We start from the raw sequence: 68,018 nt of genomic DNA on the forward strand, positions 1-68,018 counted from the left end.
TGCCCTGGGGTAGATAGAATTAAATAAAGTTCGCTGAGCTCTGCGCTTATATTACCTACATACAGTATATTGACTTATATAAATATACTCCACATCTCCTGCTATTGACAGGTCCTGCAGCTGCTGGATTAGTCTGCAGCCCTATTACAAGGGTGAAAGTCATTGATCCCATTGACACTATTCAATTGTGCAGTTCGGCTGAGGAGTCATAAAGGGAGTCTGTCACCAGAATACAGTGAATGAACTCAAGCTAGTCTGAGTCACATGTACTGCGCATGCGCCAAGAACACGAGCAGTGGTGAGTGCCATAGGACTTAGGGCCAAGCAAGATTAGATATACAGTTTCTGGCCCTCTCAGAGGACGGAGGGGGGGCTGGCGGTGACACAGAGCAATAGAAGGCTTACCTCTTTGGAGCTATGGAAACACCCTCTTTGCTACAACAAGCTAATTTACTTATTGACAAAAATGGCGATATTGTGGCAACAGAGGAAATGAGTCACAAGGGGAAAACACCGTTTGATTCAGGTGACCCTAAACTATCTATCTGCAGGGCTGGGTTGATATGCTGGGTTCTGCTGACACACTCCCTTTAAGAAGCAGACACAGCTTTATAACACTTATATACTCTAAGTCCCAGAAGTAACTCTACCCAATCTGACATTGTCACTCAGTGCTTTCTATGGGCATGGTAACACACAGTTCTTATATTATTCATACTTTTCCTAGAGGAATAACAGAGGGACAGCACAACTCAAAATCATTTTAAAAAAACATGCTCCAGAACTTTTCTTTCATGGAAATACAAGTATTAACTACAGCAGATATATCAGGAGAGATGACAGATCCTTTTTTAAAGTGAATGGCTAGTTATGGTCTAAAAACTAATATATATATAGATATATATATATATATATTGGAGTGGAGGCAGTGTTTTTCTCCCTGTTAATTACTTGGCTTCTTTCTGCTTGGACAGCTGGGCAGTGACCACAACTAAGCCCCTTTGTTTAATGGATAGATAGATAGATAGATAGATAGATAGATAGATAGATAGATAGATAGATAGATAGAGTGGGGAAGGTAGCTCGGTAGGAAGCAGTGGTGCGAACCCAACCAGTCAAAGACAGGGACACAAAGCGGTGTATTTCAGAAAACCAGCAAAATAAATAAACCTTTACATCAGGTACAAAAATTAGCAAAATAAAATACAGCCTTAACGTCAGGCAAAATAACGTAAAAAAAATCCTGCTCATCTCAGCGCTAACTAAACAGAAAATACCAACTGTATGTGTGGCTTACTACCGGCCAAACAAATCAACTAAAAAGACACTGTACTGTATCACAAGACTCTCAGTGTAAGGCCAGACCCAGCCACTTCCTCTTCTCCCAGGATCTGCCCTGAAGTGCAGGCTCTGCAGCCTTTTATAGGCCAGTAATGAGCCTATGACTCACAGCTGGGCTGAGGCCTACTTCAGACAAGCACTGGACCACACGTATGTCAGGAATCTGGGGGAGATATACCGAGTCTCCAGCACTCTGCCTGTCACCTTCTCACAATAGATAGATAGATAGATAGATAGATAGATAGACAAACAGACAGACATATAGATGATAGATAGATAGATAGATAGATGATAGATAGATAGATAGATGATAGATAGATAGATAGATAGATAGATAGATAGATGATAGCTAGCTAGATGATAGATAGATAGATAGATAGATAGATAGATAGATAGATGATAGATAGATGATAATGATAGATAGATAGATGATAGATAGATAGATAGATGATAGATAGATAGATAGATAGAAGATAGATAGATGATAATGATAAATAGATAGATAGATAGATAGATAGATAGATAGACAGATAGATGAGATAGATAGATAGATAGATAGATAGATAGATAGATAGATAGATAGCAAATAGATAGGAAATAGATAGATAGATAGATAGATAGATAGATAGATAGACAGATAGGAGATAGATAGATAGATAGATAGATAGATGATAATGATAGATAGATAGATAGATAGATAGATAGATAGATAGATAGATAGATAAGGATAGATAGATGATAATGATAGATAGATAGATAGATAGATAAGGATAGATAGATAGATAGATAGATAGATAGATAGAGGATAGATAGATAGACAGCTATAATAATAAGGAGCTGCCACACACTATTTTCCAGTCTTTACTAGAAGATTTTAATAGAAAACGTCTTTCCAGGTCACGAGTACCGACATGACTTGAATGTGAGGATTAACTCGGGTTTATTATCAACACCTTCCACCTTCCGTCCGTCTTGAAGGTTTGGTATTTTCTTACCGCCAGCATCCTGTGCCGCCTCTATCTGTCTTACTTGCACAAATATGCTTTCCCAGCACAGACACTTATGGCAATACATGTCTGGGGATGTGCTGGAGTGAGGCAGACATCTCCGCTAAAGTGTTATGGATGATCTGAATGCTATACAGCGCTCCGGCTTACTCTCAGCTAAATGCTGTTTTGCAAAAATAAATATTCCCTGAGTGCACTTTTGGGATTTCGGTTGCTGTTTAGTAAATTCTTACTGTAGTTTAAGAATAGCAGAGGTAAAACTCCTGGCAATAAAACTATTTGCCCCCTATATTTAATGCTGGAACTATCCATATTCTGTTCTATTACCAGATTAGTGGGTTCCTCCATATCAGCCCAGCCCCATAGATAGATAAGTTAGGGCTAGTTCACACGTGAACTGCCCGCGCGGGTTTTGACAGAGAGAGAGACACGGCGAGCCACGTCTCTCTCTTGTCAAAACCTGCCCGCCGCGACCATCGCTGTCGCGGCTTAACCCTCTGCTGTCGGCTCAAATGAATGAGCCGACATAGGAGGGAGCTGCCGGGGGCGTAAGCCGCGCGGCTGAGCCTGCGCGGCTTCCGCCTGAAGAAAGGACATGTCCTTTCTTTTCGCCGCTAGCAGCAGCTCGCCGCTAGCGGAGAACAGAAGCCCGGCGGTCTCCATAGACCACCATTATAAGGGGAGGTTTTGGACGTGAAATCCGCTGTCAAAAACCTCCCCTTATACTCACGTGTGAACTAGCCCTTAGTGTCACCAGATGCCAGAATATCAGCCCAGCCCCGCAGATAGATAGGTTAGTGTTACCAGACCCCAGTATATCAGCCCAGCCCTGCAGATAGATAGGTTAGTGTCACCAGAACCAACATATCACCCCAGCCCTGCAGATAGATAGGTTAGTGTCACCATACCCCAGCATATCCATCTAGCCCTGCAGATAGATAGGTTAGTGTCACCAGACCCCAGTAGATCAGCCCAGCCCTGCAGATAGATAGGTTAGTGTCACCAGACCCCAGTATATCACCCCAGCCCTGCAGATAGATAGGTTAGTGTCACCAGACCCCAGTATATCAGCCCAGCCCTGCAGATAGATAGGTTAGTGTCAACAGACACCAGTATATCAGCCCAGCCCTGCAGATAGTAGGTTAGTGTCACCAGACCCCAGTATATCACCCCAGCCCTGCAGATAGATAGGTTAGTGTCACCAGACCCTAGTATATCACCCCAGCCCTGCAGATAGATAGGTTAGTGTCGCCAGACCCCAGTATATCACCCCAGCCCTGCAGATAGATAGGTTAGTGTCACCAGACCCCAGTATATCACCCCAGCCCTGCAATGAGGATGTCACCATTGTTCCAATAGATCTAGCAGTCACAATACTTCTCTCAGATCCTCCCCAATCACCCGGCACAGGCATATGACAAGTGGGAGGAGTTTCAATGTGGCAACTTTCTAATAAGCATCAAAGTCTTCAATTTGAAGACTGTGAAAGACATTTGGAGGACAGGTATACATTTATCTACTATCTTTCTATAAAAGGGGTGTATCTTAAGGACAACTCCTTTGGGGTTTCTGGTTGGGCTACCTTGTATTTACCAATGAGAAGACTTAGGCTTCATTCACATTTGATGGATACAATTGAGCTCCGTGTGTTACCGCTATTTTAGAAGTCCATCCGAGAGGCAACGCTACTATGAACTTAGCATTGTTGGCCCCTCCTACAGCTTTCCCTATCAAAATAGCCGAAGGTTGCTTTTACAGTAGGTGATGGGCTGTGTTGGACTGAGGTTCCTTGGGCTCACCAGATAAGGGCCCACCCTTCAGCCCCCCTTAGGAAATGTACAATAGTACCTTTCAGATTTGTGTGTCTTCTGCTGGAACATTATTGTGTTAGAGCCTAGGCCTACCAGAGGAGCCTCTGGATCTCTAGTGTGCCAATCCAACACTGGTGGTCAAAATCAAAACAAGAAGCTCATGATTTGGTGAAATATCTATTGCAGGGTCTTCACCTTCCCCAGTTTTAGCATGTGCCATTTATAGTACTAATGTCCGCATATGTAGCTGGTGGGTCAAGGGCTCCATTAGGGGGCCAAGGGCTGGGTGCAATAAGTATAGCTGTAGCGCTTTGTATGATAGGAGATGACCTTGCTGGTGTGGGGATCCAATATGGTCATGTCTACCGACTGGACCTGTTTCCAGTCAGCACCTTAAGCACATTGAGGAACCACCAGCAAGCCCAGTGATTGAAGACCAGACCAAGTCTAAAGGATTCCTTATGAGTAACCAAGGGAACTCCTGTTGTCTTCTGAGTTTTCATTCAATACTAGATGGCTGAGTGATTGATATTGAATATCCTAGATAGGACATTGATCTGTCATAAAAGTAGAATAGAGTAGGCCAAAGCTAAAAGCTCCTGTTCGATAATGGTCAATGGAGAAGTGAGTACTAGGAGATCCTACAAGAGGGCTAAGAAGGAATGTACGGACTTGGTCAATAACTGTCCTTCACGCTTCCATGTGGATTTCTGATTTGGGGATCTTAAAGTCATAAATGCTACATGCCAGAAGAGGCTGAAAGATACAGGGAAAGTAGACCAGACATCCCGGAGAGGTGAGGGAAGGTGAGTCTGAGCTAAAATTGTTGAAGAGCCCCAGAGTATAATAATAATTTATGGGTAACCAACCCCAAAAATCTTGGGTTTGACAGAACCTGAAATCTTTGGAAAATTTGAGCTGGTTTGCTCATCCCTACTTATTAGTAATTCTAAGTTACTAGAGGGGTTTCTAATACTTGGGATACCCAGCTTCAGTGGAAAGCCACGAAAAAGATCATGGTTGCTTCAGGAAGACCCATCACCTCCATACATTACCTATCAGCATCATGTAATACTTCAGCTCCTCTGGGGTGGCGCTGCAGGGAAATTGAGCCCTTGCAAGTAGGCTCCTCTTCTATAGATTACAGCTGATCAGGACAGGGTCCCTGTAGCCAGACACTCCGTGATCCTCTCATTTCCATTTAATTACTCCAATAATCAAAATCAGAGAATCTCTTTAACCCCTTTATGCCAGAGGTTTTTATTGCCTATGTTCCTAGTCCGAATATGAAGTGGACTACTATTCTCATCATCCTCTCAGTCCCAGTTCTTGTAAGTGCCAAGAACCCATATGATGGCAAATTTATCACTGTGCTTTCGCTTTCTATTTTGCGATTTTTCTCGCTTCCCCGCGACTCCTAACTGTGCGAACGATCATAAAAGTAACTGTGCTATATATAAAGCTTTCCTACAAATGGAGTCCACTAGAAAGAAGTTGAGGCTGGTTGTTATGGAAACTAAACTTTCTGAACCGATGGCAGAAAGGCGAGAAATATACTTTCATGTCATGTAACTGGTTTGTATGGGAAGCGGAGTTCGGGTAAGTTATAGTGCGGTATGTACTGTATATCAGCGGGGGAGGGGAGCTAGCCAAGACGTCTTAGCAGGAGGTGTATTTAAAAAAAAATGCTTTGGCAAATGTGTCTATCTATTAAAGGGCGAAAAACAACTACAAAGTACACCCAGCGTGCGGAAAATAGGCAGACAGTAAGCGCAGCGTACAGGACTGTCACCGTGACTGCGGTGAAGGCGGCATCAAGGCGCTATTATGTGTATTGTAAGATGATGGATGATAATGTAGGTGTTCGTTATTGTGAATCTATATGGAGAGGCGTAATGTAAAGCTCCTAGCCCCACTGTAATATGTGATCCTACACCCTGCATATACATGTTAAGCAGTATTCATATAAGCATACCTCCCGACCTTCAGCAGACTAAAAGACGGACAGAACGGGCGATACGCTATGTGAACTGCACTAAATGTGGCCCCACCCACTTTCACTTTGACTCCGCCCATTCACATCCACAGTGGCCCTGACATGATATGCCCCACATTATAATATCCCCACAGCTGTCCCCACAGTATAAACTGTCTCTAATGGTGCGCCTAAAATTTAATGTGCCCTCCATCTGCTCCAACATTATAATATCCCTCTCCAGCTGTCCCCATAGTATAAAGTCTCTCTCCTGGTGCACCTAAAATGTAGTGTCCCCTTCTAGCTGCCCCCACAGTTGAATGTCCCCCTTCATCTGTCCCCACAGTATAAATTCCTCCTTCAGCTGACCCCACAGTTTAATGTTCCTGCTCTACTGCCTCCAAAGAATAAAGTCCCCCTCCAGTTGCCCCTAAAGTATAAATTCTCCCTTGAGTTGCCCCCTCAGTTTAATGTCTCCCTCCAGCTGCCCCAACCATATAGTGGATCAAATAATACCTCCCGCTGACCAGCACCTGAAATCCAGCACTGTCCTGCTGAATCCAGGACGGTTTTGAGGAATGATAGGGCCTACATACTGCACAGTTAATGCCCATATGGGACCATTTTATTCCTCTAGACCTAGCTAATGGGGTGTAGAGGCAGCTGTTAGATCCTGTGGGGGTCTAAGGCCCCTCTACAACAATGGAAGACTCCTGTATTATGAGTGGCACATGATAGTTGACAGCCTTGTTTCAGATTTGCATTGAGGTCCATAAACTTACACCTCTAAAGGCTTGACTTGTGAAGACAACAGTCAGTATTGGACTGAGGTCCCTTGGACCCACAAAGTCATTTGGGTGACCATCCTCCTACAACCCCCGTAGACCACAATACCCTTCAAATTTGGGTGCCTTCTGCTGGACCATTATTGTGTTACAGCCTGGGCCCATTGGAGGCTCCTCTAGTACTCTGCTGGGTCAGTCTGACACTGACAACATGTCTATGTTTTATCAGAGAAAATATCAGTCTCCCTCACACAGTACCCTCTTTATTAGTCAGAAAGGAGACATCAACTCCAGACTAGGTTGGCCATTCACGTAAATGAGTATTGTATAATACTACTATACATATTTGTGACTATATTGTTAGACCTCTACTGATCTGACTTTTATGACCATTAAAACCAGTCGGAATGAGCTGCAATACCGCACACAGCCTGTGGGCAGGGGTGGCACTTTGCCTGTGAATGTTCAATTTCAATGATTTCAGTGCACCGAGTGATCGATTTGCACCCATTATAGCAACACACATTCATCTCTTCTGATCAAGTTACCCAGCTAAAAAAAAATGTGGAAGTAATTATGTGCTTGATACAGTGGAGGATCTAATTTTAGATACCTGCTGTGTTATATTTATCCTAGCAAATGAAGTTAGGGATTCATAGAGTTTTATCAGCAAAATCCTGTGTCATTGTAGCGAGAGATAATGCGAGTGTCTCGCCAACAGAGGAGATTTTCAATATGCTCTGAACACATCCAGCCCAAGCAGCAGATAAAGAAATACTGCACATGAAAAGAACATAAGTACATTGTATTTGTAGCACAAGTCCTGAATATTTCATTTGATGTTAAACTGCTTTATACATAATTTACCCGGAGATAATACTATAAGAAACTGATGGTTGTGGACTGACTGCAGTTCCAATAACTATTTGGTTCTCATAGCAGACACCATGTCTGGTTCATGGGCGGCATTAAAGTGGTCTTGGATCATTGACCAATGGACGGAGAAAAACTAATCTTCTGCAAGTTCAGGAAACCGTCAGTATGTTGCTGTCCACTGACCCTGCATATTTATTATGTGTCACTAATAGTTTAAAGGAGACTTTTCACCAATTACTCTGATTCTAAACCATTGCCTCCTTCATTTTTTCGGTAGTCCTCACCATTCCCGAGTAAGCCTTGCTGTCATTTTCTGTACATTTATACTTTCTAATGTCAGGTGGGCTGTCCTTTGCTGGAGTCCAAAGACCACCCACCTGATGGTAGAGGGCAGGATTGTGCTGTAAATAATAGCAATGATTGCTCAGGAAGGGTGGGGGCTAAAGTATAAATTTTAACTGTGCTGAAATCTGTGGTGCGCCGACTATTGAAGGACACAAAGGGTTAGTGGAAGTGGTGAAAGATCTTCTTTAAATATATGTCCTGAAGTGAACAAGTTGTGGCTCACAAACATTTTAAAGGGTACTTTTAAAACCCACCCATAGTTCAGAATCCTTCTGTTACACCAATGTGCCTATTATGACATATGGACATCCCCATCCATTAGCAAAATCGGTGAGCCACTACCCCTTATTTGGCTGTAGACCTGAGGTAGTGTTGGACTAAGCTTTCTTTGGTTCCACCAGATAAAATTATTTTGGGGGCTGACCCTCCAACAACCCTTAGGACCCCATATTACCTTTCCAATTTGGGTGTCTACAGCTGGAACATTATTGTTTTAAAGTGTGGAGCCACTGGAGCTTCCTCTGGTATACTAGTGGGCCAGTCCAACACTGGTTGGACCTACTGACCATCTAATGTGTATGGTGATGTCCTGTCCAGGGAAGGATGGGTCAGGTATGTTGAATTTCACCATGCTGCATCTTTTGTTCTGAACAGAGAAATGTCACCACCAGAGATGTCCAGCAGAAGCAGAGAGTCCTCTTCATATTGAGAACATTCACACACTTGCTTGACCAAATTGTGCATGTGCATGGGAACATCTGGAGACATAGCTGTCAAGCAAGCAAACATATATGGCTGACAGCTATCTAAAGTTCTTGGACAATTTAAAGGTTTGTCCAAGCTGGGGGGCGTTTTTGATATTGATGACCTATAGGTCATCAATAGGTCATTATAATGAGGATAGGTTATCAAATCATTGGGACCCAACACCAGGACCCCCACCTTCAGGAATATATCTATAGAATGTTCAAAGGTAGCCCTGAAGTCTGAGGGGGCCCCAGAGGTATCTCTGCCACAGAAAATCCATATCATTATTGTAAGTGGCACGTGGTATTTAGGGGCCCATTACAGATTTTGCATTGGGCCCATGAGCTTTAAGTTCCACCTCTCGCCACTCAATTGTTCAAGCAAACCTCTGACACCAGAACCCTATTCAAGGGTTGGAGCAGGAAGTAGAAGGCTCCATCCACTGTATAGGGACCATGTCGGAGTACTGCATTTCTGCACCCATTCGAGTGAATATGTAGATTTTCAGATCACATCGACACTTTTAGTTTTTACTTCTTTTTTCTCTTCTTCTTCATTTTCTTGGAGTTTTTAGTGGTTAAACAAAGCAATAAATGTAATTATTGGACGGTTTACTGGAATCCCGAACGTCTGTGCATGCAATATTGGCTTTTTACATCTCAGCTTGGAAACGATGGAGACAAGTCAGAAGGCCTCTGGTTTACTGGAAGTCCAATTAGACATGACTGCAGCTGGCATAGGAGATTCTAGTTCCTTTCTTCCAAATATCACTATATCTGCTTCCCACTAATGCAGAAATATTGTGTTATGTACATGTGGTTTTCATCATACATCTCCTCGTGGTAACTGCTGTTGATGGAAGACTCCAAAGCCAGTAACATATCATATTAATGTGGATGTCTACATGCTGATAGCTATAAATAATACCTGCAAAAGACGGGGTCAACTGGAAAGTGTAAAAGTGCTGGGGTCCATAGCAATCGTGGTCTGTCCTGCCTTCGGCATCCACCGGATCCATGTTAAAATTAAAATGGAAGCTTATTTGCTGGCTGATTTGGGGTTAAAGGTGGAAAATTCACGAAGAGTTCATGGAAGAGATAACCCAAACCTACAATAAATTCACACCCCACACAGGACCCTTAAATGAATTTAAATCTCAGACCAGACCCAAAATTAATGTAAACCCAAGATAACATTTCTAAAATAATTCAGCCCTCAGGCCCCTAACCAATTCAGATCCTAAAATAAATTCCGACTCCAGACAGGACCCCATTCAGAAACCAAGATCAAACACAAGATTGAATTAAAATCCCAGTCCAGACCCCTAAACCAGTTCATATGAGGGAAGTACATCATAGGGAGAGAAGTGCATCATTTCCCAGGAAGTTAGGTTATCAAAAGTAAAATTACACTTGTTTCCAAAATTGTGACGTGCAAAAATTCAGGATCAAATGTTAGTCACAAAGCTGAAGGCCACAGAACTCCTAAGGCAAGACCACATGTTCTCACTCCAACAATATCACATAGAGATTAGAGGTTATCACTGAAACCAATGTCAGATCTGTTGTCCATGAACACTATCACTAGCTCAGGAGAAGACTTTGTTACATTTATTGGTCATAGTGCAAAAACCCAGCAGTTTCTATTATTTCGGGAGCGCTCCATTTACTCCCCATTAACAGACCCAGAGGACAGAAGTGAATGTTGGCTGTAGTAGTGTAATATACCCTCTATATTTGGAGACTATACAAGGTTAGCCCCAGGCTGACTATTGAAGGCTTTGAACACTAAGTGACAGACAATACTGTTCTTTGTACTGTCAGATGCCTGAAGCCATTGTCTCTTTTCCAGTAGAAATGGGCAAATATTTCAGAAAAAATATCAAAACGCTTACTCAATGGATTTTGACATGACATCGGGGTTGATTCAATAAGTCCTAAAGCATCCTATTGAGTTTGGGGCTTATTGAGTCAAAGCCATAAACATGTCAGGAGGGTCTCTGAAATGTGCCAAAGGCCTTCGCTTTCACCCGTAGTTCAATCGGCATTTGTATCTACTGCCATTCACCCCCCTTTGTAGATGAGACCAGATCTCGGCGGTATGAGATGCTCACACTGGCTGCTGGGCAGTTTTCTCAGCAACTTGTAAATTATGTATGAATGAGGAAGTACGTCTTCCTTTATGGTCAGAGAACAATAGTCCTATAGGGTAATGCTGTCACTGAAAGGTTCACCATTGTACATATCATAGGGTACAAATTGTTATATTGCGGAAATTGGGTAGACTATTATTATCATCATTATATCACTTTCAACATCCGACTGCCCCAGCGAATCTATAACTGGAGACTCCAAGGCCATAGTTATGGCAGATGTCTGGTATGAATGATGCCTGTATATTTTAAGGTAGTTTTTTAGACTAAAAAAATTTTTTAATTAAAAAAAGAAAAATAGATGGCCATTAAAATCTGTGCAGGCTATCTCACAAAGCCTCATGATGTTGTGCATTTCCTCTGTGAAGACCTCATCATCTATTGTAGAACTTCTCATTTTTGCTGGTTCTTTAGAATGGCACTAAATTGGTTGTCCCATCAGGGCCACTCTCTTTCCTTCAACTCTTCCAATGATGAGCCAAATGCAGAAGTGAGCCAACAATGAGATAGTTATACCAAGTCATCGAAAGTGACATCAACTTTGTTCTATGCTTTAATGGAGGTGGCCCAACTAACCATAGGATGGAGACCTCTGTGGACATATCATCTACTAAACAACTTGTTTGCTGGATCTTTATGGCCTTTCACAGATAGAGACTGCTTCTACACTTACAGGATGGAGAGGAACCTACTTGAATTTCTCTGCATTAAGAATAATATTTAAAGGATTGTCCCATCAGGGCTGTCCTCTTTCCCAAAACTCTTCCAATGATGAGCAAAATGCAGCAGTGACCCAATAATGAGCTAGTAACACCAATTCCTCAAAAGTGACATCAACTTTGTTCTCTGCTCTAATGGAGATGGTCCAACTTATCATACAATGGAGACCTCTGTGGACACATCATCTAGTATAGAACTCTTTTTGCTGTTTCTTTATGACCTTGGACCCAGAGACTACTTCTACACCTACAGGATGGAGAAAAACCTACTTGTACTTCTCAGCATTAAGACTATCTTTAAATGGGTTGTCCCATCAGGGTCTCTTTCCTGCATCTGTTCCAACAATGAGCTAAAGCCTAGTGACCAAACAAGTAGCTCCTTACACCACGTCCTCGAAAGTGAGATCAACTCTGTTTTCTGCCCTATTGGGAAGTCCTACTTAGTATAAGAACTACAAACCCACTCTATGACACTCATTATAAGCTGGAGCCAACTGGACAAGCACTTCAAATCTGACCAAAAATGCAATGCAACATCAACTCTCCAAAGAATCTTCTCTTGGCTTATCTATTGACTGCACCCATTCATCCCTACAATGCTCCCCAGACCTTTCATGAAGAAACAGGCTCAATTTTTAAATTTGATGTTTCAAGTCTTTATTGTTGAGATCTGCGATTGTTCAACTTTCTTTTATTTTTTTTTTTTAATGTAGATTGTGAGCCCCACATAGAGCTCACAATGTACATTTTTCCCTATCAGTATGTCTTTTTTGGAATATGGGATGGAAATCCATGCAAACACGGGGAGAACATACAAACTCCTTGCAGATGGTTTTATGCCCTTGGCGGGATTTGAACACCAGGACTCCAGCGCTGCAAGGCTGCAGTGCTAACCACTGAGCCACCGTGTGGCCCCTTTTTTCAACTTTCATACTGGGTGTCATGGCCTGATTTCCGCTTTGAAGGAGCCACTGACTATAAAGAAAGACTGTTCTGGACTTCTAAGAGGTATATTTGGGGTCAAGTAGTACCTATAGAACTTTTTCCAGTTTTCAAAGGGGCATCAGTTTCATTTATCAGTATCCATTTGGCCAATGGCTTTCTGGTCCTCAATGTTGTGGTCTGTCCAGAGCTTCTGTCCACCAGAATATGGGCCTATAAATAATCAAGTTTTTAATAAATACTTCATTAAAGTGCTTCAATATTCAATATAGTATCTTATGAAATAAATCTATAAGTGTATGGATTCTGAAGAATCCAGTTTTTAAAATGGGAAATAAGGTAATGGGTAACCTCTATGTTTTCATATGAAAGAAAAAGTCACAGATGACTTTTGTGGTTGTCACGCAACATTTCTTTTCATAAAGAAACATGGTGGTCCTTTGTGAGTAGTGGTGACATTGCAGTTTTCACCTAATTTGCATTGTTAAAGTTGATGTTCTCAGCAATGATGATACGGTAAATGGCCAAAAAGATATCTCTTTACTTGTTACTAAGAAGATCGCCAGACCCTGGGAGTCATTTAATAAGGCAGAATTATAAATGAGATTCCCTTTAAAGTACAATTAATTAAAGTGCAATATACATAGTGATGTCACAGTACAGGGATAATACACCCAGTGATGTCACAGTACAGGGATAATACACACAGTGATGTCACAGTACAGGGATAATACACACAGTGATGTCACAGTACAGGGATAATACACACAGTGATGTCACAGTACAGGGATAATACACACAGTGATGTCACAGCACAGGGATAATACACACAGTGATGTCACAGTACAGGGATAATACACACAGTGATGTCACAGCACAGGGATAATACACACAGTGATGTCACAGTACAGGGATAATACACACAGTGATGTCACAGCACAGGGATAATACACCCAGTGATGTCACAGTACAGGGATAATACACACAGTGATGTCACAGTACAGGGATAATACACACAGTGATGTCACAGTACAGGAATAATGCACACAGTGATGTCACAGTACAGGGATAATGCACACAGTGATGTCACAGTACAGGAATAATACACACAGTGATGTCACAGTACAGGAATAATACACACAGTGATGTCACAGTACAGGGATAATACACACAGTGATGTCACAGTACAGGAATAATGCACACAGTGATGTCACAGTACAGGGATAATGCACACAGTGATGTCACAGTACAGGGATTATACACACAGTAAGGTCACAGTACAGGAATAATACACACAGTGATGTCACAGTACAGGGATAATGCACACAGTGATGTCACAGTACAGGGATAATGCACACAGTGATGTCACAGTACAGGAATAATACACACAGTGATGTCACAGTACAGGGATAATGCACACAGTGATGTCACAGTACAGGGATAATACACACAGTGATGTCACAGTACAGGGATAATACACACAGTGATGTCACAGTACAGGGATAATGCACACAGTGATGTCACAGTACAGGGATAAAGGATTACACATAGAGCATAGCCATAATAAAAAAAAAATTCTGTGCTCTCCTTCATGTCATCATCCATGATCATAGAAACCCGCGCCTTACTGAGCCCTATCACATCCGCTGTGTCCGCAAACCTGGTACTTACACCCCTGGTGACTACTCCTGTGATAGCATAGCTGTGCTGGCAGCCATATTGGTTGTCACCCAGCTTTTCTAGAAATAGATATAACAATAAAAATAGCTTTAAAAGTTTTTTTAAAATATGAAAAGGTTAAAATGTCTGTAGTATGAAAGTGATACTAGCTATAGCCAAGATGTCATGTATTTAACCCTTTCTCTCCTGCACCTTCCACGTTGAGCATCCTATACATTCAGATTGAGTTCTTCTCCTCGGGCACCAGATGACATAAATCATTTCCAAGTCATCTGTATAAACCTTCAGCGCTGTTCACATTATAGGGCTGGATTACGTAGTCTTATTGCCAGACGGGTTGAGTAAATAAAGGGCCCCCCCCCCCCCCGCTCAGTTTCCATGGACAGTTTTTCGGAATGTCACATCATGGCTGGCACGAGCCTTTCACTGGTTTCCCAGGTTACGTAAGCATTACTGTATCACCATGGCGACGTAACCCTGACACACTCACTCACTGCACACAAGTACGCAGCGCTCTCCCGCACCGCGCTCTCCCGCACCGCCCTCTCCCGCACCGCCCTCTCCCGCACCGCGCTCTCCCGCACCGCGCTCTCCCGCACCGCCCTCTCCCGCACCGCGCTCTCCCGCACCGCCCTCTCCCGCACCGCGCTCTCCCGCACCGCCCTCTCCCGCACCGCCCTCTCCCGCACCGCGCTCTCCCGCACCGCCCTCTCCCGCACCGCGCTCTCCCGCACCGCGCTCTCCCGCACCGCCCTCTCCCGCACCGCGCTCTCCCGCACCGCCCTCTCCCGCACCGCGCTCTCCCGCACCGCGCTCTCCCGCACCGCCCTCTCCCGCACCGCGCTCTCCCGCACCGCCCTCTCCCGCACCGCCCTCTCCCGCACCGCCCTCTCCCGCACCGCGCTCTCCCGCACCGCCCTCTCCCGCACCGCCCTCTCCCGCACCGCCCTCTCCCGCACCGCGCTCTCCCGCACCGCCCTCTCCCGCACCGCGCTCTCCCGCACCGCGCTCTCCCGCACCGCCCTCTCCCGCACCGCCCTCTCCCGCACCGCCCTCTCCCGCACCGCCCTCTCCCGCACCGCGCTCTCCCGCACCGCCCTCTCCCGCACCGCGCTCTCCCGCACCGCGCTCTCCCGCACCGCCCTCTCCCGCACCGCGCTCTCCCGCACCGCCCTCTCCCGCACCGCCCTCTCCCGCACCGCGCTCTCCCGCACCGCGCTCTCCCGCACCGCCCTCTCCCGCACCGCCCTCTCCCGCACCGCGCTCTCCCGCACCGCCCTCTCCCGCACCGCCCTCTCCCGCACCGCGCTCTCCCGCACCGCCCTCTCCCGCACCGCGCTCTCCCGCACCGCGCTCTCCCGCACCGCGCTCTCCCGCAACGCCCTCTCCCGCACCGCGCTCTCCCGCACCGCCCTCTCCCGCACCGCGCTCTCCCGCACCGCGCGCTCCCTCGTAACATTATTATGTCATCAGCCTGCCATTTGCTGTCAAGGAAACACAAAAGCTGTTGCTCACCTTGAGGGCTTCCAACGGGAATGGAGCTGGAGGGGATAGCAGAGCATCACGCGGCGACGTGGGAACAGCGATGTGAAATTCTCATCATCTGGACCCCGAGCTGTGTGAATTTCATGACACGGGCACATACCAGATCATTCAATATTTCATAGTAATACATCTGTGGCGGCCTCAAGGGCGTAGCTATATGGGGTGCAGAGGTCGCCATCACTATCAGACCTTAGACCTTCAGAAGACCCCAAGGACACTGTACAACCTAAGAAGACACCAGTGTTATACATAGCATATGGTAAGTAGGGGACCCATTGTATTTGGCACCGGGGCCCAGGAAACTCAGGTTGTGCATTTGCTTGATATATAGTTTGGCCACTTCTCCTGAAGATCCGTCAACGGGTTCAGTAATTTTAGGGAATTATTTATGGAATTCCCCACTAAACTATTGGTAGAGGTTGGCTTCATGTCTAGTAGACCTTCTGAAAGGGACATGTGCGTAACCATAAAGGTAGGATGTAGCAAGGCCTGGCCAGGCCAAACAAGGACTGAGGGTAGTAGCCAATAGAGCGGCCCTGTAGGAGGTGGCCTGTAGCGAAGGACACAGTGTAGGCAGTGACATCGAAGTGCATCATCATCATCAGCTCACGTGGTAGCTCAGAGAAGTCCTCTGCACTGTGGAGATACCATACTTGGAAGTCCCTCTGCTGGACAACACCAAAACTGAATGGAGCCGCCCACTTTGGGTCAATGTTTCTTGAAGCAAACCCCTTTATTGGGGTGGAGTGTAACCAAATTTTTCAGCATTATTTACAAAATTTTGGGAAAGGTGCAACTATGGAATAGTCAGTGTGGTGTGAGTAGTGCTGTGCTCAAACTTTGGGTTGGGGGATTGTAGTTAAAGGAGTTTTTTAGGGCTTAAATATTGGAGGCCTTTCCTAGATGATCATTATGTGATTGGTGGGAGACAGACACCAGTGCGGTGCTATTGCCTGTGCTGATGACGTCATGCTCATTGATCGAATGGTACAGTATTAGCTTGATCTCATTCCACTGCAATACTAAGCACAATCCCTATGCTATATATGTCGCTTGGTAATGAGTGAAGAGGCCAAAGTCGAACTCTAGGGCCTCTCCAACAAGCTGATCTCTCCAGGCCCATGGTGTCAGATCCCAAAGTAAGGATAAGTCATTAATATAAAGACATTGGGAACTAGTTGTCCTATAGGTCTGAAAGGTGGAGCCGTCCTGAAGTAGACTAGATTGGGTGCAGTAGGCAGTTAGAGGAGGGGGTAATGGGGACCTTTCAGTTGTTCTAGGACTTGGTATAGAAGCCACTCTTCTAACCTGGGTGTGATAGAGCTGAAGTGGCCTGTAGCAAGACTGCCTGCAGGACGTCACTATGAAGGAAGATGAGAGAGACAGAACCCCTGAGACATCAGTAACTGTGGACACCAGAACTTTTATGTGTATTACTACCTAGCGTACATTGCATAGAGACTACTGCACCAGCTCCCTCTAATGTACTAACCCCTAAGCCTTGGCCTCTTGTGTCTTATGGAAATTTGGAGTATGGCTACAAAACAGAGATCTCCAACCTAATGCAACACCACTTCTAAGAAGAGAAGAGAATGTACATCCACCATATCTATTTTTTAATGCCATGTAGGTAGGATTGTGGCTTGTTCTGTGGACAAGTAAGATCATTCCTTGTGTGCTCGTGCCTTCTATTGAAAAAGGGACCATGCGTAAGTTAAAGCCCCCCCAATAGGATGGACAATAGGGCCAACCCAAGAAGTTACCTTCATTGTAACCAACAGTTTCATAGCTCCCCGATAAACCAGGAAGCAGCTGGTAACAATGTATTCATATGAAGCTTACAATAAGTCAAAGTGGCCCAGCATGGCGGCCATTGTAACTATATGTGTCCTACATCTGCACCACAGAGGTCAATAGCCATTTACTGTCTACATTTTTTCGCTCCATTTGGAATTTTTTAAAATTGCATAATAATTGAGATTCCCCGCATAGCAATGACCGTGTAACTCCCATATATATTCTATATCTGTTACTACTACCTGCCAAGAAAATTGCCCATCAGTCGCAAATGATCAAGTTCTTACAACTAATGCACAGACTATTGGTACAAGTTTTCATTATACATACTGTCAGGGTCTGGGGTTGCTAGGTGGGGTGGCATAGACACAAAAGTCCAGATTGTTTAGTCCAAAACAAAGGTAGAGTTTATTTTCACTCAAAAAGGTAGTGCAGCAACAAAAGGAAAAAAATATATAAATAAATAACTGCCCGGCTAGGCTCTAACTAAACATAGAATAGGTTACCTCACCTATAAAGGACAAAGCTCCAAAAATATTACCTCTCTGTTTGGCACTCCAGCCAAGCTCTGCCAAAGTCTGCTACTGGAGCTGACTTCTTAAGCCTCCCTTGATGAGCAGACTCTCAACAGCTGAGTCGCTGCCGGAACATCCCCAAAGTGTGGACTGGAGGGGGGTGGAATGACAGGTCCCACTACCAACCTACCTGCCATTCCTAAAAATCCAGCCCAGTAACCGGAACTTGGTTGGTCGGCTCAACTTCAACAGCCCAACTACAACTCCTTTATATATGGCTGTAAGTCGTGGTCAGTCAGTAGCTGTAAAGATCTTCTAATTCCTAAAAAAGCCAGTGATTGACTTCCTATGAGAGTAAATATGTAACAAATTACACATATAATATACAATATTAATAATTCTAGAATATAATTCATCATTTTATTTAGAAAAGTTGCCGACTGCACTCAAAACAGTCCCCAACTCCGACTCCATGACTCTGACTCCATCCCCACAGCCCTGCTTGAGGGCCCTTTAATGTTCACATAGGCTGAAAGCCTTAAAGGTAATAGGATGGTGATATCGATGTCCTCCCCTTAGGATAGGTTATTAATCTTAGATCGTTGGGGTCCGGCACCCAGCACCCATGCCAAACAGCTGTTTAAAGAGGCTACTGCTCTTGGAAAGATACCAAGCAGAGCGCTATGCATTGTATAGTGGTTGTGCTTGGTATTGCAACTCGGCAACATTCACTTAAAGGGGTATTCCCACGTCACATACTCACCAGTCTTCGTTGCTGTAAATTCTTCTTTCTTCCGGCTTTGTTGTGTCATTGGTGGGCGGGGTTACATATGCAAAGCCAAGCGGCGAGATGCTGCTGGCCCTGCGTGCGCGCTCATAGACCAGTCTAGCCTTCACAATGCAAATACAGACCCGGCATCCGCCTCTCTCTATTCCAGCGGATGCCATGTCTGTATTGGCGGCCCCTTCCCCCCCCCCCCACCCCGGAATAGCAGCATCACTCCTGCCGCTGCTGGCTTCATGCGGGGCAGGAGCATAGCAATATTGCAGGCATCTGTGCTGGCGTCTAACCCTCCCCGGCATTCACCTCTCTATTACAGCGGATGCCGGGTCTGTATTGGCGGCCCCTTCCCCCAAAGGGTAAACTACCCCCCCCCTTCCAGGCTCGCTCCCGTGCACTTAGCCCCTCCTCCTTCCCCCCTCAGAGCAGCAGATACATCACTTGACTTATGACCAGATAAGTCAAGGGATGTGTAAAAAAAAATGAATAAAGTAAGATAGTGGACAAACAAAGCAGTTTTGCTGAAGCAGTGTATTTAGGAAAAGTCTTACATTCACATTAACAAGCAGTATAGATAGCATCCTTGTGATGGGACAACCCCTTTAAATGGGAATGAGCTGCAAACTGGTCGTGTAAAAAATGAACATGACATCACTGGTCTGTGTAGCAGAAGTAGTGATATCACAATGGACCATACGTGTGTTTGACAATACAAGATGTTGGAAGGTATTGCCCATCTTTACTCATAGGTGTGGTCAGAAATGTAGTCAGGATGAGGCTGGTGGGTTCTGGCTGTCAGGGGGGGCACTTATTTGTAAGTCACTTTGCCTTAACAATGGTATTTAGATACAAGGCTAGGGTGGCAGATAGTAGAATAAGACTAGAATAAGGGAGCAGCGAAATATATATGTACCCCTCCCGAATCCTGCTCCTGCTGCTCAAAGACCCCTGCTGCACCCTCCTGCCAAAGTTCTCCTCCTGGGCCCTCCTGCCAAAGTTCTCCTTCTAAACTCTCCTGCCAAAGTACCCCAAAACATCATCTGACTGTACATGGGTGCCTTTGTCTTTTGGAAGGGATTTCTGGTTTGTCTTGTATCTCAAGGTCATGTCTCAAGGTTTTTTTGAAAGGCAGGTATTGCTTTATATGGAGCTACGTTCCACAAGATTGTGCACTTTTTCCAAGGACTACATAGCTTTCTTCTCATGACCAATGACTAGGGACAAATAATATGCATACAAAGTGAGGAAATGATCTGGAACCAATATTAGATGCCCGCATATCAATTCTTTTCGTGCTGAAGATGATTAATACTTACACTCCGCTACAAAATCTCAGGCAATGCCGAACTTGCTGTAAGGCTGAAGAAAAACCCCTGACATGAGAGATTCATGGCAAGGTATAACAAGATGGAAGGAGGCAGTATGAGAAAGTCATTAATTGTAGACACCTTGACATCTGCTCTCCTAGTCAAAGAAGAGCGAAAGAACAGATGTCAAGAAGTCTAGTGGAATGTTTGGCTGCACCCACAGATTGTAATCTTCTCTGAATATAATGCTTCCTCTGAAAACCCTCGAGCACTATAAAGTTTCCTTAGAGGAAATGCTTTACCCAGATCCAAGTGATTGAAATGTACGGGTGTGTAACGGTGCAGAAACATGGAAGAGGAGCATCTGTTCTCATGTGGTTGGCTCCTCGGCTGTGTTCTAGATCAATGGTTCTCAATGTTCCTGTGCTCTTCTTACTCGAATAAATTGTATCAAAGTATCCCCAAGATTTATGACCGTACAGCACAAAGACAGGGAGGATACCCCCAGTGACATGGCCTGTGCCTTGGAGGTACAGGTACAACAGTTTATGATAATAGGTCTAGATGACTATCTGGTTGAAGGTCAATGCCAGTGTTAAAGACGTCCATGACGTTGTGGTAAAATAAGGACTACTTTTCACCTTACCTCCCCCATTTCCATTACCATCCCTGATCCCTTACCTCTGCCATTTCGGTGGCAATTCTTCCTTGGTCTCCTGCCATCATATGTTCTTCCTGCTCTAGTGATGACATGTTGACATGACTATAGAGGTGACATGTCTTCACCACTGAAGTCACTTTTGGATCCACATGGCATACCAACGTTTCATCTAGACAACGAAGACCATGTGAACCCCAAAGACTACTTCACGTGATATGTACACTGTTGGGCTCAACGTGCATAAAATGAGGACTCCAATAGCCCTGTATGTACCCAAATTTGTATTTGTTACTATTTGACCACCATTGGACCCCATAGCAGCTCCAGAGGCTCAGTCTATGGTATGTACCGCATACCCTGTATTGAAATGCTCCTGTGTAATCTTCCGAAAAAAATCTTCACTGTTTGACCACAGATGATTTATGACAAAGAGAAGAAAAGGGGAATTTTCCTTCTACTATTTCAGTTCTAGTGGAGGACGACAGTTCATTCTAAAAGGAATTACTGAACCCATTTGTGGTTTCCGAGAACAGCATTTTCTATTGAAATTCATTACCACAAAAGCTGAAGCTTCACCCCCTTAGATGGAACCATATGTTGGGCGCGGGCTCTCTGCCTATTGGTATTTATAATTTACGAATAGACAGTGGGGAACATATTAGCAGGTGCGCCTTTAAGAAGTTGATGAGTTTTAAAGGGGTTATACATGGAGTTATTACTTTCTTGTCATGGGGTTTTGTATGTGATGAACCCAGGAGGTTCCAAGCAAATCATGTGACTTGAACCGGCACCAGGCACCCGAGCCGCTCTGCCTCCTTCCTCCAGTACGTGTTCACTGCTAGTTACCTGAATCAATGTCTGTCACTGCCTTAAAATTCCTACATGTGAACATAGCCTTATAATTATTCAGCCAGCCCCCATGATACAAATAGCAGGTAACACAGGAGAAGAGGGAGGAGGAGCAGTGACTCAGGGTTGGGTGCTGGTTCCAATCATGTGACCCAAGGTTGGATCGTTGCATACACCCGTGGAGGGAGTAAGTGATGATAGACTACATGGAGAACCTCCTTTAAGTATCTGATGGGGGGGGGGAGATCGAACTGAGGGGATCCCCTATGATCATGAGAACATGCCATGTCCTTCATTGCTGTGGATTTGGTAGAGAGAAGCCGAGTACAGGTCTCAGCTATCCCATAGAGTCAAAAGCAGCGGAATGCAAATGTAAGACCCCCACTCTATTAAATGACCACACTGAGGTCCCCTGGTTTTGTAATTCTTGGGGATTATACACTTATCTTCCATCTTTTCAACGTAGGATAACCTTAATTCATAGTATGGCCTCTTTATAGTTGTTAATAGGTGCCATATTGCTATATTTGCACGAGCTAAGGGTCCCTTGACAATCAGTTGATCACATCTAGAACCACCAATGATCACATGTAATCTGTACAAGAACCTGGTAGTAAGTGTTTAATTTCCCTGCAGTGCCTCCACAGGGCAAATGATGCATTACACAATGTCCATTCAGATCAATGTATTGTCTATGTAGTACAGGACAGGACCGGTCCTCTAGAGCTTCTCCTCTATCGCCGAGAGATAGGCTACATTCACATCTTCACTGTGCTATCCATTCTGCAGACCCGTCACAAGTACAGAAGAATGGTAAAATAGACAACATTGATAACAGTTGCGAACAGATCGCAAAGGACCCCAGTGAGGATCATCAGGTGCCCATTTTTTTGTTTACTGAAATTGGCCTATGAAAAAGTTGGATTTTTTCGCCTGGCGATTTCAGACAAAAACTGCAACGGAAACCCAAATGCAGGTGTGAATGTTGCCTTATTTCATAGGGTACATGAATATGGGTGATCTAAACTTCGTCAGGTGTATAGCTATTTAAATGGGAAACAGAAATTCAAAAATCTGAATATTTTCCATTTTATAACCCAATTACAGAGAAATCTTGATTAAATCGCAGAATAAAATTTCAAAAATTATACAAATGTATCCACCACTGATTTTATTGCTTTTGGAATATCTACAAAAAAACACATTTGTATGTAAAAGAAATACAAGATAGCTTCACATCGCTTGCACCCTGTTTGCACGTAATGCCATTGATTCCCTCTAGATGGCAGTATAACCAAATGCACCCGCTGATTCCTCACCCAAGCAATTTACAAAGGCTCAATGTTAACATATAGGCCACTACTACTGCATGCGGTTTACAGACTTTGCATGATCCTGCATGAATTTGGGATAAATAAAGTGCCGCACTACCATCAAGGGCCTCATAAGCGTGGTCCCAGGTGGGATGGGGGGGGGGGAGTATGGCATTTGTACCATGGAGGGATTTCTAACTCTTTCAAGGCCCAGAGACCCTGCGACAATGCCTTGCGCTGCAAAGCATGGAGATCGTATTTCACAATGATGGGTCCCTGCAAAAGTTAATAAAATAGAAGACCGAAGCCGGGTTTTGTGGGGTGGTAAATTTTAATTTGAACCGTCAAGTATTTTACCAAAGCCCACGCTGGTCCCATGGGTTCTAATAAGGAAGGGTAATGTTACAGAAATTGGTTGTCACCATGGGAAGGGTACAAGATGCTCGGAGAGCGTATGGAAAGGCTACGTTCAGTGGAAGCTACTCATACATGGCCAATGCATTGCTGCTTGACTATATAGAGGGAGATTAACTCATTGAGTGCTGCAGACACCTGACATCAGTCTCGTAACGTTGGCCGGTCATCAAAGGAACTCTAGAGAGTGTGGATACCGCGTCCGCACATGTCTTACACTTTATATGAAAGATAGGCATCCGGCCAGGAAACATGCTGGGAGTTGTAGTTCGGACAGAGCCGGGGGGCTACAGGCTGGCTACAAAGCTTTCCGATACGGGGATACAGAATTGTGGCTATACAAGTTTAGTGCAGCTACTGCCTACCTGAACTTCCATTCTGGTTATTTATACAGCTGTGCCAGAAGTCGGGCAGGACAGGAAGGATACCTAAAGCGTGGGATTTAATGACTGCCTTACACACCCTCTTATTGAGGATCACTGGGTTTATTTGTTACATTATTTATTTTTGTTCTACTCTTCTGTTTTCACTGTGTTTTTCGCTCTCTTTCGCTTTCTTTGATCCTTTGATATTCCTCTCGCGTATTTTTCTGTTTTACTTTCTGTAATTTCCAAACTGGATGGCCAGGCGGTCGGTAACACAGCGGAAAGTGGCCGGCTGCACTTCCCAATAGGGCACTGGGTTGTTGAAGAGGCTGATGCCGTTGTAGTAGGCGCGCTTCACTCCGAATCCTACGGGGCAGAAGTCATTGACTCCTACTTGGGTAATGTTGTTGGAGTGCAAGTAGACCACCTGGGGAAGAAAGAAGCCAAAGTTACGAGGGTTGACCAAAGGTTGGCTGTACATAAGTTAGAACCAAGCAACCCCTTCCCAAATGGTGGAAATAGAGGGGGCCCCACTCAGTATAGTCTTCAGTTCTGGAGGACCCACTGCGCCCATTCAGAGGAAGTTTACTATGATGTATATGATGTAGTTAGGGTCACCAGACAAGGCCATTCATATAGGGGCAGCCCACTAAAGAGGGTGTCCTGGTCCATATCTACTATAGCTTAGAACCTACATCTACAAGTCCTCTAAGGTAAAGTTCACACGGAGTATTTTGGACTGGAATTTGACACGGAGTCCGCCTCAAGTTCCAGTCCAAAATACGGGGTGGAAGCAACTGGATGCACTGCACCGGCATCCAGTCGTGGCACTGCAATCCATATTTGGCCCAAATGAATGGACCTAGTTGGGAGTGTCTTCAGGCAGAATCGCGAGGCCTGAAGAATGAGCATGTCCATTCTTTTTTCCAGGAGCTACCTTTTTGGTCAGGATTTTGAGGCAAATTCGGCCTCAAAATCCTGACCAAGAAACTTCGTGTGAACTTAGTCCAAAGGTCTGTTCACACGGAGGGAAATGGTGAGGAGTTTGGTGTGGAATTTCAGCGCTGAAAAAAAAGCCTCCCATTGTGCATTTTTGTATATGTATATGCATAGTCTTACATGTATGAATGTAATAGATTGTAAGCTCTTGAGTCCAGAGCCCTCATTTCCACTTTGCGAGTTGACTTATTACTCTGTAATGTCTGATTTTGTCAGCACTTTAACCCTACGATTTGTAGAGTGCCGTGAAATATGTTGACGCTATATAATATAATGATGTATGTGTGTGTTTATGTGCATGTATATTTGTATACTCCTGTATGTATGTATCACTATGTGTGTATATGTTATGGACTAGTTCTCTGCTGTTTTTCCATATATTTTAACTCTTTCATTATTTAATTGTTCTTTCCATAGCACCGCCATACGCCGCAGCCCTTTACATGGCAGTATGCGTGTGACCAGCACTGAGTACACCATGTAACACTTACTGACTAAATCCATGTGTTTTCACTTGGTGTAGAGATTTCAATAATCACCTTTCCCTTGGCTGCAATCTCAAAGCTTTTACCTCCGCCGAGCCTCCTGCTTCCCGACACTACAGCCTCCCCTGTGGTCCCGACAACTCGCGGCTCACATCTCTGACCTTTTGTTAATTGCCAGGCCTGGTGTTAAGGCTGCAGCTGTAATAGATGTTGTCTGCAATCCACGGCTTCATGGGAAATCAATAAATGGCCGCTGACACCAACTTGGAGGAAAAGTTCAGCTACATTTGAACGTGTCAGGTTGATATTGTGAGCCCTGTTCCCTAGAATGAATGTGGCCTGAGTCTTCCAAATGTCATATACTTGCTTCTAGGTCTTATGTACGTCATACGGTCTATTGGGGACGTCATACTTCATTGATCTGTGGCATATGTAGTTATACGGGGGGCAGAGCAGTCACACGCAGGTCCTAGTGCCAAAGGCCCCATTGAGATGTCGGAAAATGAAGAGGAATATGAGGCAGACATCCTCCTATTTCTCTTCCGTCATGGCGGAGTATTGAGCCGCATAATCTGTGGTAAGATCAAGCAGGAAGCTTATTTTTTCAACATCCTGCTCCGATCTCTGCCCCACATTGAAAATAATAAGCGATGCAACCTCTTCATTGAATACCAAGTATAGTGAAGAACGTATTATGGGGCTGTGCTTGGTATTGCAACTCAACCGTATTCACTTGAAATGGACTGAGCTGCTGACGTGCCATGTGATCAATGAACATGACGTCATTGGAAAAGGGAAGAGGCGATGGCACTTCTGAGTACTGCTGCCTCATCAAACAGTTCATTGACTGGGGTCCTAAGTGTCAGATCCACAACAATCACATATTGAGGACCCATAGGTCATCAATATATCCCAGGAAACCCCTAGACTTAGTGAGGGTTCTTCTACTCAGATCCTACCACTCACGTCCACCTTCAATTAGCCACACCAGAGTTGCCAAGACCCTCTTCTCAAAATTCCCCCCCCCCCAATAATGTCCCTTTTTGGCCATCATTGTATCCTCACCTGGAGAAATTTCATGTCAGGAAGACCTGGAGGAACCTTGGAGAGCTTATTATTGTCCAGATGAAGTTCTCTTAGGGTGGGCAGGTTGGCAAGGCTGCCATTTTCCACTGCTCTGATGTTATTGTATCCCAGTCCTAGCCTAGAATATCATATAGATGGAGACAGTTGTTAAGGATGGAAAAACAAGTCAATGAACACTTTATTGTAGCCATGGTAGTCCTGAAGTCCTTGTGAAAAATGATGGTCTCCCCCATGACCCTTCAGCAACTCTCCACTCCACATAGGAATCAACTTAAACAACTGAGTTTTTCATCTGGCAGAAGACTAGTCTAGCTAGGAACAGGGCTGACCCATGGCCCAGTCTGGAACCATTAAAATAATATTGGAAGGTGGTTGACTTGGGTCGGAGAAGAAGTATTTTATTACTCCACACCCATTGGGAATTTTCCAGGACTAGAAGCTATTCTTGCAATCTACAGACAAGAGTTGACAGTAAGGGTAGGAAACAAGGGTTTATTTAGCTACTTCAGGTCTGTATATATCTTTAGTAATAATTTATTTGCTCATATACATGTCCAGAGGATTCATTTCCTGTTAGAATCAGTCTCTCCTGGAATACGATAGATGGGAAGACTTCTGTCCTGCCAAATGGAGAGTTTACAATAATAGAGTCAATGCCGTATTTATTAATGTTTGGGTAAAGTTTGCCAATATGTCCCGGAGTATAAATTTATCTGAATATTTCTCATAACTTTTTGCACTGAATTTTAGTTAATTCAATCCATACAACTATTAAGGGTTAAACTTTGACTATAATATGTTCCTTATTAGGTCCTTTCTAAATAAACCATGCCCCCTGCAATGTCAGGACCCAGACGGTATGGGACAGTTTGGAGGTGTACTTCTGCCATGTGGTAAGGAGAGTCAATGGTGAGGGTCAGGGACCGTAAACCGTCACCCATTCCCTAAAGACAGTTAGATTTCCATCGCTGGACGTCTCAAACACAGGAGATAGTCCATTCTACATTGGTGAACTTTGGTAATCTGAATTCCTGGATCCAATGGATGATGTCTTCTAACACGACTATGTGACACATCAGAAGATACATCTGAGCAGTAAACTATGTTCCTTGGAGACCATGACGATAGTTATGTAAGATACTTGAGGTAGCCATCTGTGTGATGTCTACTAAATAATGGTTCTTTGGGCATAGTTTCTTTTCTCTTACCTGTATAAGTTGGGATACTGGCTCAGATCTCCCATTTCAATTGCCTGGATCTTGTTGTGGTCAAGGTGGAGCTCATTTAGACTGTTTGGTAAACCTAAGGATGATAAGACATTGGTTTGTGTAGGTGAAGACGTCAAGTTGTGAGGATATCAGAAAAAGACTGCTTAGTACACCACAAGATATTGTTGTCTCAGAGAGATGAGCTTCATAGTACAAGTCCTATCTGACCTATGACAATCTCAGCAAGTTTAGGACTGTTGGCAGCCATGATATTGCAGCCAGGACTATATGAGTAAAAGTCTAAATGTACATCAGAGGTGCGTGGGCTCTAGGGATATGACTAAGTAAAACTGCACACCCAAACTATTTTTGGATCTTCAGACACAGATGGAGGACTGATGTCTGATTTTTTTGCAAGCAATAGTTACAACATCCAATAAGAAAGTGATTCTTAGCACATGCTTGTCTTCAATATGGATGATCTATGATGACACATCAGATAAAACGATGGTTTATTGGTACAAGCTGTTGACTCTACTTTCTTTATGTGAAATTTTTCCTTCTGACATGGAAGCATCTGACTCTTTCTTTGTTCTATGTGAGTCCAGACATCTCCAATTACCTTTAGGGATGCCATTTAATTTGGCTTCTGAGATACGAAGGTAGTTCAGCTTCAGTCCGTCAAAGGCTCCGGCTTCAATGCCGCCATTTTCAAGTGGGTTTCCTCCCATTTCTGGAGAGAAAAATAACAATTCATTATGACTATGAAAGGTTAGAGGTTCTGATTATCCACCTCTGCTTGCTGTCTGAATTCTCCCTTCGATCATCTGCTGTAATATTCAATGGTATATAATCCTGTATTTCACCTCTGTATTTCACCTCTGCCTGATTACTAAACTATATCTTAGCATTTCATCCAGGCTGTATATTTTTTGCACTTCCATGTCTTCTTATCTGCACTAGTGTCAGTCTTTTGATCTTCACTGATTGTATTGGTGTTTCTGGCCAAGTGTTTACTTGGATCCACACTGCCAGTCTCCTTATGTGTCACAGTTTGTAGATTAATTAGTTAACGACTTAAATTAGTGCTAGTCTGAAGCTGTGCTTTCCTATATAAGTAGATATAGCTTATGGGGTGCATCTCATATGCGGGGGCATCTCATCTGCAGCATGCATCTTAACCAAATTGCATCTTAACCGAAGTGCACTTATACATGGCACTTAAACAGGGCACGAAACAGGCTAACCATGGCAGAACACCAGGTAAATTTCAACCTAAAACAACAAGTTTTACCTCATGGTATCCTGTAGCTGCACTGTCTCTTACTATCTTAGCCATTGTCTTCCTGCAGATCTCTCCTCCATCTCCACCACCAGTATACACCATCAATATCAGTCCCTCTCTTCTTCCTTCTCCCATGTACAGCTCTCACACACTTTTCACACTCTGTAATCACCCCATTACTTCTTTTAGCAGTGACACCAAACAGAAGCGCCCACATAAATCCCTGAACCACCTTCTGTCTCTGTCTATTCTGCTCCTCCTAGCTGCTGGGGACATCTCTCCTAACCCTGGCCCTCCTTCCTTCACTAACTCTTCTTCCTGCACACATAGAAGGCCTACAAACCTCATCAATATTTACCGTGTTCCTTCCCCTCATCTCTCCCCTGTCTCTTTTAACTGCTCTCTCTGGAACGCCCACTCAGTGTGTAACAAACTAGAATACATTAATGACTTATTCCTTAGTAAATCCCTCGGCCTGCTCGCCTTTACTGAAACTTGGATCCAGCAGGCAGACACTGCCTCCCCTGCTGCTCTGTCTCATGGTGGCCTACAATTCGCACACACCTCTAGGCCTGATAATAGGCAGGGTGGTGGGGTAGGATTACTGCTGTCACCGCAGTGCATTTTTCAGTCCATTCCCCCGGTCCCCTCACTCACATTCTCCTCATTTGAAGTCCATGCTATCAGACTTTTCCGCCCACTCTCCTTACGTGTAGCTGTGATCTACCGCCCACCTGGCTCACCCTACCAATTTTTGGACCACTTTGCTTCTTGGCTTCCCCACTTTTTATCCAGTGACATTCCTACCCTCATCATGGGTGACTTTGACATCCCTATTGCCCCCCCTCACTCCCCGGCTGCCTCACAGTTTCTCTCATTAACCACTTCTCTTGGTCTCTCACAATGTTCTTCTTCCGCCACACATACAGACGGTAACACGATTGATCTAGTCTTCCATCGACTCCTCACAGTCTCTAAATTTTCTAACTCTTCTCTGCCGCTTTCTGACCACAATCTTCTATCTCTCACCATCAGTGCTCTCTCCCCTTCACAAGACGCCCCTACCCATCACACATATAGGAACTTGCGTGCTATTGACACCCAGCACCTCTCAGATACTCTACAGTCCTCCCTGTCCCCCATCTCTTCAATCTCCTGTCCCAATCTGGCCACCAGTCACTATAATGAAACCCTCAAAAATGCATTGGATGAGGTTGCTCCCCCCTCCACTCGTAAAGTCCCACATAGGAGGCAGCAGCCCTGGCACACGCCACAGACACGATTTCTTCAGCGCTGCTCTAGGTGTGCAGAACGTCTCTGGAGAAAATCACGCTCACCTGCAGATTTCCTCCACTTCAAGTTTATGCTTAAAACATATAGCTCTGCCCTTTACCTCGCCAAACAAGACTATTTCACTTCTCTCTCCAGCAACCCTAAAAGGCTTTTTGAAACCTTTCACTCCTTACTCACACCCAAGGTGCAGACGCCATTCACAGACCTTAGTGCTGATGACCTGGCCATGTATTTCCATGATAAAATTGGTAAGATCCGTCAGGAAATTACTGCCCAAGCCCCAGGTGGCATTGACTCCCACACCTACGATAGTACTGATCCCCTCACCAGCCGCACTTTAGACTGTCCATTCTCATCTTTTGAACCTGTCACAGAAGAGGAAGTCTCCCAGCTACTTTCTTCATCTCGCCCCACAACCTGCAGTAGTGACCCCTTCCCCTCACACCTTCTCCAATCTCTGTCCCCTGCTGTCACTACTTACCTTACTAAAATATTTAACCTCTCTCTCTCTTCTGGAATCTTCCCATCCTCCTTCAAGCATGCTGTTATAATCCCGCTACTGAAAAAACCCTCCCTGGACCCATCCTGTGCTGCTAACTATCGACCCGTCTCTAACCTCCCCTTCATCTCTAAACTTTTGGAACGCCTGGTTTATTCTCGGTTAATCCGTTATCTCTCTGCTAACTCTCTGCTTGACCCCTTACAATCTGGTTTCCGCGCTCTGCACTCTACTGAAACAGCTCTCACAAAAGTCTCTAATGATCTACTAAAGGCTAAATCCAATGGTGACTTCTCTCTTCTTATTCTTCTGGACCTCTCTGCAGCTTTTGACACTGTTGACCATCAACTTCTCCTCACTATGCTCCGCTCAGTCGGCCTCAATGACACTGCGCTCTCCTGGTTCTCCTCTTATCTCTCAGACCGCACTTTCAGTGTATCATTTGCGGGCTCTGTTTCCTCCCCTCTTTCCCTTGCTGTTGGGGTTCCTCAGGGCTCGGTCCTCGGCCCCCTGCTCTTTTCTCTCTACACAGCCCCCATTGGACAAACCATCGCCAGATTTGGCTTCAGGTACCATCTTTATGCTGATGACACCCAATTATACACATCTTCCCGTGACATCACCCCTGCACTCATACAGAACACCAGTGACTGTCTCTCTGCTGTCTCTAATATCATGTCCTTGCTCTATCTGAAACTAAATCTCTCTAAGACTGAATTACTACTGTTTCCACCATCTAACAGATCTGTCCCTGATATATCCATTGCAGTCTCAGGCCTTACTATAACTCCTAGGCAGCATGCCCGCTGCCTTGGGGTCATATTTGACGCAGACCTTTCCTTCACCCCTCATATTGAATCACTCGCACGTTCATGTCACCTCCACCTCAAAAACATCTCCAGAATACGCCCTTTCCTTACCAGAGATACACTAAAGACACTTATTGTCTCTCTGATTCATTCTCCCCTTGACTACTGTAATTCCTTACTAATCGGTCTTCCCCTCACTAAACTCTCTCCTCTACAATCTATTCTGAATGCAGCGGCCAGGCTCATCTATCAGGCTAGACGCTACAGCGATGCCTCCGGTCTGTGCCAGTCGCTACATTGGCTGCCTATTCAATATAGAATAAAATATAAAGTTATCACTCTCATCCACAAGGCTCTCCATAATGCCGCACCTCCCTACATTTCTTCCCTCATCTCTGTCTACCGCCCAACCCGTGCTCTCCGCTCACTCAATGACCTAACACTTACATCCTCTATTATCAGAACCTCCCACGCTCGTATACAAGACTTCTCCCGAGCTGCACCACTTCTCTGGAATGCTCTACCCCGGACAATAAGATTAACTCCCAACTTCTACAGTTTCAAACGCAAACTAAAGACGCATCTTTTCAGACAAGCCTATCACAATTCCTAATGCACAAAATTGTCTGAACACTGTATAAGCAATGCCGCCCCTGCTACCTCTTGTGTCACCCCCTCTACCTCATAGATTGTAAGCTCTTTTGAGCAGGGCCCTCAGTCCCATTGTGTGAAATGACGTTCTTTGTTATGTATGTCTGTATCTGAACCCTATAAATTGTACAGCGCTGCGGAATATGTTGGCGCTATATAAATAAAATGTATTATTATTATTATTATTATTACACCAACTAATGGTGGGGCTCTCGTAAAATATGTGTACCATACATATATCATTAATAAATGGATGTTATTCAACCATACAAGAACCCAATTGTTTTCTCGGCTACTCTTTCTGCATGCCATAGGCAGCCATGTGCCACTATATGCCACCTTCATAGGGGCATGTACCTGTTGGTATGAAATTGAAGGCATAGGCAGGTACAGTTTGGCCTGTACCTCTTGCTTTTTTTTCCCCGGAAAAGCGCCACTGTTGTCTGTATCTGGTACTGCAGCTTGACCTCATTCACCAGACTTAAATAAAGGGGTTGTCCTAAGACAAAAACTTATCACCTATCTACAGGATACAAGATATGTGTCTGAGCAGTGGAGGTCTGACCAATAGAGCCCTCACCTATTACAAAAAAAGGAGCCCAAAAAGCTCTATTTAAAAGGAGAGGTGGTCAAGCATGCCCACTACTACTCCATTCAAACCATATGGGACTGCTAGAGATAGTCGAGCATTGTATTTCGCTAGCTTTGGTTCTACCATCGAATGAAATTGTGCATCACACCATTGCTATTCCACCAGTCCGCTCATGATTGTGACACTTATCACCTATCCTATGTTTACTTAATACGTTTGTATATTGGGACAACCCCTTTGAGAACAACCACCAAACCATAATATAGAGTATATCCTATGAGTATGTAAGTATCTATACACCTGCATGTCTAGGTTCAGCCTGGCTATGCTATTGTGGGGTAGATGGTGGCATTTTAGAGGCTGCCATTCCACACATTCATACAATCCCATCCTGACTTACCAATGCAGTTCATGCTGTTCAGGCCATTGAACACATCCTTAGGGATCTTCTTGATCTTGTTTTCATGTATACGGAGTTCCACCAGAGACTTGGGAAGACTCTTAGGGATCTCTTCAAGGTTGTTTTTCGAGATGTACAATTTCTGCAGTTTGTGCAGAGGCTCGAATGCCTTCTCATTGACTTTGGATATCTTGTTGTTAACTAAAACCAGGGCCTGAATGAAACAGAAACAGAAATAGATTTACTCTGGGGTCTGAAGGGCACTTCCAATTCATTCAGCTTAAGATGAACCGCAGGGCCGAACCTCACAAATCTTATGAGGTTTGCCCATCTCTATATGTGACCAATGGACGTCAAGTCACTTCCAGAGAAGAAAGCAGCCATGTTTTCCAGTCTTGGATAACCCTGTAAATCTGGCCCATCTTCTGGCAGACAGGTACATAGTATCAATGCCAGCAGATTTATGCCATAGCTTATGCCAGTCTCTGGGGCACATGAGTACATTTTTAGCGTTGTCACCTACCCTGCCCCTCACTTAAGCCCTTCTGACTTTGTGCAAAATATCAAAGCGCCCCAGATTTCTCCAGAAACTATGGCTTGCTCAGATATTCGTGACTTTTTGACATCACAGAGCTTGATAAATTTTCCCCATTGACTTTCAATCTGCAACCACTAAGAATGTGGTCCTGGCAATCTCTAGAAACATCTGTGTGCATATACGTTTAACCCTTTACACTTAGGATATTAGTTTTATAGGAAATGAACGTGCACGGTAACCTAGACTAGATGTTATTTCAGCGTTCCTTTGTGCTCTTCACGTCACCGCTCCTACACGCAGATCACATGTCAATCAAAGGCAACAAATGGAGGAGAACAATGGAGTACATTTACCAAGAAGAGCGATTTACAAAGGGTGTCTACCGCCACCAGAATCTCTCCTAAACCACTTATATCCTGTGGTACAGGCAGTTATATCTTTTCTTATGTCAAGAGCAGTCTTTACTAAAAAAAATCAACTGTAAATCCATATGCAAATTAGCTGTTCAGGTGCACTTGGACATGGCTGACCCTCAGCAAATACCAGTTTTGATCTGTGGACAGTAGACATTGGGCCTATGTAACTTCATGTTAGGGGGTAGTGCTGGCAAGTGACTGCAGGCAAAAGTGAGTGCTCTGACATGGTCTTACATGGCCCTTACAACAGCATGTGTTTTAGGTGAGGGTACGCTCCCTTTAAAGGGGTTATCCTATTCATTTGAATGGGAAAATGTTGCAATACACAGAGCAACCATTATGAAAAGTATGGCGCTGTGAACACTATAAGTGCAGACACTCAATGTAGACATGTTACATGTTATATAGCAAGGTTAAGGCAGGAGTGTACTGAGCATAGGGTATAATTATAAGAACGTCCTATATATTTCCCATTCCTTTTGTAGCCATTTTTGACTTTGGATCTAAAACCTGCAGTAAAATCTGCAACAGAAAAAGCTGTGTTACCACAACGTGGGGCTTCAGCCTTAGGGTGCACTCACACACAGGAAAATGGCGCTGAATTTGGTGTGGAATCCGCGTTAGATTCAGTGCTGAAAAAAAGCCTCCCATTGACTTCAGAAAAAGGAACCCATTGAAGTCAATGGGAGGCTTTTTTTTTCAGCGCTGAATCTGACGCGGATTCCACACCAAATTCAGCGCCATTTTCCTCCATGTGAATACACCCTTAGAGGGGTTAGTTGAACCAGACAATCCTTTTGTGAGGCAGACATCATCAGGCATGTGTCCACCACTAGACACCAGGTGTCTACATAGTACAAATGGGGAAAATTTCCTATGACTTCATTCAGTTGTGTTGTAGAAATCCTTAACTTGACCTCTTACGATTACTCGTAATACACGGTAATAAAATCTAATAATATAAAGGAGTATAGCTCACATAGAGGCTGGTAAGTCCCTTGAAGTCGTCTTTTTTAATTTCGGTGATTTTGTTATTCTGCAGATCCAGGAGGGTGGTGTCCTTGGGAATATTCTTGGGTATGCTGGTCAGACCTAAAACGGAGACAAACATTGTTAAAATGACTGTCATTAGATCCCAGGCGTCCCTGAGTAACTTGTAAAATTTCACAATGTTTAGTTTTTATTATAGCCCAGAGCTGTATTCACAATTCTGCCCACACAAAGCTGCAATCACATTCCTATTGTGGTGACTCAAGTTCAGTACAAGATACCTAATGATGGCCAATGTATTTACAAAGTTATTCAACTTTTTATGTAGATTCTACCTCATTTAAAGGGAATGTCTTAAAGGGAATAGGTCTTGGGACCTTTTGGCTTTAACACGCATGCACTTGGAGGAATGATGTAGGTCCAAATATGATGATATGTCCCCTAGATGATAGGTGTCATGTACACGACTGGGTGTAGAGGCCAAGGCGGGTCTGATTTTTTTAATAGAATACACTCAGACCCCAGACCAACCACAAATTCTTCAAATATTTAGGACCAGAAATATATTGCACAACTGTGTGGAGCAGAGTGAACGGTGGACTATATCACTATGGGGGAGATCCAATGTTACAGACCTGGCTGCCAGAAAAAAATCCAATTCCACATGGATTGCAAACCCTTCTGACGACAGCCTGGACCAATTTACAGAATAACAGTCCATAGTCTGGATACCATTTGCAGATGGTAGATTACCCAATGGGAATTCAGAGGAATTTCTCCATAAGCCAAGTTACAAGTTTTGGCTCTAACCCAAAGCCGAGGGAAATAAATCATATCTTACTTTCTCATAAGGTGTACTTATTGGCGATTGCTTGCCTTATGTATGAAAGACAGAAATCGATATCCATATATACAACTAGATGGTAATGTATATACACAATGCCATGCCGCCTGGTGGCACATAGCCATCTTGTTACCTGCTGTGACTGTATATATTGTAGTATATATGTGGTGTGTTATAGTGACACACACAGATACGCTGTAGGCACTACGCCATTGAAGTTTAGAAATATATGGCTCCCTTTATTTCCCAAACAGTGCCACACTTGTCCATGGTTGTGTCTGTTATACCCCAAACCACCATACCCACCACTCCCCCCCCCAACCCCAACACCCCAACTCTCTCCCCCCCCCCACTCTTTACTAGCTTTGGCAATCGAACATGGGAGCCATGTATACGCCTTGAGTATCAAAGAATAGCAAAGAGTGGCACAAATGGTATCCCAACAAGTACCAGAACCAGTGGAAGTCAAACTGATAATACCCACACCTCTTCTGGGCTTCTTCGTGGTGTCCAGCACTCCTTTCTCCTGGATGACATCACAGGCATCTGGTGTACCTATGTCATGGCACTTTAATACATGCATCAGCCCATGTGGCCACCACTGAGGACCTCATGACAGCTCCTTTGCAATATTGGGAAAAACAACGAAATCTCAGGAACGGAGGCTTTCATTCAGGTGACCCAGGGTTGGGTTGATGTGCTAGGGTCTACTGACACACTTCTTTGGAGAGAAACTGACAGCAGGCCCTTCTGTTCTACATGGAAATACCCAGCATCATCATAGGGGTTCATTGATCTTTACCATAGGGGCCCCGCTCCTCCATGTATGTCACTGTTAGTTACATATTAGCTTTAGTGTTGGGTTATATTTCTCTTGCATTATACGTAAGGAATTTAGTATTTATCTAGCCCATTTCCCTTTGATAGTCTATACATGTAACTGATCCTCATCTTCGTCCAGAATCTCAAAAATCCCATATAGTTGTCCTTTTACATTGTGCATACCTCTGTTGTTATGTAATGAATATCTTAAAGTCCCAGGACTCAAATCTGATCGCGGGCGCCTGGTAAATGTCTTATTTATGAGTGCATACCTATGACGTCAGCGTCCTGCACTCCTTCACTCTTCACATCCACCACATGGTGGTTACCCTTGTGGGCTCTGCTACTTTAATGGACCTATTCCTGCTCTTCATCAGCGGGTACACAACACATGACCTCCAGTCATGGGTACATTTGGAAGTGGTTACATAGAGTGCTGGGAATTCAGGTAATGGCCATCATGAAGAAACAGCAGATTGAAGGTGGCCGGATGTCTTGGAAGAAGCCCTTGTTATTCTTCGTAACTTTACTTAAGGGGCAGTCAGTTGTACCTGCCAACCTCACACTTCACTAGAGGCTCCGAACAGGTTTCTACAAACGTTAAATGGTGACAGGAGAAAAAAAACGCACTGTACAAAGAGAGATCAGGCGGCCGAGAGATCCAGATTCAGGAATATTTTTGTTGACAGATGTGGAGTAGACATTTCCCTCCTTTCCTTAGGGGAACAAGCTCAAGGCTGTAAAATAGTTCCAGACCATTTATTTATGTCTGTGTTACTGATCGGAAAATCTGCCTGTCCGCTCCATGCACGTAAACTACACGAAAAATATTTTACCCTTAAGTACCCTGGTTAACTAATTTAGGGGTGGCCATGTCTTGTGCAACTTGTGGATTTGTCGATATTTGTCGATAAGTTGGTCTACCACTACCTTAAGATGGCATGCTGCTATTTACTAGCCTAAAAGCAAGGGGCTATGTTAATGGTGTACACTGCAGTCCGCCAGATTGGCGCATTGGTGAAGAAGACCTTTGTCTTAGAAAGCTCTCCCTATACTGTTATGACCTCTGTCATGGTCCAGTCCAACTCTCCCGTCCCTCAGTTGTTTCTCACTGTTTTCTACTCCTACCCTTGTTAATGACATCTGGTCTGACTTGATGACATCACCACAGTTGGCCATGGTTGCTCATGCACCTCCAGACCTGAACTTCAGGTTAGGGTTTTGCAGTATGTGCTGTTAGAGTATTTCCCTGATCCTGGGTAGGAACTTTTGTGACATCTTTAAGTATTCTCCTGCCATGGTCATATATTTGCTCAGCACTTTCCATGTTGGACTGTATGACTTTGATTCCATCTTTTGGTAGTATCTTGGTCTTTCCCGAGTACTCTGGCCACAGGTCTCTCATTTGCCATGTTCCGTCTATAGCACTGGTGTTTACTTATATTGTGGAGAGAACTTTGGGTCCCCTGAGGCTCCAGAACCTGGCAGCGGTTGCAACTTCTGCTACACTTGTCATTGCTGTTATATAATGTCCTCCATGCTGCTGCTGTTATTGTGTGTGTCAGATGGCAAAGTAGGATCTAGTATCATAAGGGAGACATCATAGCAGTCAATATCCACCCACTTGCATAGGGAAAACTTACAATTACAGATAGAGACTGCAGAGGGGAAAGCGGATGTCCAGCTGTAAGTATACTTTAAAAGGGTTATGCAGGGACTGTATAGAAACTACCTTCCACTGGGTTCTATTTGGACGCAACATCAGTTTTCTGGGTTGGTCCATGGTGACATGGTCTAGACCAGAACCAGCACCCAAGTCGATCTGCCTACCCTCCTCTGACATGTTCACTGATATTTATCTGTATTAGGAGGGCTTGCAGGCTAGATTATTGTAATAGGAAAGCCAGTCCCCATAGTATAGGTAAATATCTGTGAACGTGGGATAGGAGGTGGATTCGACATAACCCAGGGTCGAAACCAACCTGGAAACTTGGCCCAAATAGAATTCTGGAGAAAGTAAGAGATTAAATGGTTCCTGAACATCTCCAGCGCTAGTGTGTATCTAGCATGATAGGTCCCCACTGGTATCTAATCTTTGGAGACCAGCCAGGACCATTGAATCCATTCTAAGCCAATTTTTTTAAAAAAATCTCTAAGAAGGATGACCCCTTTAATGTAGCCCAAGTTTTAAGGGTAAACAATGAGAGGGACTCTACAGCCTGGTTAGTCAATGATAAACCAGTAGTGGCGTTAGAGGTCCTGCTATTTTACATGAGGTCTTTTTACGCTCCTCTAGTGTCATGATAGGTTGGGAGTCATTTTGGTAATTTTGCCGAGCACATTTAGTGAGGATCCATTGTGGCGTTGTCCTTCTTCTTAGTCTGTGCTGTAATAGCAGATAAATTCTCTCCATTCTCCACTTATCTTCTCCTTCGGACAGGATGAACATTCCACAACCAACACATTCTTGTTTTATCTAAAACACATTATTTCCATTCTGCGCTTTCTCTCATTTCCGTGTGGGAGAAAAGTCTCACAAATCAGATCTTTTTGCTGTATTAATAAAGGTTATTTTTCAATCACGGTAATCCTTTCAGGTTACCAAGCAACAGCCGTGGAGCTGGTATAGGTTAAAGCAAATATCTGCCGTGATTTTTAGGGAGGGGGTCATAAAGAAGTCTCCAAGGGCAACTGAAGGTTATAGATGAGAGGCAGGTATTAGGGGTATGACAACAAAATACTCTGTCTTGGGCATGGTATTTGGATACTGAGTTACACTTTTGGGGGTATATACCTTCAAAGAAGCAACTCCTGCAGGTCCTAGTGGTCCCGCTTAACTGAGCACATTCCCTTTCGAAAAGTTCTTGCGAGCCCATGCAGGGTCTTCTTGGTACATAAGCAAACAGTGCTACCAAATATTGGAGGTGTTATGAGACTATCCCATACTTTCCAACTCTGTTGGCCTTGGGGTGACCCACCATTCAAAAAACATTGTGAAAAATGTCCTTTTTTTGGAAAACTCCTACCCCTTTCGTCACATGATATCCCCTTCCTTTTTACCTATCATGCCCCTTTTTCATGCCATGGACACAAAATGTGCCAGTCATGCCCTATCCTCAAGATGTGACCACCAGCACATAAAGAGCCTGAATAATGACCAGGGGCCTGGCGGATGTGGAAACATTTAGCTGGGCCCAAGAGATTCACCCACTCTTTCAAGAGGTTATTGCCTTCCATTTTTTCAGGAGAGTTGGCCTACCCATATTGATATGAGCCTACCTGAACATCATATGAGACCATGACACCCTAGAATGAGTGGAAAGAGGGGGCAAAGAGGGCCACAACTCTCAAGACACAAGGGTATAGGTCAAAGTCATAACTTCAGGTTTTGGGGCTCGAATGCAAAAGCTATATCAAGGCCAGTCACATTATATTTCATTTATAACACTAGGATCTTTTTATGTAGCAGAAGGGTCTTTTGGCCCTTTCAGATACCCCCAGGGCCTTGATATATTTAGTATTGGACTGATAAAATGATTCTAGGGGCCCACTCCTTGGAAATTGGTTGGAGCCTGGACCTACTGGAGGATGCTATGGTAGGATGTAATTACCACCTCTGCACCCGCCATAGCTACATCCCTGGCATGAGGATGCCCCTTATGTTTGCTGTCGGACCCCTACTCTTTTATTCTTACACATGGATGCTGAGATGATAGAGATATAGGTTGTTGCTCCTGGTGCCTCCTCTGGAACCTGTGCAGAATATATACAAGGTCCCCATTCTACAGCTGGAGATGAATTATTCTGACATTTTCACAGCAAAAAAAAAATTGAATCAGCCAATTTGCAAAAAAGAAAATCCACAACTTGTATGTATTTTGGCAGTCGCTGCAAACTCATGGAAAACTCTGCACATGTTTGATGATCTGTCTATTGGCAATCCCCCCTGTGATACATCATGTCACGAGGAAGCCCCCTGATCTCTGAAAGATTGTACAAACACTATGAGGAGGAGAGCGGCATTCCGCAGTCAGTGCCAGCATGGCATTCCCGGGGGATCCCTCCACAGACTTCCTTTTCTCAATGAAATGAGATAAGCGTAAGTTGTCTCCTTTACATCATTGGTTTTGACTATCGGTTCATCCTCAAGCAGATTTGGCAGCACTTTCTCAAGGCGATGTCCACAGATGTAGCTAAATGGAATCCTGAAGTAATGTTGCTAATATCCTAACGTTTTGGGCATAAAGCTCCTATGCAGACCTATGTATCGACATGGTTACAGACTACTAACAAACCCTATGTTGTCTCATTCTATACTCACCCCCTTCTATCTGTCCTGTAGTGAAAAGATGAAAAGGTGTGTGGCTGCAGTTACAGACTGAGGAGCATATAATACTGAGGGGGGGCGTACTGGGTAGCTGGGTACTGGGTAGCATATAATACTGTGTGTGGGGGTACTGAGGAGCATATAATACTGTGTGTGGGGGTACTGAGGAGTATATAATACTGGGGGGGGGCGTATTAATAAAGATATAATACTGTGTGTGTGTGCCACTGTGGAGCATATAATCCTGTAGCTGAGATACAATGGAGCGTATAATACTGTGTGTGTGGGCCTACTGTGGAGCATATAATAGTACGGGGGGCTACTGTGGTACTGTGGAGAATATAATGCTGTATGGTGAGCCTACTGTGGAGCATATAATACTGTCTGGGGTCCCCTCACTATTTATATCACAGTATCTGTTTTATAGCAGATGTGATAGTAGTACCGGCTGTAATAACATTGCTCGGTCACTATTAAATAGATCCTGTGCGATGTAAATAGTGAACATTAATTGTTCAAAAGTACTAAATGCAAACTACTACCTTTCAGTACAAAATTGTTTGTATTACTGAAAGCTCTGTAAAGCCCCATTCGCGCGACTGTAATTTGATGGTCCATAACTGTCCGCAATTTTGGATCTGCAGTGCATTAAGTTTAAATTGCCGTGTTGGTACTTCGCAATAATTTAGCGGATTTTGGGTTGCAGTTTGGGCACTCGGTCTCTAAAAGGTTCGCCATCAGTGCTCTGTGGGGTCTGAGACTGTTTAGCAGTCTGACTCTACATCGTTTAGGTCCCCCAGCAGACCCAAATGACAGAAACCCATGTGAACCTAGCCTGAGACACAGTTAACCCTGCACAATCCCAGCCCCTGATTGACAGCTTTCTCCCTATGCACAGTAAAGGGGAGAAAGTTGTCAATTAGGGATTGGAGGGTGGAGTAATACTACAACTCATGATTACCAAGGATTTGGTGCTCATGTATACGGTCTGTGTGTGCGGGCCAACTTGGTGTCAGTTTTGTAAAGGAAGGCACTTGGATCACCCTCATGTCACATCCTATTATTACCCGACTGCTTTCTGTGCTACTTTCATTTCTATTGGGGTCTCTTTTCCAATTTCACTCCTTGATAATTATCAGAATGGAACGGAGCCCCCATCGGCTGTCACACTCAATTGTATGCATGGGGTCTAGCACTGACAGGACTGGAGCGCTACAATGGATACGTTTATCTGAAACCACCACAGACAGACATAACAAACAGAACTCCGGAGTTAGCATCTCTGTCACCGCCTGAGAGAGGACGCCATAAAGGTGGTGAGAGATTCCCTTTAGTTCTAGCCATACTGCACCAACAGCTTATTGCTAAAGGAAAGTCAGAGCATTTTAGAATTGCAGTCTCTCAGCGGACACGTGGGACTATGATAAATATTCCGGTCCTATAAATCACTGACTGTTTCCTCCAGACCCCCAGCACTATCTGAAAAGTCTTAAGTGAAGGAATCTACGGAAAGATTTTTCAGTTGTCCCATAAGGCCTGCTAGGAAGTCATTGAGAATACAGTAATATAATAGAAAGGAAACATAAGGGAGGACGTCTACTGCTGATCTGGCTTCTCGTTGGAGACACTTTTGGCTTAAAAACTGCATCATGAACTGTATCAAAAACTTCCGTTTCTGCTGTATTTGATACAGGATTCATTGTGTACTTGCTGGGGGCTTGTTTTGGCCCCAGGAGATTTTCCCACCAGGACTTTCAGATTTCCCATTTTTTATGGAAAATTTGCAATACCCCTGTAATTCCAACCCATTCCAGATATGTGACCCTGCAGCTATAACGCTGCTATCTGAGTACCCACAATGCACTGCTTTCTGATAACAGAAGACCATTGGATCAAGATCTGAATGGAAACAAAAACATCCTATGAATCAGGCTAGGTTCACGCCTGTGTTCAGTTTTCCATTCGGGGGTCCGCTTGGAGATCCCCCTATACAATAATCTAATCCACATAAAAAGTGGTTACCTTGGGAAACCCATGTACCCCATAGACTATAATGGGGTCCATGTGGTTTCCGCGTGGTTTCTGCTCGAAAAGGGCGAAAAATATAGAGAGAAAAGCACTGCTTGCATCGCTTTTCTCTCCGCATTTTTCATCCTGAGAGGGGAACAGAATCCCCAAATGTAGTGCAAGCGCTGGTGTGAACCGAGCTTTAGTTCAATCGAAGTAAAGTATAGTGTTGGCATTATCACTCTACATGTACATTTTGAGGTTTAGAGGCTTGGACTCACCAAGGTCAGAGCACTGTACTACTCGTAGGTGGCACTGGCATCCAAATGGACATAGGTCAAAGGGAGGCATGCCAGGAGGCAAAGCGGTAGGACCATCAACTGGTGGAGATCCAGGAACCCCTGACCCTTCTTCATTTGCCTCATCTCTCATCATTGTTAGTCCATCATCCATTGAAAAGTCCCAAAATCCTCTTTGTTCAAAGGGCAGTGCATTGCAGAGGATTGCCCAGGAACACAGGAGAAGTAAGGTCTTCATTATTCCAGTGATAACCTTAAGAGACAGAAGATAATCATTGGTCAGTTGGTCATATTGGAATGGTTGTAGCTTTTATATACTATATATTTTGTTCCCTATATCTATAGGTAGTCCTTCGAGACAGACCATTTACATATGAGGGCCTATAATAGGACTACCTAGTCCCATCCCGTATCTAATGATGGTGCAGGATTCTGTTCTCCGAGAAGATCTACTCTCATAGTTTGGGAAATTGGCCCAAGGGTCATGAAAAGATGGGATAGTGTTTTTAATTCAACCACCATAAAATCTGAGGTCTCAGTTTCATCTTTTCTACGCCCTCTGTTCTGTACCATTGCATGGAAACATCTTGTTGATGTAGATGTCCTTCAGCTTGACTTTGCCCCTCTATTGGAAGTATAACTTTATGCAATGCAAAACAATTTGTAATTCGTTATGTTTCCAGAAAAGTAATTTTATTGCAACAACAATTACACAACTTCCATCAACATTAATTCTTCCAAGATTTTTAATAGCTTTTATAATTGTTCAAGTCAACCGAGAAACCGAGAAAAACAAGAAATTGCAATTTATTGTTGAGAAATTGCTCCTTGACATCTCCCAAAATTTTAGCTTTCCCTGGAGAGTTTTCTTCTGGTACTTAAAGGGGCTTTCCAGCCCCAAAATTATTTTTCATATTGATGACTTCTCCACAATTAGATGAATCACTTGGTTGCCAAAATAACAGTTGTCATAATCCTGTAATTGTCCCGTCCATGCCCAAAATGGATTAAAGAGGTTATCTGCTTTGGACAACGCCGTAGACACTCATTTGATCCCAAAGCTTCCTGCTTCTGATAAGACATAATATGTGAGAAAACCTGCCAAAAATTTTCCTTAAGCGCCACCTCTGGAGAAATAGAGAATTGCACAGTGTCCATTCAAATCAATAATCTGCTTGTGTAATTCAGGACTGGACAGGTTCTCCAGAGTGGGAGATGCTCTTTGTAACTGTTCTCCACTGAGATCATAAGGATCATGAATAGAGAACCCTCCTCTATTAACTCAGATTTCCCTAATAGGGTGTATGAAATGGGTTTTCTAACCTAGATAAAATGTTTTACCAATCCTGTATCCCATACTCTACAAGCCTAAAGTCCCTAAAGTTCACTGCAGACCCCAAGATTAACTACACTGAGAACTTCCAACCGCAGCAAGTATCTCTTGCTCAAGTAACGTCATAGTTAGTACAGTAAAACCCTAAGAAATTTTCAGATAATCCGGCCTTGAAGACTATTGGGCATTACTGTTAAAAAACAGTAAAGATGGAGACAAATGTATCACCCATGGTCACCCAGAACTACTCCACCAGAAGCCAATTCTTCACCAGATCATCGTGAGTACAATACAATGAAATAAAAATGAAGCTCAGGTTCATAAAATAAGAATATATAAGTCCCACCATGGGAATGCCCTCAGAATGAGTTGATCTGCCCACCTTTTGGGTCAGAACATAACTCAATTTTCCATGATTGTTTTAGAAAATTTGTGAGAATCCCAACAAATGATGGACAGTAGGAAACTATGAGTTCCTCCTACCCAATATCAAACCATATGGGATTAACCAGGGCTGGGAATATCCTTCAAAGGGCCACATTGTAGCTTGATAATCTTCCACTATGATACGTATGCCCTTGTGGTAACCAGAGACCTCAAGAATGACTACAGTATATCTTATTTTCTGAGACAAGTAAGGGAATAGAATGTCTATAGTCTGCGGTGTGACCCTTGCTTTAAATGACCATTCTGTAATGGAATGTCCAGCAAAAATAGCAGCAAAATTATAGCGTATGACCAGCAGATGAATTCACAATTACAGGCACACCATATCCAGAGAGTGGTACCAAATCGAGCATGTACTTCACTGTCCATAGGCTGTAATTTAGGAACATTTGTGTAGTTTTAGAATAATTAGTCACAAGTGACCATAGACACAGGTAAACACACAAATCCACTCTCTGCCAACTTCTAAATTTGGCCACTTGGGACAACTATTACATTCAAGATGGCATAAATTCACTTTATTCTGAATACAACGTGCTACACCTGGTCCATAGCAAAATACTTGAATCCTTGAGTCAACCTTGGGCATGATTCCTTCCCATTCCACAGGCCAAGTATCACAATGGGAGGCAGAAGGGGCAAATGCCCAAGGATTTCCCCAGTTTAGGAATCTGTGTCACCCTCAGCAGAGCCCAGTACCAGATTTTGATGTGTGGCTTGAAAACTGGGACCTAGTCGCTGTTATCTGGGCAAGACTATAGCTGAATTTTTTGGCATCATATGGCTCCTTGGTAATTTATGGTACTGTATTTTTTTTTGAAAGACTATTGATATAATTTACTTTTTATTTGCAGCCTTTCAACTTTTACCTGTAGCCTGGTTTTCTCTTCTGTTCTTCTCTACCTTCCATAAAATCCACATGTGATGAATGGCGCAGAGTTATGGTTTGTTTCACTGCCTTCTCAGATATATTTCCCTTTTGCCCTGTTAATTTACTCTACTTTACTCTATTGATTAGCAAGCTGCCAGAGATAGTGTCCAATTGTCCAAGCCTAATTACCCCCTGGAGGTAGCTTGCTCATCCCATTGTCTTACCCTGGGCACGGCATTGTCAGGCTTTTCCTTCACAAAACAGGGCAGGAGACGGAAAGCTGCAGGACTCTTCCAAACCCATTCATTTGAATGGGTTTCAAAGATGTCCGGCCGTGAGTGTCGGTGAGCGTTTTATGCTCTCCGCCACGAAACCGTTTTTTTAAAACCAGACACAGAGTTGGACATGCAGTACTTTGTGTCCAGTTTTAAAAAAACGGTTTCACGGCAGAGAGCATAAACGCTCACCGGCGCTCACGGCCAGACCCGGTCTGACAGGTTTCTGTCTTCTGCATGCAGAAGACGGAAACCTGAAAACAGAGTCCGGGCGCTAGTGTGAACCCAGCGTAACTTCGTTATTCCTAGCAGGGGGTGTCTGGGATCAGTGGACTGAGAGCCTTGCTATCACCTTCTAGCAGACAACCTGACTCCAAGGAAACCTACAAATAGTTATGACCGTATATAGTCATACTGGTACTGGCAGAGCTGCCCACCTTGCTGACCTCATGGTGAGATGGGGCTGAGTGGAGATATATTGTCACACATAACCAGACCCCAAGGCTCTTGTTGTTCTTCCTGGACTACTGGATGTGTCACAAAATGCTGTGATGCTGTGGAAGCTAATCCCGTGGACTATGGACTCTATTGCCTATGGAAATACCATGCACCCTGGACTATTCTGCTAATGGGGTAGTCAAACCTTTACCACCTAAGGATTACCTATGGACTCTCATGGCTTATGGACTTATGTGCCCTGGGTTTCATGAGGTGAACTCCGGAGACCCAATTATAATTCTGTTTCTATTCTTTTATACTTCTTATCTTACTGCACTGTAACATATCTTTCTGTAACCATACAAGCTTGTGTCCGCTAGCATATATCTCTATGTATGTTGGTTGTCTAGTATCGACCCTCTTGGGTTAATAAATATAAAACTTTAGAAAGCTCGTCTCATTTTATCCTATAAGACCCGGTCCCTCTCTCATGGTGAGAGCAGGCGGTAAAGGTAAGAAGGTGATCGCAGTTTTGCCCGTGGCAAGGCCAGGTAGGCCAGCGGTTGGGTAAAAGTGGCTTGGGCAGAGGCGAGATCCTTCACACTACACAATAGGGAATTTTAATATTTATGCCAGATAACTAGCATAAAATTGTTGGATGTTTGGAACATTATGCCAAAGATGAGCCTCTACAACATTTTTAGTTCAAATCACCACATCATTCTTTACAACAGTGGGTAGAGCAGGGAAGGAATCAAGATGGACTGGGGCATGGATGCCTCAGACCATCAGATTTACTAGAAAATTGGCGTAGGTTATGCCAAAAATATACACCAGTTGGGAACTAACTTAGATTGTAGTTCTGGTGCACAGGGCCTTACAAGATAGGCCACAGTTATTAAAAGGCCAGAACCTCTCAGTACTTCTGGTGCATCTAGCATTGGCAGTGGAATTAAGGTTGACGTAGGAGATGCTAATCTTAATAAATTCCACCTATTTTATAGAAGGACCTTCATAGACTTAGACCTAGGACACTCATCTTTTGAAAATTTGCATGCTATTACTTAACACCTGAAGAAGCTCAACTATCTGACTTATCTGGCTGCAGAAGCTTAACTAGCTGACTAATCTAGCAGAAGAAGCTTAACTAGCTGACTTATCAGTTGGAGGGTACCAAAACAAAAGGAAGTTCCTAGATCAATGCTAGGGCAACAATCTGATAAACCAGTAGACCATCCATGAGAATGATGACCTATTTCTGGGCCTGATAAGGTGAATGTTTGAACCTTCAATGAAAGTGTTCCAACACCAACTCTTGAAAGTCTAAACAGAGAGATGACAACTCATGGATCGACATTGAAGTCAATTAAATAATACAGAAGGGCCTGCACATGTTCATATGGTTGTTTCTATATCTCACATAGGTTTAAAAGAAACTCCTACGACTGTAGATGCGTGGTTAACTCTCTACCAGTAATATAGGACCAAACATTGGTGGGCATCACATCGATATCCCATATATCGTAATGGTGGGAGAACCCATCACATACAGTAGTCTTCAGCCTTATGATATTTATCTTAATCTAGATCAACTGGATCATTATGGATCTTGACATTGTTGACTGGTTCAGTTTTGGGCTACTCCAAGAAATTATCCATGAGATCCCCTGAACATATGGTTTCTGTTTTATTTCTGTTTGCTTATTACAAACTTCCCACATCGTGGTTTTTCTCAATTCAAGAGCCAAGCCCCAAAATACAGAAGACTGATTTTATTTAATCTGTAACATTCTTGGCATGGTGTAGAACGTTGACTCTTTTCGATTAAGGAGGCCGTATGCTATCTAACTTCACAACAACTAAGACTGGTTCCATGTTCCCTTAAAGCTTTGTATACACAGGGACAGCTCATATCGGACATAATGTTATGGTGTTTGTACAATTCTGCAGCTGCTCTTATTTAATGACTAAGAATTAGTAAGTAGATTGTTACCACCATGAAGGGAGGCCTAAGGCCTTCTCCAGGACAGATGCAGAAGCTGTACTCAGAAGAGTAACCTAAAACTCCAGGGTCCAAATGCATTGTCTGTACCAGGACCACCTTCTATTTCTAATGAGTGTCAACACTCCCAAAATGGCAATGAAGCTCCCACAAAAAGGAGTGACCTCTCAGAGTCAGCAAATGTCCTGGACCTGATGGAATGCAGGCTCTCAGTCTTGTTATATGTGATGTGGGCACTTTATGGGATGGTCACGTGCCCACATCACAAAATTGGGGAAATCCGAACCAAAATTTTGTCTTGATAAATTATAACACTGGTGTCCACCTATGTGACAGAGAGGAGGGGCCTTCGGGAAGCCTTAGTTCCTACTTCACCCCATTCAACATGATGGCCGTTGTTCTCTAGATGCTGATAGTGTCCCTCTCACACCCATACATGTTCACTAAGGGCTGCAATGACCTGAGTAAGGCCCTATCTTCTGACCTACATCCTTCGATCCAGGCCTGGTTCTCACCCCATTGCTGGTTATCACTTTGTAATGACATGGCTCGCAGTCTGGATGGGTGTGTGTCAAGTTAACATAAGCATTTTACAAAGCCTTGGAGGAGAATTCTGCATTCAGTCACCGTTATGGTTCCTGGCTCTCCCACTGTGAGCTCGATTCCTCTTTACAGCCTCCATTTTTTGGTTTCATTTAGCATAGTTTTGCTTACATTCCAGCCAATGCCAAAGATAATAAATCTTAGAATCTTGTTCATTGCATTTTGTGTGTAATGTATGCAGAATGTGCACAGGAAGAATAGCAATGTTAGAAAGTTAACCCATATCTGTAGGATTTGGCAGTGCGTACCATTTTGGACTCTTAACAGCAGGCAATCCAATGTCACACAGAGTTTTTTTGGTCAGGAATTTGCTCAGGAAACTGACTCAAGTTCCTCCTCCTAAATACGCCTCACCATAGGACTGTATGGTGAGACGTTTTTAGGAGGAGGAATTTGAGTCAGTTTCCTGACCAAATTCCTGACCAAAAAAACTCTGTGTGAACGCAGGGAACTGTTGAAGGACGTCCACCATGTAGGGTCCTCCTGTAGGGAACTCCGAGGAGTAAGACATAGGAGTCACACTCGTTCCTCTTTTTTACCAATTCCCCATCTATCTGCAGTGCTTTACGATCCCCTGACATCCAAAGAGAAAATGTATCAACAGTTGGACAACCCTCATAGAGAGACAGTTGGCCAGCCTTAGGCTAGAGACAATAGCCAAAAATTATCTAACATGTATGGTCAGCTTCAATTAGCCATGTATTATATAATACTGTTACCAAGGATTGTGTACCCACCCTTGGGCCCACCACATAACAAGATTCGGCAGTCATCCTCCATCATCTAATAAATTGTAGGGAATAGAACATAGCACTGAAATTTGGCTGGACCACTAGAGCCTGAGATTTCTGGAGGATCCTCTGGTGCTTTGGTGGCCAGCCCAATGTTGCATCCACCAATTTTTTTGCCTAATGGCCTTCAATTACCTTTATTTAGCCATATGTGTTATAAAACTGTCCAGCAAGTAAAAAGCAACAGAAATCCAATGGGTAACAAACTGGACAATTGATGGTTGGCCTGGTCTAATGACTCTTACATCCTACAGGTCATCACCCAGATTGATCTAGAGTCATTAGACCAGGCCATACATCCAATTTGGTGGCTATGGTGCCCAAGGTCCCAATGGTGAGAAGACATCATAGACCATTTCTGTAAGATGTCAATGTTAAGAAGATGTGAAGAACCAATTTATGACACTGATACCGAGAAGAAGTCTGGCTACCTAGTTTCCACCGGCATCCATGATACACATGGGAAATGGTTAGTAAAATCCATCCTAGACAACACATTGGCCATACATACTGGGAAATGTGGAGAAGCTGCACATTCCAGGATCACACTATCAGATATCACGGTCCTGAAGATCTCAAGGCATTCTTACTCTGTCATGCAGATGTGGAGTGAGTGGGAGTCTTACTTTACATCAATTATATCTAACTTTCTAGATTTTTCATTGACATGTTTGTAAGTAGTCTTTGTATAAACATCGTATTGACGTCAGAACCTGCTGTACATACAGAGATGAGCGGCGCTACACTGACACTGCTTATCTCTCCCTCCAGAAGTAGTCTGCAACAGACCACTATAGCCTGTGCCAAGTACTGCAGTAACCACAGTATGTATTATAATGGTATGTGCTCTAGCTACTGCAGAACGCCATACTACATGCCTCAGCTGCTGCAGAACACCATAATACATACCTCAGCTGCTGCAGAACACCATACTACACATCTCAGCTGCTGCAGAACACCATACTACACACCTCAGCTGCTGCAGAACACCATACTACACATCTCAGCTGCTGCAGAACACCATACTACACATCTCAGCTGCTGCAGAACACCATACTACACACCTCAGCTGTTGCACAACATCATAGTACTATTAATAGCCTTTATTTACATGTGAATTGCTATGCTTATCTTGTACTAATTCTGATTTATATCCTGTATTATATTCCAGAGCTGCACTCACTATTCTGCTGGTTCATACATTACATTTCTTATCCTGTACTGATCCTGAGTTACATCCTGTATTATACTCCAGAGCTGCACTCCCTAATCTGTTGGTGCAGTCACTGTGTACATACATTACATTACTTATCCTGTACTGATCCTGAGTTACATTATGTATTATACTCCAGAGCTAAACTCACTATTCTGCTGTTACAGTCACTATGTACATACATTACATTACTTATCCTGTACTGATCCTATTACAGTATACTCCAGAGCTGCACTCACTATTCTGCTGGTACAGTCACTGTGTACATACATTACATTACTTACCCTGCACTGATCCTGAGTTATATCCTGTATTATACTCCAGAGCTGCACTCACTATTCTGCTGGTACAGTCACTGTGTACATACATTATATGACTTATCCTGTACTGATCCTGAGTTACATCTGTATGATATTACAGAGCTACACTCACTATTCTGCTGGTGCAGTCACTGTGTATATACATTACATTACTTACCCTGTACTGATCCTGAGTTACATCTTGTATTATACTCCAGAGCTGCACTCACTATTCTGCTGGAACAGTCACTGTGTACATATATTACATTACTTATCCTGTACTGATCCTGAGTTACATCCTGTATTATACTCTAGAGCTGCACTCACTATTCTGCTGGTGCAGTCACTGTGTACATACATTACATGACTTATCCTGTACTGATCCTTAGTTACATCCTGTATTTTACTCAAGAGCTGCGCTCACTAATCTGTTGGTGCAGTCACTGTGTATATACATTGCATTTTTTTATATGGCACTGATCCTGAGCTACAGCCTATGCCTATGTTATAGTCAAGAGCTGCATGCAAAATTCTGCTGCTGAAGGTCCCAATATATTTAAAGGGGTTATCCAGGAGTTAAATATTGTAAACCTGTCCTTACCATAAGCCATCAATATTAGATCTGTGGGGGTCTATGTTGGATTCTCACAGATCAGTTGCTCAAAGTAGCGCTGAAGTGAGCACTTCTTCCACTTCACAGGACAGTGATATCATGTATGCCACGTGGCCTGTATACAGCTCAGTCCCATTCAAGCAAATGGGTCTGAACTGCATTAAAGGGATTCTACCATTAAGGCTATTCCTACGTGTCAACAAGAAAAAAATTGATTTTAATGGTAGAATTAAGCACACCCTCTGTGCAATGTACAGCACTGTACTTGGTATTCAGTGAAGAAGCTACAGCACTCTCCAGAATGCTGGGTTCTCTTCAAACAGCTGATCGGTAGGGGTCCACTCCAAGGTGTCAGACCCACAGCGATCTAATATCTCAAGCTCTGACCAAGTAAGTTCAGAGTACAGTAGAGTACAATACAGACTGTAATTCTGGATCAGTACATGGTGAGTAAAACAACATACCTAGAACTCTACTACCTTATTATGTAGGACCCTACGAATATTCATACACAACATACAAACACGGCCTGTTCAGACAAGAGGTCGGGAGTCCTGCGCAGCGTTGGGTTACAAGCCTTATAAGGGCTCTTGGAGACAGACAGATTGGATATCTTTTATGTTCTGATATTGTTATTCACAGTTTGACACATCCTGACGTGTTATAAGTGGCTTCTATGGAGTCGTGAGGAAGAAATATTTCACAGTTATTATCATTTCTTGGGTAGGTTCGACCCAGTTCCTTGGCACTAGTTATCACTTCTTAGAGTAAGGAGAAGAAATAATGAAGGAAATAGCATTCATTATAGCGGGCAGTCCAGGGTGAGGAGATACCCCCTACTGCTCCTTGTCATCTTATTATGTTGCTATTAGCTACTACTACCAACTTCTCAGGCTAGACTCAACTTTCCAGAGGTCAGATGATATTTAGACTTGGTGCAGCCTTGTATCTGCTGAGCTATGTAGTCTGAACAGATTTCTATCAGCGCAAGAAATAAAATACATCTTAATCCAAGTCAAACAAGTGGAAAAGATTGTCCTTCTACCCGCATTACCCTTATGGCGCTAGTGACCCGGGACGCTACACAATGTCGGCATAAAAGAAGATATAAGGGGATCTCAGCAAGTTGTAGGTCAGTCACAAACAGATGTCTTTTTACATCAAAGAGGAGTCTTCAGATTCTCTAATATGCAGAACCAGACTAGCCCACCAGAGTACCAAAGGATCCTCCAGTGGGACCAGGCTCTATTCCAATAATGGTGCAGCAGAAGACAACTAAATGTGAAGGCTACTATGGTCTATTGGAGGATGGACCCCCAGATTATTTTATTTGGGGGGGGGGCTAAGTAACCTCAGTCTGACACTGACCAGACCAATGGTGCAACAATTGTAACCTTTGCACCTCTTGTAGCCATGGCCCAGATCTCTATAATATGATTGGTTTATGTACTAGTCATGTTTCATAGTTCATTAAAGGGTCGGCCATTGACAGGCTTTGAAATATGACTAGGGGGATGCAAACATGGAGGTATAGCTTAGTTTCTTTCCAAAAGGTGGTGTTAAAGGGAATGTGAGCATTGCAGAGGAGTATGGCATGGACTTTAAGACTTATACCTTTTAGGAGAAGCATTCCCCCCTCCCCAGAATAATGCAATGTTAGATGTTTCCATTAGACATCCATGAAAAACACTCAAAGGGGTTCTCCAGGAAGTATTTTTAGGCTTACTTCTTCGGGGGTGGGGCAGATTTAATGCTGTACTTAGGGGTTCCACTAGTTACCTGTGCTATGATATATGCTTTAGTATAGTATTCTAGCCCCCACAGCACGAGTGACTACCTGTGAACATGGGAGAGGACGGGGAAGACTGAGTAACTCAGATGCCAGGTGCTGGTTCTGATCATGTGACCTGGGACTGGAACCAGCACAAAATCTCCAGGTACAGCATCTTAAAAGACTCCTTCAATTGTCTAGGTTGGCAAATGTTCTTCTCTTTGTGCTCAATGAGACTGGAGAGTCAAGTGCCAATGTATATGGGAAGGTTGTTCATGGTGTTGACTGGACAATCACGGACTGTCATCTGAAGTCTACTCCATGCTCTTGTGCTGTCCTCTGTTGGTGTAAAGGTTGACTGATACCCGCTTAGTATATTTTGTGTGTTATCCTGATGTAATAAGCTGTAGCTGCCTGTAAATGAGAGCCCAAACCTATAACCCTCTTCATGATATAACCGGGCCCGTGGTCGTGCAGGAACACGTTCTGCATAGTGCAGATCTATGGTGGCAGAGATTCCATACATAACAATGGCATTACAAAGGTGCTCATACTGCTGCTCATACACCTTCTTAGTGAGAATACAGTCCTAGGGCCAAAGGACTCTATATATGACGCTTGACTTCAAGGAAAAGTCCATAGCAAGGATCAACACTGAAAAATAAGGAAATATGGACCGTTATTAGGACCACGACCTCTCCCTGAGAGAAGTGGGTTCATTGTATGAAGAAATATGAGGTATGAAGTTTAAAATATTCTTGTAAAGTTATACCTAGCAGTGGTGCTTATGTAAGGCAGTGAAAGGGTTAACCTCCTTAAAGGGTTGTCCAGAGAGTCTTGATTGTCTTCCCTCCCCTGGGAGTTTTTGCATGCTGTACCTAGAGGTTCTGGGCCGGCTCCAACCCTGGGATCACATGATTGAGAGGCCCCTGGGTGGCCACCTGCGGAACGTTGTTGGCTAGTCACATGACCCAGTGTTGGAACCAGTCTGGAACCCCCAAGTACAGCATGCAAAGACCCCTAAGGCAAAAAAAGAGTGGCTCAGACAAGTAGGGCGCTGTCATGACTTGGCACGTGACTTTCTGTGAGGTAAGGTTCTAAGACATCACCGGCATGAAAGCGACTGTGACGTCACTAGTGTGTTTCAGTCAGGTTAGCTGCAGTCACATCACAACTGTGTTTGCATCATAAAAATCTACTGTGACATCACAAGTGGGTTTTAGTCAAATTATCTAATGTGACATCACAACTGTGTTTGCACCAGGAATTTACTGTGACATCATTCACATCATCTCACTGCCTCATGAACCTATTGTGACGTCACTAGTGTTTTTCAGACAGATTGGATATCCCAGCAAATCTCCTATGACATCACTATTGGGTTTTAGGCAAATTAGCTATAGTGACATCACAACTGAGTTCCGGTCAGTTTTGTTACTGTGACATTACCTTGTCAGGCGTGACTCTCCTCTCTATCCATATGGCTCGCAGCCCCTTGTTGATGTCTACCTCTGCCGCAGGTTACATATTAACCCTTTATAGTGTGGTTCAGAATTCACTTTATACTAATGGTTACGATGACTAGAGAAGTAAATTTGGCAAGTCTAGTCCGTCTCTCCAAACCAGTCACCAATACGTTTTGGCTTTTTGACCCTCCTAAGTGGGGAACCACATTCCACATGCTTCATTGTTTAGTCTGGAACTTCACTTCCCTTTTAACGTATCAGCCAGGTCTATGCAGATATAAAACAATCTGAAGAATTCACGGCCCAGTGAGCACAGGGAATATTGTATTAAGGGTCTGTTCACACGCAGCAGATTTCTTGGAGAAGTCATTACATGCATACACTTGGTTTGTTTCTCTAGCATGTGCATATCGGTAAGCTCCATGTAGATGAATGGGACAAGGGCTGACATTTCTAGAACAAATCTGCTGCACACTGGGGAACTACAAGTCCCAGCACAACCTAAAAAATGAATAATGAACATAAGGGATGTTGTGGGACTACAACTCCCAGCAAAAGCAAGTAATAAATACATAGTAGAGCATTGAGGCACCACAAGTCTCACCATAACCTAGAAATATATAATTATCCATTGTAACACTGTGGTACTACAAGTCCCAACATACACAAATTATTAATAATGACACGCTACCTAAAGGTTAATGAATACACATTGATACACTGCAAGTCCCAGTATAAGCAAGTAATAAGTATGTAGTAGAACAATGAGGAACTACAAATCCCAGCATAAGAGTGTAATAAATAAATATTCAGTTCAAGTCCCAGGAGGGCCAACAGGTTACCTTCAATAGTCTGTTCATCCTAAACTTATCACTCCTGCCCTCTTGTGCACTGGAGATGAAAGATATACGATACACAGCCTTCCACTGTCAAAAAGAAGAACATTAACCCTTAAATGGCAAAACCAGCAATTGGACAGCAGCATATAGTCAGGAGGGATCCTTTGGGGGCGGCTGTGGCATAATAGGGGCATGATTATTACGTGGGGGGCACAGACAGAGGATAGGAATGATGGGATGCTTGCAAAATGTTATCAGCAAGTCTTCATGGCTGTCAGATAGAGAAGGAAAGGAAAATGTAAATGCTGCTAAAAAATATGGATGGAAAAGTTTGGAGGAGAAGTTGTGCAGTGGGGCACAAACTGAGCTTGTGCACCTGGACCATGCCCAACACTGGTCACTTTAGGTCCAGTTTGGTCACCAGTGAGCTGCAGAGCTCCAGTGGTCCAAATATAAGACCTATGCTTAGCAAACATGACTTTTTGGATTCCCAATGACAGATCAATTCAGTCCTCTACTAGGATCCATAGTCAGGGCCGAGTACAAGAACCTAATGTGGACAGCAGCCTGGGGAACCTGGCCATGCAGAAGACCTCAGTATTGCAGTGGTTTTTATGATTGCGTTGACCTACAGTGGACCATAGTCTATACATATTTTAGTGTAGGCTCCATGACTAACCATAACCATCTGGTCAGTATGGCGTTCTTTGTGCTTATTTTAGTAGGTAAGGCTCCATATGTTTAGGCGTGTCTCTATAGTGCTTAACTCTTCTATGATATAATACTGTTGCTGAGCCTTCCAGACCCTCCGGGGTGCATGAAATTGGGCAAGTCTGTCTTATTTTGCTTTCACTTAAGTCACTCTAAGCCTGAGACAGCAGCTTTTGCCTCTCCTAGGCAGAGATTTTTCCATTCCTTGCAGCCAAAAGAACCTTTTATTTTTATTCCAGGAAGCTTGTTAGGGGTAAAGATCATATAGGCCGAGCCCAACGACTATAGAGAACTTTCCATACCACTGTCTGTTCAACCATGATATATCTAATTATCATGAAAGCTCTCCTGTCATCGTTCTTATCTCCTCAAGAAACAGAGTGTTGGACTGAGATTCCTTGGGCACATCAAACAAAATAATTCTGGGTGCCCACCCTCCAACAGCCCCTGGAAATAGACCATATCACCCTTAAAATGTGGGTGTCTTCTTCTGGATCATTATTGTGTTAAACTTGGTGCCCAGCGGAGGATCCTCAGGTGCTCTGGTAGGCCAGGCTGACACTGTCTGTACATCATTCATTATGGTCTGTAAGCAAGTATCAACAGAGGGGACCTAGCTAATACTGATTCTACAAGCTGATACATGTAGTTCCCCTTACCCTGGCCCTTCCTGGGTTCTCCTGTTTGCCTGGAGAACTCCATCAAGGGTCTGTTTGCACATAGGAATTTCAAGCTGTTTTGGGGGCGGATTCCAGAAATTGGCGGTGGAAAACGAAGAGGAAGTCCTCTTCATTTTACACCGTGTGAATGGCCCCTGAATTCAGGATCATTCCTATGTTCCAACAACTTCAGACAAAAAGTCTATCATTAATGGTAGGGTCAACTGGTCCACCTAAGTATCAGAGGATCCATAGAAGGGTCCAGGCTCCAATACATTAAGGTGCAGCAGAATATAACCCAACTTGGTGCTAATTCCGGAGTCATTCACTCTCCACAAGGGTTTATTTCCTATGGGTTGCATCATAAATAACCTATTAACAAAGATCAATCAATCCTTCAATCATGATTTGAAGGCATCAGACCAAGCCTGAAGATCTTCACATCACAGGGCTCTAGGTGAGTAAGATTTCAGAGGGTGGGAGATGATCCCGAACTTGGATAAAAATGGACTTCCAGGTTTATATAGTCACCCTCCCGATCTTTTTCATCATTCCTCAATAGACACATGACTCTACACTCTGGCCTAAGTGCCAGCTTAATGTCAGCTTGTATGATCTTCTGAGTCTGCCAATATGCTGGCTGGACTATGCAGATTCCCATTAACATAGATTGCCTAGTCATTGCTACACACTTTCCTCCTCCTCCTCCTTACACGATCCGCGCCTCCTTACCAAATATTTTATTGACTCTCGCATGAAATGTCCCTTATGCCGCTTATAGTCTCGATCAATATTTACAATGGCATAGAAGGGACTTAAACAGGAAATATCTCTTAGACAGTGGTTTATGGGCTGTGGTTGTAGCAATGACATGAACAATATGGGGTTTCAGGCTATAACTCACAAGGGGTTGAGGTTCCGAAAATTCAGACCTCCCAGATGTAGGCTGCGTCACTTAGTATAATCATAAAACGTTGCAGTTTTTATATTCAGTTTAATAGTCCAAATATAATATAATAACTTTGTCCATCTCATAGATTTGCCCTGAATTGATGTCATACAGTCAGTGTTGGAATCTGGTTGCTTGGGCCCATCTGCTAAAGTGATTCTGGGGGCCCACCTCCAACAACACCTAGAAAATAGACCCTAGCATCCTTCAAACTTGGGTACCATGGTCTATATTATGTTATTGTTTTAAAGCCTAGGTCCACTGGGGGATCTTCTTGTGCTCTGGTGGGCCAGTTTGACACTGTATATGGCACTGGCCCTACTAATGGTGTGTCACTGTAGGTAGCATCAGGGGTAACTGAAGATTTTAGTATAGTTCAATTAAAAGCAACATCATCTGACTGAAAACATTGGATGGAAGTTGGTCGGAACTGTTGATTTTGGCTACACAACAACCAATGTCTACCAAAACGGAGGTCTGCCAGTTCAGTCTGACATGTTGATATTTGGACCCTTCATACAAATGATCTAATGTTCTATAGATGGGCTACATGGTATGGCCATTTTTACGTCTCAGTCGTGGTCCATGATGGAAATTGAAGCTTAAAATGCATTGAATATCAAGTACCAACTCAATGGAATTGGTGACAATACCATCATGTTGATACATTCATAGCATAGGATGTATAGTCAACCAGTGATATCGGGACAACCCAATGGACCCCCCTTTTTTGTTTCTTATACTGTACCTTTAAGATCACTTTTGAAATCACAACATGCCACCTTCAAAACACAATACAACCAACTACAACTAGCCCATGTCACAAAATATTGGGTTCAGATTATATTTGTGAAGTCCATTCCATAAAAGTATAACCTTTACTACCTACCTATCCAAACTTTCATGCAGTGATAGTACGTAAGGTTTTGCTCTTAAGTCTAAAAGAATGCAGGGTCCATATTATATAGTATGAGAACTTCATAATCTAATAGGATAATGTCAATTGTACAAGTATGGAGAATTCCTTTAAATTTGCTTACAAGCATGAACCTAGTCCTGTGGGTGTCTGCCCATCATCTGCCCTCCGAACAAAAAGATCTATAGAGAGTAAATCTATGTAAGACCCTGTGGTTTCTCTGCTGGTGGTTACTGGAAGCTCAATACTTGTCAGTCCTTCCTGTGCACTTCCACTGTCTCATTCATACACTTCTGAAGTTCCTCAAGAATCTCTGCAGCCCTTTCAGAAAACTGCCAATTATACCCTCGCAACAATGTACCACATCAAACCCTGCTGCATACCAATGAAGAAAACTCTATTGACGACCATCATGACTTTCCTCCACCATATCCTTAATAATTATCTACTCTGGAATTCGTTCCAATCGAATCTCTGATGCTTAGAGGATGAAAATTCAAAAATGTTCAAAAAATAGGCTCAAAAATGACTTTGGAAAATGTTCAAAAATCAACAAAAAAAAATTAGCAATATTGAAAATTTTCTCAAAATTTTGGATATTTAGAAAGAAGTTGTCCATGATTTCTTAATGCTTCTCCATCCTTGGGATATTCTTAGAGATAAATTGATTAAAAAAATTAAAGTGAGTCCACCCTCTGGTGGAGTCTTAGACAAAGCTTCTGCTCTACAAGACTTTACTAAACTTAGAAGAAAGTTCTACCGTACCTTGTCCTCTTTCTTCTTACTTCAGAGAAAGTTTTCTTCCAGGCTGTACAATTTTTGAGCACGGTATAAAGTTTCCAAAAAGACTGTCCCTGTCCCCAGAGGAGTTGATTGTTCCTCAGCCCGTTGCTTCTTGACTTCCAATTCTTGTGTTTAAGAAGGAGGCTCCCACCCTGCTGCCCCCCTTAGTCTGACTGACTGGACTGGTGCTGTTAGCTGCAGGGTTTTGTGTGTGAGCTTTAAAGATGTAATTTCCTTGCAGACAGCAGAGCACTCGATGCTCGGGTTGCATTTACCTCCTCCTCCCCTCTCCAGATATAAGACATGTAAACGGCTTGAGGTTTCAATGACATGTGGCTTTTATCATCACACCTGCCAAAAAAAAAAAAATAACAAAAAAATCCCTCATCTGCTGCTCCGGCTTCCTCCGAATGTTTTTCCGCAATGAAAAATATCCTAAGGAGAAATAAAATAAAACCCAGTTCCGTGTTTGTTTTGCTTTGATTCTAGTGAGTGGCGGGCTGTTTACGCAGTCTACTCCAAGGCTACGTAATAGGGTCTGTGTGTAGATGGCGCCGAGACATTAAACAAACGTGGAGCCATGTGGGCCAAATACCCGTGTGATATGGTCCTTTTTCTAGAAAGGTCCACCCCCGTCAATGGCCCCTATAGGCTTCATGGGATTGTATCTTCAGTCTGTCTGTGGGTTGCTGGTGTAGTCCAGCACAGGTCGGCTCATGGAAGTCTATCTCCAAGCCGATCTATGAGTCCACTGGGGTAACATGGGGAAAATGCCCACCCGAGTAGGCAGTTCAAGTTGGGTACAAAACCAGGGCATCATACATGCATTGCAGTGACTGAGGTCCACCTCAAACTGTAGATCCTACCAATACGATACCTCTTACCTTTTAGAAGATCATCATCTTACCTTTCAAGACTTAAAGCTTTTTGTCAGATGTTTAAAGGGACCCTGTCACATGGAAAATGTGTAGGCAGTATGCTATAGAGTAGGAGGAGCTGAGTAGATTGATATACAAGTTTGTCGGTAAAGATTCAATATAGCTTGTCATTTATCCATTGAAATCTCTATGCTAAGGAGGCGGTCCTATCAGTGATTGACAGCTATCTCAGTATGTACAGTCACTGATAGGACCGCCTCTCTGAAAGTGCACAGATTTCAATGCATAAATGACAGGTTATACTGCCTCCATTTTCTATATGTCAGGTTCCCTTTAAATCTTCTATATTATGGTCAGACTAGACCCCTTTTTGAGAAAACCATCCCTCTAGGACTGTGAGTCTGATCCAAGCACCAAGGAGGACTTACCGTTTCACTAGGGGGCTTGTTCCTCTTTTCCACCAAAGAGTTCTTATTTGCATCTTACCCAGAATTCTTAGCAGGGCATCCATGTTATAATAAATCCCTGTACCCTTCATGGTGGCATCTCTATTATGAGACATAGAACCCATTCTGATCCTTATTGCTTTGGGGGTATTGTACTTGATTTATTTGGGTAAGTGGTACCTGACAAACCAGGAGTCATTTTTGGTGGTTGTCTCAAAGAGATTTCATTGTAGCCTAAGAATTGTAGTAAACAAAATAAGGATACATTGTAGGGGGCACAAACTTCTGTGTATTATCTGTATTAAAGGGATTTTCTGGATAATTTTTTTATTAAATGGGGGCCATAGTGATGACATCACATAAATCATTTAAGTGACCACAGCAATTAGGACATGCCAGAGTCACTGCTAATACCAGCATGTCAGTGATTGGCTGTTGAGGTGCGTGATGTCATCATTGCAGGACAGGTGGAGCTAGAGTGGCGGGATCTTTAAGGGGCACATTATGGTTATATAATGCATTTAGGTTTATTATCTGTAGAGTCTCTACAAGCCATATGTCAGATGGTGTTTACTGCATGTATAGCAGGTCCACACGTGAATATACTTGACCTAAGGATCCTCAGTCCCATGTGAGGCTTATTGTTATTGGGCTGGTCCTCACAATGCACATCTGGTGGCCACTGGGGAGGTTCTTTCCAGGATCTTGAGAAGAATGGGAAAGCAAGCCAAGGCAGACTAGTTAGTATAGAATAGTTAGACTTGGATACAAAAATGTGGGCTGAAAAGTGCATAGTATACGGTATATATCTATAGTAGTCAGACAGGGGGCACTATCAGTTTAGCAGCTACTAACCCATTTTAGACTTCCTGATCAACATAGTAAAGATGGACAAGAAGTCACAATCATATTTGATGGAAAATTCCTTTACAGACGTTTCTGAAGTGATGACCAATGATCAGCATAGGTCAACATCAATATTGGATTGGTGGAGTCTGACATTTGGCACCCCAACTGATCAGCCTTCTGAAGAAGCTGTCGCACTTGGGTCACATTCACAGGTAACATTGCTACGCTGCACTCAGTACTATTCAGATAAGTGGAATCCAGTTGCAATACCAAGCACAGCCACTATACAAGATATGGTGCTGTGCTGAGTATGTAGTGCAGAGGCTGCAGAACTGGTCTGAACACATGAGGGTGCGTTCACACGATGTAACGTGGAGCGCAATCTGGCCGCAAAATAACGCGGCGCATACGCTCCTAATTCCCATTGAAATCAATGGGAGCATTTTGATCGCGTCATCTGCCGGCACGTGTATACGTGCCAGATTGCGCTCCACGTTACATCGTGTAAACGCACCCTTAGACTGTTTTTTATTATATTAATTGTTATTGTTTACTTAACATATAAATGAGAGAATTAAACAAAAAAAGTGTAAACCTCCAACCCTAACCATTCACGAGGAAGAAAAAAATCAATCAGTCCATCAAATAGGGCTTTTTTTTTCAGGCGTCACAGTGTCCTACATAACAAAGTTTGTTGGAATAGGGAGTGTTTACCCAGTGTCAGGCTGAGGGTCCATGAGCCCACCAGACCCAACAACCCCTAGGAAATAGACAATGGCACCCTTCAGAGTTGGGTGTCTTCTAGCACCTGGGCCCACTACTGGATCTGCTGGTATTCTGCTGGTCCTGTCTGACACAGAGTCTATCCCTTTCCAAATGTCTTGTACAATAAGGTTTTCACAAGAGCATTTCTCCATTCTTGTGAAGTAGGAACCTCTTATGAAAAATAATATTTGGAAATTAATTTACATGTGAAATCTATAAGTTTCTTCAGAGATCAGTTATACAGGAACTTACTCAAGTTAGAAAAGCCAAAAATACATAAGGTGCTTTATGGAAAAAATTCAAAGAATGTGCCCTATTAACATCATCGATCACTGGACCCAAAACCTAGATTTGGACAGCACCATAATAGGGCTAGAGTTAGAGACTCTGTCACATTGTCTGCCTCAGAATGGCTGGACGCATGAAGGACTGAGAGATCCCATGAACAAATCCATATTAAAATTTATAGATAGTTAAAAGTTAAACATGGTTGCAAATATAAGTCGTAAAAAATTTAAAAAAAATTGTGTTGATGGGTTGCTAATGCATACGACCATGAATGCTGGAACTTTGCATGGTCTGGAATGTTCTGACAACTCCCAGACCATAGAAAGTTCCTGCATCCATGGTTGTATCCAATGGCAAGACAAGACAACAATGAAGATCTATACAACTCTGAAAACATACAAATTTAAATATGGTTATGTCAATGGGAAAACCCATGTAAGTTAAAAACAACGGACTCCCAGTACCTCGTGCACCTGCTAGAGATGTCAGCAGGGAAAGGGGTTCATGGTACACATTTGGAGGGAATGCCCGTCCATTCACCAGTTCAGGTCAATGATCATTGAGATAATACACATAGTCCCAGGACTTAGGTTAAATCACTCATCATGCCCCCTTTTGCTATCTTTTTTCCCAATCGGCCAGAAAAAAACATAAATCCCTGCTAAGCTATATGCTCACCACAGCCTCCTCCCTTCCTGCAACCCCTATATGGTCCTAACCCTTCCTGGTTCCCTAGACCTACACCACCCTACTCTTATTGTTTTGTTCCCCCCTCCCCACCGCTTGTCTTTATACCGTACTTATGATTCTATGCACTCTGCTGTGTCAGATACTCTGTGATATATTTGTTAGGATCCATCCGGGGTCCATATAGTAGATAGTAGTCTGTTGCGCTCTGTAGGTGTTCACTGTTTTAGAGATCTATTTGAACATTCATTTCTGGATCTCCGACAGACCAGACATACAGACACCATGATTCTGGAGTTAGCTTCAGAACATTAAATGAGCTCCTTCCCTCAGACATTTCAGACAGGAATTATTTTCCCTATATTTAATTTTAAGGAGAAACTTTGGGGTTCTATAGGTAGCACGAGCAATAAGAAACAGAATCTAAAGGAAATGCAAACGGGGCCAGAGGAATAAAAATCTGCCTAAGGGTGGTAGGCTATTGATGATCTGTAGGGGCAAATTTAGTATTTTTCAGGCCCTAAGCAAAGTTATGTCTGAGGGCCCCTAATGCTACCCTGTTAGGGCCCCCACCTATACTGTGCAAATGATGCCGTCATGTGGTCAGTTTCGGTCCCACCTGATCTGAGATCATGGAATTGCTCGGGTTGCTTAATGGGTAACATTGCCCCTTATGATCTTTTGAACCAGAACTAGATTAATGGTGCAGCTCCAATTCTGGCCACATAACCACGCTGTTTCAAAGCATCATGACGTCAGCTGCTGAGGCCAAATCACAGGCCTCGGTGTTGACGCCTAGGTGCGTTACATCAACCAGAGAATGGAAGAGGCCTAAAGAGGATCCTGGGGGACTACCGAAAGCCATGCGGCATGTGGAGAGATGTGGCAAAAGTGAGTATAACTGTTTGTTAGTCTTACTCACCTCCCCTGGACCTCCACTAGAGGAGACTGCTGAGTAAAATAGTGTTTTCATGGGTGAAAAACCCCATAGGTTTCAGTCACAGGTAAAATTAGAGATTTTTTGGAAAATTTGGGTTTAATCCAGTTCAATGTGAATTGGTTCGATTATCCCTAATCCTAACCCAGCTGTCAGCTATCTGTGGGGCTGGGGTGACACACTCCCTTTAAGCTCCATCGCTGCCTTCACCTTTATCATGCTGGTGGCTATTTGTGATATACGGTGCGTCTAGATAGGGTTAACAGTCAGACTTTGCTAGAAAGACATATATTTTCTATATAATAGTGAAGTATACGACAAGCTACAACATGACCTAGATCTAAAGCTCACTGTGTCTATGGTAGTCCTGGCAGGTAGTCAGCGCTGGAGGTATCCGAGCTCTGCAACGTCTCATCTGTGCTTGTCTTGTAATAAAACACTAGTTCAGACTGCATTATGCATGTGTCAAGGTCCCTTTAAGGAGTTGTATGAAAATCAGAAAAACACAGCTATTTCCTTCTAGAAACAACACCAGTCGTGTCCCTATGTAGTATCACAACCCCATTGAAGTGAAAATGCTCAGCTGCAGTACCATAATTATCCTATACTATGGTGGGTGGCGCTGGTTCCAAATGGAAATAGCCATGTTTTTTTCTAATTTCATACAACCCCTCACTTAACTACACATATAATGGTATAAAACGTTATCGGTAAGTAGGACAATTCCCTCAGATATCATTGCATTTGCCTTCATGGACCTAAGAATGGATTTAGCACTGATACATAAGCAGTGTATATACATTTCCTTGTAATAACCATGATGGCTTCCAGTAGTAAGAACACAAAGCCGTCTCCAGCCGCCCTGTAATTACAATATATTGTCACTATATAGGTCACTGCTCACCTTTATGATCATTATACCTAGCGGAGGCTGTGTAAGCATTGTCCTATATATCGTATTATATAACAAATCCCTAAAGGGTCACAAGCCTTTAAAGGTGATGTCTACTGCTCAGGATTCTCAGCCACATGGTACGATGTTACTTCTATAAAAGATATGGTATAGCATACATGCCCTATGCAGATTTTACATCAGGGCCCCTTGAGACTCAATACGGCTAATATATTACATTGAGTTAGTAAAAGGGTCTCCTATTCTTCCTCAAATAGCGCCATATTTCATTAGTTTGTGGCCACAAGGGTAGGTAGACTCCCTTTATATTTGACTCCCATGTTAAGTGAGGGTACAGATGGATGGAGTGTTGCTAGGACGTAGATGGCTGGGACAATGTTCTGGGACTGATCTGTTCTCGAGCAGCTTCTCATACCTAACATTTTTGTTGACAAGCTGTAAGACCTAAAGCTCGCTTGGAGGTCACAGGTATACGCTCCATCATACTGTATACAGCCATCACTCACCTCTGCTCGGAGTGTTACCTCATGCTGGTAAAGTATGAGACATATCTGGAATTCCATCACTTCTCCATCCATGTTCCCCAGACCTGAGGGTTTGCTATCAGTGTTGTATCTCAGAAACCTCTAAATCAAACACGTGGTGAATGGCAGGTGACAAGCCAATACGGAAATGCCTACCCAAATATTTTAGTGTTAGCCGTGACAAATGTTGCCCTCATCTAGTCAAAGGTCATCACACGACAATAGCCCCGAAGGGCAGGGGTTATTATATTCCAACCTGTTCTTTAGAACGGAAACTGTAATTTACAATAGATGTATATCATGTGTATATATCGTGTGTGTATATAAGTATATCATGTGTATACATGTATATTGTGTGTATATCTATATCATGTGTATATACAGTGTTGGCAAAAAGTATTGGCACCCCTACAATTCTGTCAGATAATACTCATTTTCTTCTAGAAAATGATTGCAATCACAAATTCTTTGGTATTATCTTCATTTAATTTGTCTTCAATGGAAAACCACAAAAAGAATTGTCAAAAAGCCAAATTGGATATTTCACACCAAACATAAAAAAGGGGGTGGACAAAAGTATTGGCACTGTTTGAAAAATCATGTGATGCTTCTCTAATTTGTGTAATTAACAGCACCTGTTACTTACCTGAGGCACCTAACAGGTGGTGGCAATAACTAAATCACACTTACAGCCAGTTGAAATGGATTAAAGTTGACTCAACCTCTGTCCTGTGTCCTTGTGTGTACCACATTGAGCATGGAGAAAAGAAAGAAGACCAAAGAACTGTCTGAGGACTTGAGAAGCAAAATTGTGAGGAAGCATGAGCAATCTCAAGGCTACAAGTCCATCTCCAAAGACCTGAATGTTCCTGTGTCTACCGTGCGCAGTGTCATCAAGAAGTGTAAAGCCCATGGCACTGTGGCTAACCTCCCTAGATGTGGACGCAAAAGAAACATTGACGAGAGATTTCAACGCAAGATTATGCGGATGGTGGATAAAGAACCTCGACTAACATCCAAACAAGTTCAAGCTGCCCTGCTCTCCGAGGGTACAACAGTGTCAACCCGTACTATCAGCCGGCGTCTGAATGAAAAGGGACTGTATGGTAGGATACCCAGGAAGACCCCACTTCTTACCCAGAGACATAAAAAAGCCAGGCTGGAGTTTGCCAAAACTTACCTGAGAAAGCCAAAACGTTTTGGAAGAATGTTCTCTGGTCAGATGAGACAAAAGTAGAGCTTTATGGGAAAAGGCATCAACATAGAATTTACAGG

At 43.4% G+C, this 68,018-nt stretch overlaps 1 protein-coding gene across 1 annotated transcript; it reads right to left on the reverse strand.

Moving 5' to 3' along the window:
• Positions 1-22,991: 22,991 nt before the first annotated feature.
• Positions 22,992-60,739, reverse strand: BGN (biglycan). Its single transcript, XM_075260434.1, has 8 exons — positions 60,439-60,739; positions 43,460-43,730; positions 35,168-35,280; positions 33,235-33,448; positions 28,328-28,438; positions 27,706-27,799; positions 26,477-26,615; positions 22,992-24,354 (listed from the first exon to the last, which is right to left on the reverse strand). The coding sequence occupies exons 2-8, from the start codon at positions 43,713-43,715 to the stop codon at positions 24,157-24,159; spliced, it is 1,125 nt and encodes a 374-aa protein (XP_075116535.1). The 5' UTR covers positions 43,716-43,730; positions 60,439-60,739; the 3' UTR covers positions 22,992-24,156.
• Between the last annotated feature and the right edge of the window lie 7,279 nt (positions 60,740-68,018).

Source organism: Leptodactylus fuscus, chromosome 11, assembly GCF_031893055.1.
Source record: "Leptodactylus fuscus isolate aLepFus1 chromosome 11, aLepFus1.hap2, whole genome shotgun sequence".
NCBI lineage: Eukaryota > Metazoa > Chordata > Amphibia > Anura > Leptodactylidae > Leptodactylus > Leptodactylus fuscus.

Excerpts from the sequence above, each read along its gene's own strand:
- BGN (XM_075260434.1), bottom strand. The coding sequence starts at position 43,715 with ATGAAGACCTTACTTCTCCTGTGTTCCTGGGCAATCCTCTGCAATGCA. Across the intron at positions 28,439-33,234 it reads GAACAGCATGAACTGCATTG|AAATGGGAGGAAACCCACTT; the intron begins GTAAGTCAGGAT and ends TTTTCTCTCCAG. Across the intron at positions 24,355-26,476 it reads CTGACATGAAATTTCTCCAG|GTGGTCTACTTGCACTCCAA; the intron begins GTGAGGATACAA and ends TTTCTTCCCCAG.